This window comes from Cariama cristata, unplaced genomic scaffold (assembly GCF_000690535.1).
Source record: "Cariama cristata isolate BGI_N322 unplaced genomic scaffold, ASM69053v1 scaffold9532, whole genome shotgun sequence".
NCBI lineage: Eukaryota > Metazoa > Chordata > Aves > Cariamiformes > Cariamidae > Cariama > Cariama cristata.
In genome coordinates, this window is record NW_009604387.1 from 15,317 (window position 1) to 66,928 (window position 51,612).

General features: G+C 37.2%; 1 protein-coding gene across 1 annotated transcript; it reads right to left on the minus strand.

Annotated features, from left to right (window-relative positions):
- Positions 1 to 30,087: 30,087 nt before the first annotated feature.
- FMR1 (fragile X mental retardation 1) lies at positions 30,088 to 47,798 on the minus strand. The gene is made up of 9 exons (XM_009695586.1): positions 47,760 to 47,798; positions 47,378 to 47,548; positions 47,178 to 47,256; positions 44,160 to 44,269; positions 40,648 to 40,734; positions 37,548 to 37,743; positions 36,064 to 36,243; positions 34,628 to 34,710; positions 30,088 to 32,782 (listed from the first exon to the last, which is right to left on the minus strand). Exons 1-9 carry the CDS (start codon positions 47,796 to 47,798, stop codon positions 32,672 to 32,674), a joined length of 1,056 nt encoding a protein of 351 aa, XP_009693888.1. The 3' UTR covers positions 30,088 to 32,671.
- Between the last annotated feature and the right edge of the window lie 3,814 nt (positions 47,799 to 51,612).

The following is a 51,612-nucleotide window of genomic DNA, read 5'->3' on the forward strand; positions in this document are numbered from 1 at the left end:
AGCAGGAATCATGTTCACTAAATGAGCAACGATTCAATAATTTCTCCTTCTGTCACTGCTCATTACTGGTCTAGAGCCTTATTTTTCGCATACTATTTAGACCAAGTTCTAAAACCAGCATTGTTTCTGTGTTTGCCAGTGCAGTATCAGACCATTTCCAAAACATTAACTTATTTTCACAATTTCCCTATGAGATAAAGGGGTTTATTATTCTCATTTAGAAATGGCAAACTAAGGAATTACTAGAATCCTGTTGTGTGTGTGGCATAAGCTGAAGGAGGAGTTCTAAAGCAAAAGATTAATGAGTACAGGGGAGGAAAAAAAGCCCTATATGTTTAACTACTGACCACACTCACAAATTGAGGAATTGGATCCATGTCTAACACTGCATTTCTACACACAACTAATTGAACCTGCAAAGATGTGGGCCCCATTATCCGCAAACACAAGATGCCAATAACACTTGTGTACCAAGCCTAACAGTCTGGTTTGCCAAGCTCTTCCAGCTTGTGAGGACACATGCTCACTTGTAGCAAGGAAATGTATTGATGTTACTAAGGGGCGGAATACAGAAAGTTGCACAAGATCTACTACAGCCTGACAGACCATGGTCTGCCAGCAAACATGTGCTGAGCGATTTACAAACCAAGCCCTCAGCTGAGCTTCCAACCAAATGGGCACCAGCACAGTTTAGTCAAAATGCACAGTAGCTTGCTGTAGTTCTAGATGCACATTCTAATCAAGGTCATTTTTGAAGGCAGCCCTGGCTGCTGAGGACAAGTCTTGCTGCAGCTCCAGAGCCTGCTCCTGGCCCATGCAGACGTGCATGCTGCGGGCAGGGCTGGAGCAGCTGTGTTTTTCATGAGAAAGGCAATTCCATTAAACTAACAGCTGTGATCGGAGCAAGAATTTACTTTACCGTGACTTTATTTTCTGTGATTTTATCTACTTATCTTTACTGAATAAAGCAATTTGAGTCTGATTTTATTGTCTCATTGGTCAGACTAACAGGTGTCCCAGTTGCAAGAGTTACCAGTAGATGCACGTTTCCTTTGAAACTGAAGGAATGACTTCAGACCTTTTCAGTTCTACATCAAATGAAGGGATTCTTTAGAGAGGAAGAATCAGCAAACAAATCTTTGTTTATTACAGTATTAGCACTAGACATTAATTGATAAGAGTGGCAAAACCAGCCCATTGTTATAATAAATGTAGAAAGCATATAAAATGAAACTTCCCAGAGTGAGTGTACAAAACACTCTCCTTGTGATAATAAGCCCTAGTCTGTGTGGGCTGACAGTACCACCACATTTACTGCATGCTGACAGCTGAGTTAAGAAGTGTAACACTATGATACAGAGGTGTCAAGATTGCTGAAATTAATACTGGGATGTGTGGTGTTTAGCTTGTTGACTCAGCTGACTTTTAGGTGTGTTAGAGAAGCAGTTTCATATGACAGTAGAGGCACTGCAATTTAGCATAAAGTAAAGCTATCTCTTTTTGGAAAGATTTCTGATGCTTTCTTAGAAAATGTATATTTTATTACAGACTTTTAGCTGCAGATATCAGTTTCCTGCACCAGCATATGTCTGTTATTACAGATGGGGAAAATGTAGCAGAGATGGAGCTGCTCAGAAGGAGAGCAGCCAAGTGAATGATTTAGGATTCTGAATTACGATGCTCTACGCCCGTTCGTCCGCTCTAACCAGAAGCCTTGGAAGACAAAGGCTTTTTACTGTTGCAATAAGTGGTATCCTTTCAGAGCTCACTTGTTGTCACTGAGCTGAACAAGAAGATGACTCAAGACCAGGCTGTAAGGCTGAGGAGAGATTCCAGAATCTCCTCTATCAAGACAGCATATGTCTACTGCTCGTTCACAGGAGAGGCTGCTCAACACAAACAATCAAGGATATGGTTTCAAGTTGAGCAGTTCCAACACCATCCAGCAGAGACAACAGTAGCTCTCTGCCACATGTTATCAAATCCCTTGCAATGACCTACATATTTTGTTAATCTCTTTTCAAGTATCAAGGTCCTCTCACCCTTAATCTTTACATGCTATTTTCTCTATTTCCTTTTTATAAGTTAACTTAGTCTGATGTGGGAGATCAGTAAACACACTTGAGTAACAAATCAGCTGCTCTGAACCATGTAGTAAAGACAAAATTGGCTTCTACTGAAATTGTTCCACTATAGGCAAATCAAAATTTGGATCTAGAATTTCACATTCTTCTTTTTGAGGGGAGAAGAGGAGTGGAATCTCCTGTCTTACCCAGAGAACTGCTAAATGCTTTGCATTTGCTTTGTCTCAGGGACCTCTTGAGATCAGCCCAAATCTTGGGAGGTTAACAGAAAGCCCCCAGACATCCATAACACTGAGCATACTGAGCTATTGACACAGATACCATGGCTTCCTGCATAAACAGCTTTCTTCACATCCAAGAACACTAAATTATTACTGGCTAAACCTTGGAGTAGGCTACATTTTAATAACACCAGCATGAATGCTGACTCTACTGCAATGGACTCCGGTGTTTCCTCATCAAATTGTGAGCACAGCTGTGTAGATGACAGATTCCCCTTGAACACCCACATTTCAGAACAGCCTGCTGGGGCTTGAATCACCTCAGGCTGGGCAAGAAACCGAATTCAAATCTCTCATAGTCTAGGTACCTGCTCTGACCACTGGCTGTTGTGTAAAGCCCTCTCCTCTTTCTTTCTGGATGTATTTTCAAACAGGGGAAGGGGGAAAACAATCTGTTGTCAGACTTCACACTACCCACTGGTGTCCAAACAGCTCACCCAAAATTTATGGAGTAAATGGCAGTCTTTCCCTTACTCCCAGCAGTATTAATGTAGCCATGTTAAGTTTTCGCTTGTTCAATAGGTGTTGTAAGCTCTGCAGCTCATTACCACTTCAAAACAAGGACCCTGCCACCTGATCTTGTATGCACTGGAGCTAGTGACAGCACTCCCATTAGCCATTCAAGGATACATTAGTCATTGTGCAAGTTCTGTATTTGGGGTCTTCATGGAATAGGATACAACTGGAACAACCAACAAAACGTTACACAAGTGAAAGCCATCGGTGATGTCCCTTGCTACTGTCAATCAGGATACTGTTGTACCACACTTACTAAACAGAAATCGCGAGAACTTTTGAAGAACTGGAACGACAACTTTTGCAAAATTGCCACTCTTTTCTTACTGTAAGGGGAAAACACATTCCACCAAGAAACTCTTAGAACTGCCTCCAAAAAATGTACTTCTGTCATTCACATTTCTTAGGATAAGCTTGAGTCAAGAATGTAACTATCTAAGGAAAAGATGAGTAGGGCTTGCTCCTACTAAAATTAGGTGGTTACTTAGCCTGACTGGGTACATCAGAAATGATAACGCAGACTTGTTAAAGACAGACACATTAACATAGTTTTTAAGTTAATCTGATGTGAAGGAGGTAAGTGATTAATTTCTTGTTTCTGCTCTATACAGGTAAAGGCGTTGTATCTATCTATGCCTATATCTGCATATCCCTATATTCAGGTTCAGCTTGAATTTTTCTTCTTGGTTTAAAAATATTTCACTAGGCTACCAGTTACAGCAAAAGGTTCAGCTTGAATTTTTCTCCTTGGTTTAAAACTATTTCACTAGGCTACCAGCTACAGCAAAAGGACAATTACCAAAATGTCTCAAACATCCTAGGCAGCCACATGTGTTAGCTCATCATAACATGCATACAGATATTTATGTTCCAGGCTCTACAACAGTCACATTATGGTTTTAAGTGCATATCTCCTACAGACAAAGAAATCTGAGGTCATCAGTCATTACATTCATGTTATCTGAACATCTTGCTTTTTACTAAAGTTTCCATGCACAAGCAATATTAACATCTGTTTCAAGGATCTCTGCTGGAATCGTAGCTTCACACAGCCAAATTGCCTATGCTTCCACCGAGGAAACAGCTATTTATTTTATGCAGCCATCTGGGCTCTAAATAGTATGTTTTGTCATTTGTGGTCTTGTTTTCCAGGGTTTCTTGTACGAAATTTGATTCCTTCATAACTTATTTCTTCTGTAAACAACACTTTTTTAGTAATCACACTTGTGAGTGAATGTTTCATAAGAGACTTACAACATCAGTGTCAATTCATAAATATTTTGGATGTAGAGCCAAACCCTAATTGCAACAGCTTTGATGGTCTACATATATATTTTTTTTTATTGTGGAATCATATGTAAAAATAGTCTTTATGAAACCCTCTCCCAGTTAGATGAATGACATATGCTGTTTCAGAATTTAATACTTCAGGATGATACTGATCAAGTTGTTCCCATGGTTTGAACACAGAGCCTTGCAGTCTCAGAGCCCAGGTCCCATTTTTTTCAAAGAGATCAATGGCAATGACAAACAGCAGAAATAGATATTCACAAACCTTTACCTACAGTCTACTATTTTTGCTTGGATTATGATAGAAATGCAATTACTTCTTTCCCTCATATCATATCTTCTCAGATTTTCCCTTAATTGATTTTAGTCTCAGAGTTACACGTCACAATCCAGAAAGTATCAGATATCTTGGAAGGACACTTACAGAAATGGTAAGAAATTCTCAGTCACAGATGAGAACAGCTGACCTTCCCAATCCCTGTTTGCTGTAGACACAACCTGGTTTGGTTAACACCATAGACCTCACTAACTGATACAAGGGAACCAAGAGCAGGATTCCAAGCACCCCTACATCTGCTCATTGTTCTCTAGATACACAAGTACGTTCCCCTTTTACTCATAATAAAGAGAGCTCTCTGTAACACAGACCTGACACTCCACCTTTCCATGCAAGCAACCCAAGAGATCTCTTCTCCTAGAGATCTGCCCCACACAAGAGCAGACGCCACAACAGTCTGACATCTGTGTATCCTGGTACATCTCTTCCCTGGCCGCATCCTCCAGCAAAGGGGGATTCTCTCACTCTTCGCACCAAAGGTTAATTTTCTTCCGTTACTTGCTTTGTCAAGGAGGCCAGCCACACAAGCTAGCTAATACTAACCAAGCTGCCCTCTCCTGCTTGTGAAAGGTGAGGGGATAAAGCAAATAACAAGCTACACCACAAACAAAGAATAAAGTGACTATAGGAAAGCACACAGCTAAGCTAGGCTATATAAGGTCATTCGGTTTACTCTCTTCCTCCTCACAGTCTAATCACTGAGCAGAAGAAACAGCCCTATTCTCTCCCTTCCTCATCAGCTGTGCTATATCCACTCCTACAAATCCTCAACATAGGTTTCAAACTTTAGGAGATACAGAAGAACATATTGCTATCAACTCCCTAGATCAATTTATTTGGTTCCCCTTACCTTGACCATCACTTTATATTGCTTGTCTTCCTTATCAGCTCTGCACAATCCATACTGTTTCTGCTCTCCTATCTTGTTCTTTACCTTCTTTTCACCCAGGTGCACTGTCCTAATCATCAGCTTCACCTGAGTCAGCCACTAAATGGTAAGTGGCTGCCTGCAAATGTTTTCCATGCAGCAATCTCAATCTCTTCCTCCAAGCTATTTCTTAAAAGCTCTTCTTTCAGGAATACCTTTACATAATCAGCTTACCTTCAAAGACAAGGTACCAAGGATTAATACAGAAAACCCAAAGCCTGTTATATTCAAACAGAATGCAAAAAGGAAGAATATATTGAGAAACCTAAGACTAAACGTAGTATCCAGAAATTCCACAAAATTCCATAAAGCCTTAATTCGATACTGGCCTTTTTTGGAGCTGGCATGTGGTTTCTTTTCCTGCAAAGCATCACTCAGTTTCAAACTGTACTCCTCCAATCTATCAAACCATGGCTGGGATAGAAGGAGGAAGCTATCACAAACCCAGAGAAATGTATTAACAGTACAGTAGGTTTGCCTACACTGCTGTCAACAGGTCCACAGCATTTGTAAGGAGACAATCAAATCTGAAAGGAAACAAAACTCTTTTCAGCTGGTTGTCGGAATAAATCAAGAAATAATTATTCTTTCCTCTGAGGCTAAACTCAGACAGACTGGCAGAATTCTCCACTTGCTCAGCAGAAGTAAACATGAGTAAAACAAGTCTGAGCAGCTTTGCCACTTTAGGAGTCTTGGCTGTAGAAGAAGCTGTGCCTCTCTTCATTTTAGCCTGTGACAAAAACCACTGGTCTCTAAGTGCCTGAGTACTTTCATTTAACTGGAGTCATTGAGCTCAGGAAGGTGACAGCAAGGAGGAGGCTAATGTTTGGTGATCGTTTGTGTAGATGATCTAGCTCACACACTAGAAGACAATTAACATCTTGGTGCGATGTGAAAGGCACTGGTTGGAGGGTTGTATGATGCCTGCCAGCATGCTACCTGGTTCAGGCAAGTGCCATTCCCACTCACTGGGAAGCACGAGCAAATGCTCCTTAAAACAAAGAAGTGGAAGAGCAAATGATGAGACTCTGCAGCTGACTGCATACATAACTTCAGGCCAGCACTAGAGAACACCTTCCCTACCTTGTAATGATGACTGAAACTAAATTTTATCACAGATTATAAGGGTTTACTAAAGCAGTCTAACCACATGATATACTAAGAATAATTATGATCTACCCATCTTATTCATAGTAGTCATTAAGTTGCTATATCTGTTAACAGGCTTAATAACAAGGTGAAGAGTGATCGGGAAAGAAGTAGTCATATACCTGTCTCATTGTTCTTTGTTTCCTATATGATTAGGATGTCTATGTGGGGAGAACCAAGCAATGGAGAGAGAATTAAAGCACAGAAGACTATATTTAAAGAAGGTGGGAGTGAGGTCTGACCTTGTACTACACTAAATGGGGTATATGCACTCAAGGAGGTACACAAGACAATCCATTGGAAGGAAGAAAATATTTTTCATACCATTAATAAAATTAAAAAGAATTAAACCCAGTGTTTATTCCATCTTTATCTCATCCTTTTAATTTTTTTTTTTTGTGTATGTTTCACAGGTATGTAATATATTAGTACAGTAGTAGGGGTACATGCTCAGAAATATTTTACTGATAAGGGCATGTGACCAAAAAGTTTGGAAACCCAAAGGACTGGTCTTGCAGGTAGCACCAGGTCAGCTCTAAAACTAGTGGTGCTGAAACAGCAAAACAGCTGGAGCAGGTAAGTGTTAGAGTAGCTATTCTGCTGTTCTACTCACAACACTAGTGCTAGGACCTGAACACCCTGCCCTGAACATCAGCCCATGTGGAGATCACAGTAAAGCGAGCAATCCTCTGGATGGTAAAGATATGACCACAAAACAAGGAAAATTCAGTTACTTGTTACGCCTCTTGCTGCTGTTCCAAATAACTGCATAAGTGTGAGATTCCTGTCAAGATGGGCTACAGATGATGTTTTAATCTTACCATAGTATTTTGTGCAGACTTCGTGAATTCTAAGCATGTCATTCAGTACTGGCTGTATGCTTCTTATTAGTGGCATTAAGCAAATAGAAAAGCAATTGTTCTAAGAAAAAAAAGTTGTTGAAGTATAAGATGATGAAAATTGCTGCAGTATATAACAATAATTCCTTCGGGTTTATCCTTGCATTCTTAACGGTATATGTTACTTAATTGATAGATCGTAACAATTCATTTAGAGCTATTAGGTCTATTGCATAAATATGTGGTCAAGAGCTCTTTAATGCACACCACTGTTACTGTAGACTGTGACAGCTGCTTTGGAGCTGTCAGTCTAGTTTGTCACAACCTATTTTAATCTGCAAAAAATCTCAATTACTTAGTAGTTGCCAACACGCAACTCAGCCATAGCTAAGCATTGTTTGAGCATGGGAGGTGAAGTGCTAAAGCAACTATGAAGAACAGGCATCACTATCATCAGACTAATCACAGGGGACTCAAATTCAAAGTTAATAACGGAGATGCTTGCCATGTGTTTACAGAGGACAAACAATGAGAGAAGACAGGATGGCAGACATTATTTCTCTGTTTAACTCTCTACCCAGCTACTTTAAAAACCTATGAGGAACCACTAATGCTACGTTTAAAGTTAAAAAGCAATATTTGCTTGCTATCCCTATTTCCCAGCTCAACTGTCTGCTGCCAGCCAGCTGAGAAAGCTCTTCTGGGAAATTGGGTGCAGCCCAGCTCATCCACTGTAGCAACAGGTTTGGATCTAACCAGCACATTGAGAGGTTCCAGCACAGGAACTCAATAGAAAGAGTGATGCCACCTTTTCCTTTTCCTGTCTTTTTGCCCTTTGGCAGTTTACATCCCCTCTCATCTGCCCTGTAAGTACAGACAAGTGGTTGAAAAGGTCAGATATAGGCACGTAACTTTGCAGGTAAGAAATGTATGGAGTTCAGGAAGTAGATTTCAGCTGTTCTTCAGACAAAAGCTAATATAAACACTCAGAAAACCCAACTGTCTGTCTCTACCAGTCTCTTTGCTCAGAATGTGATTCTCTATAATCATGTCATTCAAAGAGACTTTTGCTAAGTACTGAGGGAAAAGTGGCTTCCTTTGGTGAGGGGAGGAAAATGCCTGTTGCTGCAAGCTATCCATCATCTTAAAAACGCCCAAGATGTACTAAAGCTCCCTAAATTTTTACTCCTGACAGAGCCAGATAAGACCAGTGTTTTCTTGACAGGCACTCCTCCCATGTCAAAATCTACTTCCCAGTGCAGTTTTGCAGACCTCCACCTGCCTGATAGGTGGGATAATAAATAAATGCCTATCATGTCTTTATTTGAGAAAGATTTTCTTCTTGCTGCTTTTTTCTTTTTCCTTGTACATCTAGGGAAAGAAACCCTTCGCCCCAGCCAGGAAATAGCCATTTTCAGGTAAGATCTTAAAACTGATGATTTTGAAAGTTTTCCCTATTGCCATGCTGTTCTGCTCCTGCATTCCTGTGGTGCCAACAGATGAAGTTGTAAGCCTGCTCGCCTCCCTGCATCTAATCCTGATACTACTCAGCAGCAGGGAAGGTGGGCAAATGTTCACTAGCAGTTGTTGGCAAAGAAACACAGCAGGATTGAAACTGGATGATGCCACTGCATGTCTAAAACAACCATTTGAGCAAATGCTGCTATAGTAGCATCTTTAACCAGTAAAACAGAATTTGCTGTTAACCTTTTGCTTCCTACCTAGCTGCACTGACTTATGATTAATTTTTGTTATTTTTTTTTTTAAAAAAAAAAAAAAGGTTATTGATAAAAAATAAGAAAAATGCTTGTAGCAGTTGCCATGACAGACTTTTAGTGTGGTCACATATAACAAAAATAAATTGCAAAAGCCAAATGGGAATAAAATTCTGTTGCATTCTGGTAAAGTGTTCCATGTCATTTTTTCCCAAGGTCATTTTTCCCATGATCTCTTCCTTTCCAGCTTGCACAGCCTGGTCTTTAGTTGATGTGCCCCAATCCCAGATGTTTCACGGTTTAACCATAGTCATTTTATAGCATTCTAGGACTGTTATGAATGAGGAGGACCATAACAGTAATTTGCCATGCTTATAACTATTCAAAAGCTAGATCTTGATCACCTACTGTGTCATCAAAATAACTGGTCAACACCATCCCAATTACTGTTTTTCCCCAGGCTCTCAGGTTTCCTTGCTTCTGATAGTTGTTCATACAGACTGTAAGAGCTTCCTCTCCTTCAAATTGAGCTCTGGTATTCTTTAAAGTTATCAGTCTGGTATCTGAGAAATATAACTTGAAATACCAGTTAACAATGCACCTGATGTTAGGAACAGGAGTGAACTTTTTCCTGCCCTTCCTTGAAGATGATGGGAAAAGATGCATCACATAGCCAATCATAATTCTTATATGCTTAGCTACTGAAATTCATAAGGCCATGTTTAATTGAAAAAATTGCTTTTCAATAATGCTGCTACCTACCTGGTGCATTTGACTGAAGCAAGGCTTTTCTATTAGAGCATTTTATATCTGTGTATTATCTCCCCAGATCTCCTAGCTGTGCAATAAGTCCTAAGCACAGGATGTTATCTGTTCTTTTTGTTGGCTTAGTTCCTCCATACCACATTTAGATCACGACTGTTAGTGCTGGATCAAGTACCTTGAATAAGAAAATGGTAAAAGCTTGAAGAGTCAGTAAAAACCTTAACAGAGATCTGGACAAGAGTGCAGTGCTAAATAGCAGGCTAAGCAGATGCATCAGAAAATTCCTTTTCTAAAGAAAGTTGTTTTAATCATTTCACTTCAACTCAGCCTACAATCTGCACTAGGGGCAATATTTAACAGCTCTGGCCTTACAGACTGAAAAAAAAAAAAAATCACATACTTGAAAATCAGGGATATAGGATGCAGCAGGATTATAACATCCATAGCTGTGGTCTCTATTAGAAGGCAGCTCTTTGTAGAATTGCCATCATCCTTCCCACATTGCCCGAGTGTCAGCTGACGCTACCAAACCCGCAAAGCTACCAGGATAGCAATGGTGGTTGATACTAAAGAGAAACAGCTGTTGCAGAGTGAAGCTCTATTTCACTTACCTGTAAACAGAACACATACACACTCAAAGATTTATCTCCTTGGATGGGAGATATATGTAGGTTAGTGGATTCTGTGAGAAAGCAGTGCAGTAAGAAACATGCTGTTTGTGAAGGGACTTGGAAGCAGTACAATGAAACTTAGAAGACTAGAACAGTACATCTGTGGACAGTTTTTCACTTTCATCTGGCAGAAATTATTTTTTTTTTTTTCTCCAGTGTTTTGTGAGAACAAAAAAGTTTTGGAGCACAAAGATCAGAAGCAAAACTGAGTTGGCCAGAGCCAGTCACTCCAGTGAGACTTTGCAGGAGAACATGAAACACTTCTTCCAGGGAGACCTTTGCACTTCACTTTAGCTGTACATCCAAGCCTAGGTCAGCAAAGGATCAGAACCATCAGAACATTTCAAAATTGCATCCCTTATGTGGAGACAAGATGGGAAAATATTTGTTGAACAACAAAGTACATTCTCCTCCTATATCTGCACTACCTGGCATTGCATGAATCTCAGCTGGGTAAAATAGGCCTCAGAACTGAACCTCAAGCCTCCAAAAATATGAGACGAGTTCCCCTGTCACAGGGATTTTGCTTAAATACAAATTTGTATTTGGCTTTGGATTTTTGAGCTTTACGGTTCAAATCTGTTCTCTCACTATAACTCTTGAGAAGCTTGGGTTTCATTCCATTGTATTTATTTTTTAAGTTCAATTCTCACGGCTTTGAAAGCTTTCTAAAGGTCAGATGGAAAGAAGTACCAGATATTGCCACTACTGACTGCAGTCATTTCATATTGCTTTAAAGCTTTCAAAAAATCATCGCAACTCTTTCTCTTTATCTCACAGAATGTGGTTAAAGCTGTGTGTTAGGTTTCAGAGGGAACAGAAAGTGAGACAAACCCTTTGCCATTAGACATGGTGCGAGCTCCAGGTGATGTGATAAAAGAGCTGTACTACTGCTGAAGCCCTATCATAGCCCCTGTCTCTAGGGGCTAGGAGTGCATCCACTCTTGGACACAGCTATTGTGCATTGGGACAGTTTGTTTAGCCTTGTATTTATTTAATCTTTGTGAAGATAAAGAGGGATGTTCCAGTAAGAGCTCTTTTGTTTCACTCCGTATCAGTTCAATGGGAGAGAGAGCAGATGTAAAGCCACAAGCAATGGTTTGTATATCTTGTAAGTCTTCTAAAGGCTTGTCATCATATGCTGTATTATGTTGTCTTTTTTACTGAGTGACCATTGCTCTATTGTACACTATCTGCCTTTTTGTGACTTGATGAACCACATTGTAAAAGGTAGAAATCAATAAAGTTCTCCAGAAACAAAATCACCGAGGCAAAAATCTTTTCCTGCAGCACCATCTTGTGGTCTCTGATTTTAGTACTGCCCTAGTTTTGCTAAAACAGGACAAATTCTCCTTTCAGTAGATTTTTTCTTCAGTTAAGTTTCTTCTAAGTAACTGCACTTTCTAAAGTTGGCTACATGTTTTTCAGATAGTGTCTGCTTTTAGACTTGATGTTTATAGTTGTTGCTCAAGTAACAGTAGGACTGGTCCATATCTATACATATTGCTATGGGAACCAAGGTCACTGTTGGCTCTCTTATGATCCACAAGTGAAAAGGCGTAAAAGGTTTGCATCTGAGCAAGAGGCACACAGGACAGGTGACCAAAAACTGACCAAAGAAGTATTCCATCCCATACATGTCACATTCAGTATAAAGCTAAGGGAACACGGGGTCAGCCGTTCCTTCATGTCTGGCATCGTTGTGGGACTCTGCTCCTTCTGACTCTGATCCCAACCCATGTATTCCTGAATCTGGTTCCTGTCTGCTGCTGACTCCAGTCCGGGACATCCTTGTGCCTGCCCTGCTGCATCAGCAGGTTAGCCACCACAGGGCATGATCCTGTGATCAGCACTGGGACACTCAATACTGGTTTTGCATATTTTTATTTCTATTAGTTGTGTTAATATACTTATCTTCTTTTTCATTGTTATTGTTTTATTAAAGTCATTTTAATTTCCAGCCTATAAGTCTCCCTTTTCTCCTTTCCTTCCCCTTCTGGGGAAGGAATGTGTTGACAGAGAGCATCTGCCATGGCTTCAAGTGTCTGCCCAGCCTTAAACGGTGACAAGTACTGAAGGTGTCTCTCCCTCTCCCTGGGCCTGGAAGGTGGAAGGTCTGCTCTGCAGACTTGGGAACTGCATCTAGCCCTGAGCAGTTTCTTTCACTAGCCACAAAAGGCACTGTGAGGAGCCTCATAAGAATGCTTGTGCCGCCTTCTAGCTGGCCTGGGCCCTAATCAAGATCTTTGAAGGCATACAAAGAACAAAGGAAAACTGAGTTTGGCTCAGCAACATGCAGCTTAGTGTACAAGATACACATCAGCAGTTTAGGCACTGGGGAAAAGACATGTTCCAGGTAGATCTGGGGTAACCCCATGTTGAAATTGTTCTATAGTATGCTAAGGTCCAGGAGTACAAAAGTAAGCAGCCAATCAGCTGATCAAAACATCCACGTTTATGTGACAATGTCAGTACAGTTAGCATCACACACAGGCCTGTGAATGAACATCTGTGATTTGACCCTAATGTGATAATCTTGACCTTCAATAATAATGAAACAGCTATTATGACATTTTAGGCACACATAGCAGTTATTTATGCAATACCGATGCTTGACAGCTATTGATTCAATGAGCTGTCAAGCTATTAAATGAAAATTTAAAGTCAGAGCTTTTGTCTTTTCCAACTGAAACACAAAGCTTCCAGCATTTTAGAACATCTTTACCATAAAGCAGTTATATAGAAAAGAGACAGGGCTCAAGTCCATGCACCGTGCTCTTGACTACTGTCCCACCAGGAGGAATATAACCCTTGCTGTGTCTTTTTCATCTCACCTCCTCCTCTTACAGTACATATATTTTGCTTATGCTCATCTTGTTCTGGTGCTGCCAGATACAGTTACTGCAGATGCATTGATTGCTTACTGTTAAATGCAGTTTTTTTATCAGTATGTGTCCCTTTGTCAGAATGTTATGTGATATTGAAAGCTGTTGAGCTGTCAATGACATAGAAACAGAAGGAATTTATTACCCTTCAAGTCAAAATCATGAAGCACCATATGAAAGCCTAACTTTCTCCAGAGCACAGCTCGCTTTCTCCATAATCACCACCAGCCATTAGGATCTATGTGGCTTGTCACATGCACATTTCAGCTGTGATAGTGCCTCTAAATTAATGTAGCAGGTAACTGTTTTTATCTTTGTCAAAATATCTATATACATACTTCACCATTCATAAAAATAATATCAAGAAACAGCAAATACACAACAGATTTGGAAGGCAAACAGAACCCTATTCAGTCTCCATCATTCTGCTGCTCCACATCAAAAACACCATAATACTTTTGCTTACAAAATTATAGCCAAACCATCTGTAACAGAATGCTACTGGCAATGGTTGTAATATCAGGCTTTAAAGCTCCTGCATATAGTTACATCTGACCATCAGTAAGTACTCCAACAATTTAATGAGACTGCCCATATGCCTATTTGACCCCTAATACCCTTGGATTTTAAGTGATGCCTTTTTAGGACTGATGAAACTAAGAAAAATTTATTAAAGGGAGAATAGTGAAAATACACAGTTTCTAAGAATCACTCATAATATTTATTCTCCAGCTTAGGAGCAAAGCTCTATTCCTCCCAGTTGTAACTCTTGGAAATTCTGCTACATGAACTTCACAGACCCAAAGAAAAATGACCAGTGATTGATTGAATTATTATGGGTGATGCTGGTTTCTACTGACATTCTTTCAGGTGTTCAGTGTTACTTTGCACTCAGCTGCTGAAAACTGTTACACATTTGTTTCTTTTACTTTTGTTACACTACAGGGAAACGGAAAGAAATTGCATTTTGGAATCGCCTATCTTGGGAGACAGGTCATCCAAAGATCAAAGTAAGTTCTGTGGTGCAGTGCAGGAGAGAAACAATGCCAGAGAAAACACTACCACAGTTTCCTCAAGTACTTTGTATTTTTGCCAAGCATATCTTTAAAGCAAAAGCCCAACAACAGATTTCCTAAATCCTCTCCAGCCTGGTAAGGAATTAGCCATTCTCCTCAGCAAGAGTAGCACTACTGTGCTATGGTGCCATCCAAAACCGAAACAGAGTAAGCTTGCCACTCGCTACCAATTTAATGAATGTCAATACTCTCTTCTTAATCCAGATAGTATTCTAAGACTTACCTCTAAACTGAGATGGACACTTAGCTGGTTTCTTTATATCACTCCAGAGGGATGCTATATTAATAAGACAAGACTGGCTTTATTATTCAGGAGTTGCCAAGAGCAGTTTTGCCTTTCGATGTTGGCTAGTTTTTTGTACACGAGATATGGAATGAGCATAAAGAACTAGAAATGAAGACCTTCTATTGCAAAATCAATAGCATTACCAAGGGCTGACAACATTGTATTACTTTAATACTAAAACAAAACATCACATTTTCTAGGACATTCTCAAGTAATCCTGGTGTGCTTCTGCTTGAGGTCTTCAAGATCAGGTGGATGTTCTTCTACAGAAAAGGAAAGAAAGAAATACTAAACATCAATATAACTAGATTTAAGGACATCTTTACATCTTTGCCAAATCAACACTCTCCTCAAAATATTATTGTCTAATGACCTCACTGGCACTTTTTTATTTCATTGTCACGTTTAGTAAGCTATAGTTTGGCACAGTCTTGTGAAGTAAATTGCATTTTACTCTCAAATCACATTTATTCCAGTAGTCAACTGCTCTTCAGCATTGAGGAAGAATGCCAAGACATGGAGCTATGCAAACATGTCAGCTATAAAGCACCCCTATCCATACAGACAGATTTCTTAGTACCTGTAAATGGATCCACATCTCCTGAAAGCAGCAAAACCTTACTTTGCTTCTCCACTTTCCCACGCAACACAGTTTGCACATAGGGTAAGAAACACTGAAATGGCAGAGGACTTAAACCTAGGACTGTAATATTGTCTATGGCTTGCTCTGCTGTTGTTTAGCATCCCAGGACAGCAATCAAATTCTTGCAGACTCATTACTTCTCCCACAACAGAAACTGAAGGTGACCCCTGATAAACCGTGCCTTTTGATAAAGTCTACTGGACTGAAAAGCAACAGGCAGTTAGTACTGCATATGTTTAGTATTCTATACAGAACTGATACAAGGTAACAATCCTAAACTGTGATAACAAAAGAATAGTCAAGGTTAGTTTACCTTTTTTTGTTGTTTGTTCTTGTGGTCCTTTAAGTCAACCCAGTAAACGGTCATAAACCTCTTCATTATGTGCTTTTTTCTTCCTCACAATTTCCTTTACTTTTTTGTTTGCACTTTTTAAAGGATTGACACATTGACTGCAACATATTAAAACAACAGCTGAAATTGGTTGACTTCCAAAGAAGGACTTTAGAGAAGACCACCTAAGACTTTAGCTGTGAAATCCTATCCTCAGTGAAAAAAACCCACAAAGCTACAGTTGATTTCAGGGGCCATCACAAGATTTCATCATTAGAACATATTAAGGCTAGGAAAATTATTTCAATAAGCTTTTTCCATCTCTTACATTTTCTTCATGAATTTCAGCTCACTTTCTGATTCACATAATGCAACCATGACCAGTAACTAGTCAACCAAATGCTATGACCTGCTTCCCACAGCTCTACTAGGAACTCAGCAGAAGGAAATGAAGACTTTTCTAATCCTTACTCTGTTTCTTAAATCTACACAATATTATTCAAATATAGCACTAGTTAAGTGTACCTATATTTTCCTAACCTTTAGTGTCTTAACCTACCCATCATTTCATGTGGTTGTTAATGAAGACTAAGAAAACTGAGAGAAATAGGATAGCACAGTTATCAACATAGCAAAAGCATCAGAGAACACAACTCAAGAAAAGAGATATTATGTTGATGGCACACAAGAGAAACTGTCAATTACCAGGGAAAGGGCATGTGTAGATTCTGCTTGCTACATGAAAAATATCATTGGAAGGAGGCAAATACACAGTTCATCAGCAGGGATGCAGAAGTAACAAAGCCTCACTGACTCAGGAAATCACTAGTGCTGCTCAAGTAAGAGAAGGAGTACTCAGCTCACACTATCAATTTTACAGGAATTCCATGCTCCTACATGTCCTTAGTCTGGCCACATTATGGAATTACCTCTGCTGTCCTAGTCCTGGGCATCTCTTAACAAACAGCCACCCCTAGCTACATAGCACAAGTGCCTGCAAAGTTTTGCAGGGCTAGTTGCCCAGGTTTGGTGTGTCTGTCCTTTTTTTCTTTTTAAATATAAATAAAGACTTCTATAGGAAACCTTGAAATTTGTTCTAGAAGAGCTATCAATTATCCCAAATTTCATCAGCAAAAGCCCTCTTATCTTTTGATAACTCTAGAGAACTTTTTTTTACTTTTATGTGCATCCATTGCAGTACAGTTTTGGCATTGTATGTAGGACCCTCTCAACAATGACTGTACAACGTTGAAAACAAGAGAATTTCCATCCAGAGAGAAGGTTTTAGGCTCATTAAAGGAATGCTTTTCAAAGCCATATCCTCTATCAACTGTCTCTAAAACTGGCAAAACTCAAAGTTACAATGTTATAGGATTGCTCCTTTCCTAGAACTCAAATATATGATGTTGGAAATTAAAACCATTTAGCATCTGGTTAATCACTGCATTAAAAAACAAAGAAAAAACAAGTCATAGAAGAACCGCAATATTCCCAATTTCACTGGCTATGAAAAAACACAGAAATGATCATTTAAACATTAACGTGAATTTTCTCAAAATGAACACATATTAATTCATTTTCCAGAAAATTTATGATAATTTCATGTTAATTCTTTGCCTCCTGTTTTCACAGTCACTGATGACTCAGTGCAGCTATCTGTATGCTGAACATCAGCTGTTGAGCACAGTGTAAGATGTAATGTGGAGATTTTCACAGCAGGTTTTGTCTAAATGTGGAACTCCAGAGCAAATAGCCATCTGCTAGGCAGCCGCATTAGTAAAGTCTATGTGTGTGTGTACGTGCATGTATATGATCCCACACAAGACTACTAATACCTTAGTAAAGCAAAAGTTTAACACTTGTGGGGGCGTGGGTGGTGGGTGGGAAATCTTCACAAAAAAGACAATTCTATCATATTAACCAAGCTATAGCATTAGCCATTCAATATGAACTACCACCTTAGAAAAATAAAGCACAGTTATGTTAATACATTCTATCTTAATGATTTTGATGTTACATTTTCCCATTATCATAAGAACATATACACATGCTGAAACTCTTCACAATACCAAACACTAAATTGCTTGTATACCATTCACAGGCTGTAATGTGCCCTATACATAAAAAAAATGCACTGCACATTAGAAGCATTAGAGATAATTAATTCACGTTTGTCCCAGGCACGCTTGCAGCCCATCTCTCTTACTCTATCCAGGCCTTCTACTTTGCTGTTTTCTTCTGCGCCTTACTGCATAATTCTAGGTCTATCCCACTCAGACACATTTCTACTGGTTCTTCTCTACAAACTGCTTTTTCTCATTCATTTCTTCCCTATTACCTTTCAGATAATTCATTCTTGCTTGCACTTCACTTCCTGTGCAGCAGTCCAATGTCACTCTTTTGTAGAGGTGCCTTTGAAGGCAGTGGTAGAAGAACCATTTTTGTCTCCCTTCTCCCTGTGATTTTTGAGAGCTAAGGCAAGTAGCAAGGTTTTCTCACTTGTTTCTGTTTAAACTTATGTTACAAAGTGAAATTAACTTTTCCTCAAAACTTTCCTTTTCTTTTTTACTGATGTTATGGGTTTTCTTTGCAGTCAGGGCATTGTGTCCTAAAACCTATTCTAGGTTGAACAGGATAGGCTACACGCAGTGTTGCAGGCTGCCTGATAGCTTGATTTGCTCTTAAGTCTCATTTGCCACCATTGTTGCTCACAACCGCTAGTTGCTGGTGTTGCCTTCCTGCTGAAGAGAAGAATGGAAACCAAGTTCCTTTAACATATATGGATATACTAGCCTTTGGTGGGGAGCAGAGGTAGGAAGGGAGGGAAGATAACTGGAGAGTCAAGGGAGCAAAAGTCTAGTCTTCTGTACCTCAGTATATTGACCCAGGAGAGGATTCGCTTCCTGCGGAGCTGAACAAGTTCAGGCAGCACTGCTCAAGCTCCATTCAGGGTTTTACGTGCAGACTTCTTTTCTAACCTGCAGGCACTGTACCTTCATGTTTTACATGCCACTTCCCAAGCAAAGGAAGTAAGATTAAGTCGAAGTCCTTTATAACTGGGTCTTTAGAAATAGTACTGGCATATTAACAAAGTTCTTAAGCCAAACTGACTCTCTGTATATAGCTCTATGTCTCTTATGTAGCTTCAAAATAGGAGGATTCATTTTTTTTCATGTTTGCACATTAGTTTCTTAACTTTCTTTCCAGTCTTTTCTCCCCTCACTGACTTCAAACATGTCAGTTGTACTGCTTCTAAATATAGAGAATATGGACATCACAAGTTTGGTCTGGTCACGCTCTAATACTTACCTTCTCTGCAAAAAGGCAGAGCAACAGAATGGCAGACACCCCAAAATCAAAAATCCTCCTGCCACAAGCATAAGCAGTCGAAACGTCAGTTGTATATCTGTAGAGTTAGCAGAAGTTGGCATTAATTATGACTCATTCTGAGATACATATTGAGGTATAAAGGCTAATCCCTGTCATCGAAGACAGACAGGTATGTATCTCAGCCAGCAACACAATGGAAAAAAGTAGGTGTTAGAAATGAGCTCAGATGAGAAAGATCAAGTCTCAAATTTGACTTGAGTTCTAATAGCCCAAGTACTTGGTTAAGTTTCAGAAACAATTGGGATTTGAGCTCAGAGCATGGGAAAGAAAAAAAACAATTAAAAAAAAACCCCACACCACTCAAAGTCCTTTAAAAGCTTCTTTAACAATGGAGACAAAATCATGCAAATGAATGTTATTTATCTATTTCAGTTCATAACTTTTGCAGTATTTTCTTAAAGCCTCATTTTATACCTAGTGAAATTCAAGACAACACTCCCAGATAAGAACCATTCAAGTAAGCAGCCTGTGACCATCTTACAGAAATGCAAGTGCCACAAGTCTAATATCTGCTAAGTGCTTCTATTTTGTCAACAGATTGCTACAAAGCAAACAGCATGTGCTCCCAGGGCAAGAAGTGTTTATATTTTCTTTGGACATATGTTGCACATCCAAGAGCATTCAAGTAGCTAATTAATCTATGAACAAATAGTCAGCTCTTGATATTTATGTCCAAACAATAAAAACTTAACTGTCATGAGGAATCAAGCAGTCACAGCTGAATAAGCATATTTAATTTTAACATTTGCTTGAGTATGTGTCCTAAAAATGAGAAGAGCTATAATTTTCACTGTACAGCTTTTCCTCTTGCTATAGTGAAGTGTCTTTTATACATAATATAAATGTCCAAGTGGGGAATGAGTATTATTAAAACACGTTATTTCTGCAGTATGCCCCTAACTAACAGATTCTGATGGCCTCGCACTGAATGGTACTTCCTTCTATCACAAGTTATCTAGCTAGTAGTAATTACACCTGCCCTAGCACTGGAACATGGAGCTGCTCAACTACAAGAAAAATTTCAAAGTTTGATCCTGACCTCTGCTTGCCTCTGAGCAAGCACAAACAAGCAGAAAGTGAATTCATGTCAGCTTACAAGTATTCCCTCGGAGTTTCATATCTGTATTAAGTCAGCTCTTCCTGAAAATTGGATCTCATCTCTGAAATCAATGGAGGTATGCCGAATTATATCAGGAAGACCTAAACCATTAAGTTCTAGATTATGGTTTCTTTTTACTAACTTAACATCCACGTTTGGCAAAATTGCCTGTGTTTGAGAACACTTCCTGCTTAATTGTTGGGGGAAAAAAGGATAAAATATAACAGAAACTGCTGTGTTAGGAAAAAACATGGTAATATTTGGCTCTGTTCCTATTTAAGTCTATGATGAATCTCCAAATATCACCCTAGTATCTTGACACTGTTCTTGACAGAAAACTGAGATATGTGTCTAGTGTCAGGGCATGAGGCAAAGGACTCAAATCAAGATGCAAAATTCCATCTGGACATGAGTTTTGTTTGTTTGTTGTTTGTTTGTTTTAAACTATGAGAGTTCATACAGTAAACACTGGAACAGGTTGCCCAGACAGGTTGTGGAGTTTCTGTCCTTGGACATATGAAAAACTTGACTGGACACAGCCCTGGGAAAGCTGTTGTAGCTGACCCTGCTTGAGTAGAGAGGACTGGACTGTATGTTCTTGAGAGGTCCCTTGTACACCCAATAATTCTGTGTCTAATAAAAAGCCTCTAACTTTTTTGCATTTTTCATTTTGTTGAAGTAACTTCACCATGAAAAGCAACAACAGTTTCTACAAAGCTGTACAAATAGGAAAAGAGTTATGACAAAAATTAAGATTTGATACAGCCCTTTCAGTAAAGCAGAGATTACCATGGAGTTACATGCAAAAGATGTACAAAAATAATTTGCTGCATTCTTTCCTATAAGAGAGAAAGAAAATCATGCACATCAAGTCTACGCTCAGAGAAAAAAAGGAAGGTAAAATAGAATGTTCAGGCTAGAATTTGAGAACACAGAACCACAGAAATTTTGATTGTAAGAGTCTTCTGCAGATCATGTAGACCAAGCTTCTTCCTGAAGCAAGGCTACCACCAACATGAGGTTAAGTAAATTGTGTCTGTCTAGCCAAGTCTTGAAAACCTCCAAGGATAGTAACTCCACCACCTTTCTGACGACTTGTTCTAGAGTTGCACTACTTCCCTAATGAATTTTTTTTCCCTGATGTCTGAGCCAAATTTCCCAAGTATCAATTAGTGGTAGTTGCCACTTGTTATCTCATCCGATTCTACCAAGAATTTGTGGCTCCCTCATCTTAGTAACTGCCCTTCTGAACAGGCTTCAGCAGCTATTAAATAACAACTCAGCCTTCTCTTCACCAGATTAAACACATCCAGTTCCTTCACATTTTCTTCACCACACTTGCAGAGTCACTACTACTTTGGATTAACCCCTCTGCTTTCCACAAATAAAGCCTTCACTCCATTCTTTGAACTAACACGTTACTATGTTTATTTATGTATCACTTGTGCTTTGCTTGTGCTGGGGTTGCCAAGACATCCAGACAATTCTTTATCAATGAATTGTTTTCTGCATTAATATATACCTGCAGAAATAAATGCAAGCTTACACTTTGAAGAGAGTGGCGACATGAAAAAACTAATGGAAGAAACAGAAATGAAAATCACACTGTCTGACCAGAAGTAGCATTTGGCTATGAGGCAGTAATCCACAGAAGTATACTTACTGTCTTTAAATGGCATGTAACACATCGGTTCATGGCTGGTTTTGGAAGGACAACATTTATTTTCCAAGCATTCAGTTGCATTAAGACCCTCTCCTACATGACAAGGAATTAAGGTTTGTTCGCCTTTGTGACGGCATGCTTTGAAAAAAGAAATAATATGTAAGATCTCTATTCTAGGAGCAATGCTCAAGTAGAGGGAAGTTATCATTTTGTTGTCCCTAGTATGTTTTGATAGGGTAAGTCTTCAAGAGAACAGTATCATTGACTTCCATGTATGTTCTTTCCCAAAACCAATTAATCTTTATATTAAAATTAACAGAAAAGCTAGATTCATATCATACAAAATCTTAAGTATTTTGCTTTATTTCACTAAGAAACATTTACAAAACCAAATCTAAACACCATCATGCCACTTCTTTGTACTTAGGTTTATAAACTAAGTGGGAAAGACAAAGTAAGTTTTCTGACTGGACTGTTTCTAATCAAGAAAACAGAAATTTAAGACAATTACTTTTTTTTTTTTTTTTTTTGCAAGGCCCAGCATAGAATATATTGCAACTAACCATCTCTGTTTGGCACTAATTGCATGTTTCTACAAGCAGCTGAAAATCAGCTGATAGGAACAAAATCCCAAGATATCCAATCCAGTTATTGAGTAAAATATTTCAGCAATTTTTTAAAATTGCTATTTAATAACAGATTTATTGATAATCATGAGATCCTCTGTGGAAAGGGCTTAAATATATGATAGTTATAAACAGTAGATGTCTCAATATGTTTAATTCCTGCAAAACTTAATATCACATCCCTTATGTGAAACTTCCACAGCAGCTGCAAAGCATCATTTGTTTCCAACATCACTCCCAGGATTGGCTGCATTGTCAGTCTTGTGTTTATCATAGACATTACCGGTAGCCAAATTCAGTTTATTAAATGGGGGATCAGGCACTTCACGAGACCTTTGTATTTACTTAGGGCTAGGTAGTAGCAATAGCAGTGGCACTACACTGATATTAAGGTAATGCAGAAACACACTAAGTGAAAAGTGGCATTTCTGCTGCTTCTTTCTATTTGTCTGTGATCCATTTATGGAACCAGGATTGCAATTTTTGTACATGCCAAGCCCTTCTGTATTCACAGATATTATCTTTCTTATCGATATTAGCTAAATAGATATTGCGATTTCCTTCTCAATAATTTTATGAAATAATGTAGTTCTTGTCATTTAACTTCAGCAGTCCAAAAGGTGAGAGGCTCAGTCTAAGCTAATCACCCTGGAGCCATCCCTAGCCAGTAGAAGTGGGGGACACACTACTGTGGGGCAAAATCCTTATCTCATTTAGGATGTGTCAAATTACTCTTTTTTCTCCCTATGAGTACATGGGCAGACTAGAAAACTGGTTTGAAAGATCAGGTACAACAAAGCTAGGCAATGTGGATCCTATGCTGAACTGTATAGCATTTCTAGCACAATCACATCACTGACAATGAAGGGCTTTGTAGGAGGGTAGTAACACAGTAGAAGCAGATTTATGACTGTTCCAAGGGAGCATTTAACAATACCATTTTGAAGAGACCTATTGAGCTTCACAGTATCAGACTGAGGGTTTTAAATACACTAAATGCTGACAGGCAGGGGTGGGAGGGTGGACTGGAAGTGAGGCAGAAGGGGAAAGGGAAGAGAAACAAAGCTGCAGTGATGAAGTGACACTCACTCACTGGCCTGAAGAAGCTTAAGAGAGATTCACGTGTATCTTTCAGTTTCATGTTAAGTTTGCTGGGTGCCACTTCACTGTTTTCTAAAACAGGCTGAGTCGGTGATGCAAAACCTGAAAGCTCATAATAATTAGCTTGTTACCATCAAAATATCCATAATTAATTAAATGCAATGACATTTTCATACTGATTATCTTTCTTTATGAAGGCATTTATAGTCATTGTGAATTGTGACTACTGATGGCTAGCAAGGTTAAGCATAGATGTCTTTGTTGTATTCACTTGTATTACTCCAAATTGCTTCATGAACCACAATGAGTAAAGAACTAGCTGTGAAATTTAAATTAAAGAATCCATTCAGGTGGAAATTGTCAAGATAAAAAGCCCTACTGTTCACCTATAAGGTGCCAGTTAAATGAAAATTCTGTGTTACACCTATAGATTTATCTTATGTATGTAAGCAGAACTTTCAGCCTTTGTTTTAGATAAAGATCAGACCCCAACTGAAACACAGAAACGTGGTGAAAGGCAGCTTTATCAGATACAACCAAACTGCATCTATCCCAACATCTTGTTTCAAACAGTGACCTACAGCAGTTGTGTAGAAAAAAGCAAAACATCCCTGAATACAGAGGTACTGGAGTATTTTCCCAAACCCTAGTGATTTGTGGTTCTGGGACTTCTTGATCACCTTTCATTTACACTACTATGAAAAACACGGCATCAGTAAACCTTGCTGCCGCACTATATCTCTTTTTCATTAAACCAAAAGTGCAAATCACAGTGGGACTCCACTGGCAATCAACCACTCCACAATGTGGAAAAAAACCAAGAAACCCAGTATTCCTATTTGCTAGCCTTTTTTCTCTCCGTATGAGAAACTTACGCCATCACAACTTTAATAGCTTTCAATGATGGAGTTTATTGAAAGCCATTTCATGGTTTTGCAGCTCCTTGTGAACAGAAGTGAGATCATGGCCTAACCAAAAACCAAGGTATTGAACAACTTCAGTCTTTTGGATGATGCTTCAGCTAGCAGCATCAGGAGCATAAATTCTCTATTTATCCTGGGGTACAACTTGCCTCTTCTGTGTCATATAAAACTCGCTTGAGAAAGACAAGCATTAGAGTAGGGAGAACTGAATGTGTGTCAAAACAGAGAATCTGAAACTAACATGTAACAGAAATGTGACCAGCAAAGTTCACACTAACAGTTATGTCATGGTCCCTGTCCCTGCTAGTAATCAAGACAGAAGAACAAAAAATTTTAAAGATTTTGTAACGATTTCACAGGAAGTTCATGAGATGAGGTTTCTGACAATTGGTTTGGTAAAAATTATCTGAAAATACGACCATGGCTGTCCTACACATTAAAACTCTCATATGAAAAAGTAGAGACATAAGCCAGATAAATAGGTTTAATGGGCACTGCTGATCAATACAAGCGGCATCACGTACTTATGAATCACATTTATATCTATGTTATAGGTCACACACACATACACACCCCAGAAAAATGTTTTTACCCCTTTTTTTTTTTTGCAGAACGACTTCCTCATCTAGCTATTGCAGAAGCATTTTACAGTAACGCAGCAACTGACAGCCTTTCACCAAAATCTGAAATGGTAGTCTCTGAAGTCTGGTTTCTCAATGCACAAAGGATCAAATGCAAGCTTAATGTGTGGGCTGATCCTTTACACACACGTCAGATGACCAACCTCTGGTGTGAGTGCAAGTTATCAGCTAAAAATCTTTGCTAACTATTTTGAGTCACCTGGTGTACTAAGCAAATACATCAAATCTCAACAGATAAGAACACCTCTAACTGTACACTGGGAAAAAAAGTCAAAGTGAGGAAAAAATAGAAGAATCTATAATCAAAGGTAAAATGAAAGCAAAATACACTTCCAGGGATGAAACAAGCAGCATGTGTTTTTCATACAGATGAACAAACAGGAACTATAGGTGGGGGGAAAAACATATTTTGCTCTAAACATCAAGACTGATCAATCCCATCTGGAGTAATTTTTCAATCATTACCAAGACAATAAAATTGTAAACTTAACTTATTGCTAGTAAAAGTACTTGCTTCTATGAAAACGCTTTTCTCCTTGCAATACTCACTTGAATTGATGCTATAAAGCAGGATCAGTACCATACAGTTCCACACTAGATGGGTGCCAATTCGCAGCATTACTGCAATAAAACCAACAGTAAAAATAGGTATGTGGTTATGCATAAAAAAATTATTCATCTTAACTTCCTATTTATGGATTAGAACAAACATGACAGCAGACTGCTGCACAGAGCAGGACTGCCTTTTTTTGCAGTAAGGAGGAAGGCAAACCCAGTAAAAAAAAAAATAAAGTTTTTTTGCAATGATTTTGAAGAAGTTACTCATTTAAAGAGAGCTTAAAGGGAGATATTTTGTTAACAGAGAACAGCCAAAAAAATGTCTCTCTGAAGTGTCCCAGAGCTAGACACCTGACAACACCTTTAAAAGATCACTTTTAGCTGAAAATTTTAATCCAGGTTTAATCAACAGGATCAGAACTGAAGAACAAAAAATTGTTGGAAGCTTACAACTGAATTCTAGTTTGGGTTGTTGAATTCTTCGGTTTTTTCAAAATCAAAATGTATGAGATGCTTTGGATAAGAACATTCTGAAAAGGTGATTTAAAATAGTATGGATAAAAATACTGTTAGAAATCCCCAAGTCATTTGCAGTAATTTAATAGCAGGTTTAAGCTGGGTTTTTTACCTCCAGCCAATCCCTGAAAATCGCTTTGCTGAATGCTGTATTTAATTTTGTCTGCTGCTCCTGTTGTTAACCTAAAAAGGTATTTTTCAATTATTACCACATATATTTAGTTGTTAAGATAGCTTAAACTTAGAGATTATTTTGTTCGTATTGGTAAGGGAGAAGAACTCCATTTTCTACAGTGCTATACAAGGAAGAGAAAGATTGCATTTTACATAGGTATTGGCCTTTGAAGGGCGTGTTCTCCCTGCACTCCTGCTGCTAAATGAGGAAAGCTTTCCTGCCATTAGAATGTACCTGTTCTGTACAGTAATATACAACTACATTCTGTCCCACAGAGAAACTTTGCTTTGGTAGTTAAATGTGAAATTACTTCTTAAGAGAACAGGAATCATGTTTTCCAAGATACCTACTAAAATCTAATCCCATCCAGGACAAACTGGGAAGAGAAAAACACTTCCTGGAAGAAGGAAAGCAAAGGAGATAGAAACAATTTCAGTTTTCCCCATTACATACTTCTTTCACCGTCGTCTTCACTACTGCTGGCAGCCTACAGCTATCCAGAGTACAACTACAGACCTGTTGCCCACGACGATGTGGAATCAAAGCTCATCACAATGGGCTCCCCGTTACTATGACGCAGTTCAGAATGAACGGTACAGATGTGATAAATACAGGGGCCAGAAAAGAGCTGTAGACAGAGTTTGAAAAAAATCAGCCCCCCAAAGACTGTTATAAAGTCTCCTAGTCTTCCAATTCACTAAGTTAAACCCAAGTTTATGCTATTACCAATCACATTTCAGCGTGCCACATGGAAACACCATCTAATTGTGCAGACCAGGTAACAGCTACCTCGGGACATCAAAACACACTCCTCTCAAAACAAGTTTGGTCAGAGTCTGTAAGTCAGAGCTTCCCAATGATGCATTATGTGTGAATTAACTGGGTAACAGGATCATCCCATAGGTTCTACAAATATCTGCACACAAGAAGCAAAAGCACAGTATGATACAAATCTTTCTTAGATGTTTCCATTCCTTTTATTAAGGAAAGTTTCTTTGAATAGACTAGGAACAGTGTTCTAAAAAATACAGAAGCTTAAAGTAAATGCAGATGCCCCCAAATCAGCAGTTATCCAAACAGCTGAGTTGCCTAAAGCAGTTTGTTATCTTTTAGAAAAAAATATCTGCTACAACAGCCATCTGAACAGATGAGCAATCTTGAAAAAACTTACGAATTCACATGCAAATGTTGTGGATTTTTTTTCATCTGAGTAATGAGTTTAAAGTGTGACTCCTAATTATGTGAAACCTAATTCGTATGCAGCATTAGCTTGCTAATATAAGCAACAATATACAGTATTCTCAATTTCATTGTTTCATTCTATACACAGACTAGACAAAGCCACTCTCAATAGAACCAATGAGGAGATACTTAGAAATGTCTAATACAGAACAAACATTCTTCATTTTCTGAACCACATGATTTCACATGCAATTAAGATTTTCCAAGTTAATTTCTCTCATGGAACACTGCATATAGTGTGATGCATTTCTGATACAAACATGGAACTTCCCAGACTGTTAGGAATCTGAGAAAATCTCCTGCACATTTTGTTTACCATTTAATTGATTTTCATTACATTTAGGACTGTTGACTCTCCTTGTTATATCTGTAGTCTGTACCTAAGGCTCAACCGGTGTCCATTAGCCAAAAAAGCACATCTGATACCCCACACCACCCCATGCAATTCTTTGTTATACCATCTGCAACAGTTGAGTTCCTAGTCATTTACACAGACTATACCCATGGGAATTATTTTTTTGTTTGTTTTAAATCACTTTTATTGGAAATCAGTTTCTTATATTCAGTGCAAAAATGCAAGAAAAAGTCTTGTCCTATTGAACCCTCAGCAGAAACACAAAACAATCATCTACGATTGCTGCCCTTTTTATTACCCACTTCCTTGCAGCACTCCAAGCACACAAAAACTACCACTTTGAAATCTATTGTAAAGAATTTTTTTAACAATGTAAAAAAAGTAAGTGGCAACTAATTCATATCCATGGTTTAGTAGCAATTATTTATCTCCATCACCAATTGCTCAAGATGGATGACCTTCATAATCATGAAAGCAGGAGTGATGTGGAATACATCTAAAAAATTGTTAGAAGTAGAAAAAAAAATTTCATCCCCTGACGCAGGCAAAAGATCCACAGGCTGCTGTGAGACACTCATACTGCTGAAGAGTAATGAGCTGTTGTAGTAAACCTAACCCTTTCAATGGTGAAAACAGCATAAAAATGTGATGTTAAAACTACACTGCACTTAAGTCTAGTGAAACTCTGGCAAGAAGAACCTTGCAGATCAAACTGGAATCTATTCAGAACACTTAACTCAGAAGAACTAACATCACATTTCGTAACATATATAAAGATGTCTTACACTGTTAAGGTATTAAAAGTTCTCCTACTCACCCTGATTTTCATAGAATCATAGAACGCTTTGGGTTGGAAGGGACCTTTAAGGGTCATCTAGACCCACCCCCCTGCAATGAGCAGAGACATCTTCAACTCAATCTGGTTGCTCAGAGCCCCGTCCAACCTGACCTTGAATGTTTCCAGGGATGGGGCATCTACCACCTTTCTGGGCAACCTGTTCCAGTGTTTCATCACTCTCGTCGTGAAAAAATTTCTCTTATATCTAGTCTGAATCTACCTTCCTTTAGTTTAAAATCATTACCCCTTGCCCTGTTGTAACAGGCCTTGCTAAAAAGGGTGTCTCCATCTTTCTTATAAGCCCCCTTTAGGTATTGGAAGGCTGCTATAAGGTCTCCCCAGAGCCTTCTCTTCTCCAGGCTGAAGAACCCCAACTGAGCCTGTCTTCATAGGAGAGGCGGACCAGCCCTCGGATCATCTTCGATGCGAATACAGCTGGAACACTCTTTGACTAGCACCTTTTAGGACAAAAACTTAAGTACTGTTAAAGTTCAAGTGGACAATGAACATGCTTATTACATAGTACTGCAGAAACTACATCAAGCTAAGCCTTGTTGGTTTTTAAAACATTCTTTAAAGTAGCCACCAGAACCAATATCAACATCTTCCCCCGCTCCTCAATACACGTAATTCCACTACAAGTCTTACTGTTTCTGGAAATAGACAAAATCATTAATATACAGGACCAAAACAAAGCAAGACTCACCTTCCTTCTTGCAGATTAATACAGAATGCCACTTACCAGAACAATACAGCAGGGTTCCTGAAGTGACTGAGGAATACTCACTGGAAGCAAATTAATCTATTCCCTTTTAATATTCAATATTGCAGTGTTTTGCAGAGAAACATACTGCAGTTCAGGAAAATAAGTTATCTTTCACAGTAAGTGCTCCTATGAAGAATGCAGTCTACACTCAGTATCATACTTGTGGTACTTAATTTCATTTCTGGATTGTTGAAAGAAAGAATGGTACACAACATTTGATATTAGAGAGACAAAGGGTTGAAAAAGCTCATCTATAACCAAGTAATTTAAATAATTTCTGTATTCAAGAAACTAAGCTTATTCAAGAAACTAAACCTATTTGCTTCTTGAATTCATGAATGCTCATAAAGAGAGATTTTTATCTATGTTTCAAAAAAGCTGTACAAAAAGATTTTTTTCTTTATAAGGTTTTATACCAACTCTGAAAATCTTAACTTCCCACCATCATCAACAAAAATGCATTTAGTAAAGAAAGGAAACTCAAACTTTCTATTTTCATAAGCATTTGTTAATTCATAGGCTTTGAGCTTTACCCTATTAATTTAGACTTTGGCATCATTCACAAATACCTCTCACTCTTCTTTAAAGAACTTTATTTTAAAAATAATTTTAATTCATTAGACCATACTTCATAAGTTACCAATAGGACAGACCTGATCTCAACCATCAGACATTTGTTGCACTTTCAAGTTTTGTAACAACACGACTTTTCAAAATAAAATTGTACATTTAGATTCACAGTTTAATTTGTTGAAATTTAATAACATTTAAAAACACTGGAATTTGAATTTAAAGGGATACATGTTAAGCACACAAATACTGAAAAAGGTCATAACCCCAAAATGCACTTGAAAATGGAATGCAGCTAATTAGACTGTAGTTTAGTAGTTTCACATTTAACCTAGTTAGCACCTTAGTGAACTCAACCACTGAATGCAAGAAATATAGTGCATGTAGTGTGACAAGTCAACAGGTACTATACCATTTCATAATGACACTGTGTTTTCTCGAGCATTATGTGCCATATTTTTGAAAACTGGTAATATTTTAGAAGTCTTCTAAAACGTGTAAATAAACAATGGCTACAGTTAAAGTCTAAACAAAGAAATACTTTCTCCCTACTTTTTCTAAGTTGAGATTTTTAAAAGCAATCATTTATAAGGATTGCATCAACATCAGTTAGCAGAGGAAGATCAAACTTTATTGAAACTGCTTGCATACAAAATATATTGCACTATAACCAAACAAATGTCAACATAAAATCCAATCTGTTGTAGCTAATATGTACAGAGAATATTGCCCAAGAGCATGTTACATTACAAGGTCAGTCTACCTTGGTTAATTATCTACAGTATTTTAAACCAAACAGCTTACAGATGATGTGTGCAAGGTACCAATTTCTGTTTTCAAATACTATACATTCCCAAAATAAATAACTAGAAATCAACATTAATGTTTGGCAATACTTTTTAAGACATTTTTATATTTGTTAAATCATGTGCAGTTCGTTGCCATTTTTAGTATGCTCACCTGTATGCAAGGAAAAAAAAAGAATGAAAAAAGCAAAGAAACAAAACTCACAAAATACATCAGAGGCAAGGTCAAGTTTGTACAATTCTGTACATAAACAGTGGCTCTCCTTCTGGAGTAATCTGAATAAAAATGGATTAAAATGAAGGTCCTTATACAGTTTTACCAGTAAGTTTAATGTGTGATCAGAAATAAAAGAAAGCACAGCTCCTCAGACCACTTCCCACTCTTCCCTGGTGTACAACTGCAGTTTGGATCAAATTCTGTGACACCTTCAAATTGGCTGGTAATTCAGACCTTGTACCCCAAAATACGACAAATTTTTGTTCTACCTCCAATATCTCTGACTACTATATCTGTACTTTCCAGGGCATTACACATGGTGATTTTCTTCCTACCCCTCCTGAGATAGCCCCCAAATTAAAATAAGCAATTCAAGAAATTTTGGGAGGATGAAAACATCAGCGCTTTAAACTGGTCATCTGGCCAAATAGCAGGCACACATTACTAGCTTGTGAACACGTTACACTTGTTCCCTCAGTAACAATGAGTTTTTTAGTTTTCCACAATGGAAATGTTTTTTTCTTTTTTTAATTATTTTTTTTAAAAAAAAGCTTTTGTACTGCCTACAAAGAAAAAAATTACACCCCTTTCTCAATAACACTATTTGCCAAATCTTCAGTGCAAAATAAATTTCCTATTCTTATAACTGCCTAACTCAATGTTTATGTAAGGAAAAAATTATGGAAAGCATGCACTTTTCTATAAAGTACTAACGTCTGACAAGGATTGCTACATATATTTTACATTTAGTGTTACCAACTCATCTTCCCTGATTTCTGCATCCAAATATAATATTCCTACCTGCCAAGATATAAAAAAGGCACAGATCATACAACTTTTTTGCTAATGAAAATGACAATTGTTACATCACACATATTTCAGGGTCCACTAAAATATTGAAAAAGGTGGACCAGAATGTGAACTGACACAGGACATAAAACGACATAGCATTTCATGAAGAACTTGTAAGTTCAATTGAAAACAGAAGCCAATTTGATTACTGCAAACACTATTTATTCTGAAAATTGAAATTGAGCAGTGAATTTGACCCGATGTGTTAAAATGGTACAACTGAACAGAAAGTTTACCAATGCACAGCTCAGTATTTTTAAAACAAACAAAAAAGAATCTTTCCTTGTTTGAACTGCAATATGTACTTGAAAGCGATTTTCAGAAATTCAGATATTTTTATGCAAATATTTGAATAACTTCTTATTCTGAAAACAACTGCATACTGTTGATGTTAAAAAAGGCTAACAGAGAACATATGTTCATTTCATGCCCTGCGCCATCTTGCCTACTATTTGTCTTTGGCCTAACAAGTTTCTCTAACATGGAATAGGAATTACTGAAACAGTATAGGAAATAATGACTTTAGAATTATGCAGTTTAGGGTACTCCATTCACCAGTGGCTGTTGACCATCTGCGCTGTCCGTTTTCTCTTTCTTCTGATTACGTTCTTTACCCGTGCGCAGCCGACTACCTTCATTGGAGGTATTCTGTAATGTTTTAGTGTGGACACTCCTTTCATTATTGCAGTCAATTCTGATCTGGAACAAGTCAGAGTTATATAAAGCATTCTCTCTTCCTCACCCCTTATGCATTCGCTACCTTAGCAGCCTGGGAGGAGCACTACTTATTAAATAGTCAGAAGACACAAATAATACCACACCTTTATGGCTTTATGAAATGTATCCAGCTGAAGTAGAGAGCATGAAAATTCTTTTCTGTTCAAAAAAGCCACATACTTGTGACCTAAAAAAATCCAAAACACACACATCTACCTAGCCTTGGAGGTTAAAAACATTTTTTCCCCGTGTGTTTGTGCAAGAGAAAGTTGAAGAAATAATAGCAGATAGAACTCTGAAACATCATTCAACTTTCTACTTGTTGTATACAAACTTTTTTTTTGGAAAAAAAAACCACATAGAAAAGTTGCCACGAAATGATACCAACACTCGAAAAAAAAATAATAAATCTACTCAGCCACCTTTCGACTCTGGAAAAAAGTTTTGTTTAATCCACCAAAAAGACTTTTGCAGCCTTTTTAAGTGGTTATAAAAAATTTCAAAAAAGCATTTTGAAAGCAAAATTTTTAATGCTCATAAAGGGGGTAAGCCCTTATTCCTTGAAATACTACAAAATTTTTACAACTTGATCAGTCAGGTTTCAACAATATGTAAGTACTTATTTTCAAATAGAATATAATTTCATCCAGATCTCAGAGTAACAGAAAAAGAAGTCCTGACTTGTTGATAAGTGCCTTAGTTTCTTTTTCAGCACCACGAGCCTCCACTGTCTACTTCGAAGTTTGTAAGTTAAATACTGATTAACTATAGAAGTTGTGTGGCCAGAAAAAAATTTTTTGGCATGTTAATTGTTTGCATTTCAGATGTGTACTCAGGTACCACACCTTCAAGTTCAGCACTCCCACTTGGAAAACTACGCATTTGGTCACTTGTTCCACTTTCCCCCCCCTCCTTTCTTAAACAGGCTTTCTAAAACCAAGCTAAGAGTCATCTCAATCTCTCATTGGAACCATGACTCCTGGTAACACCACACAGAAGGCAGCAGCTTGCAGCTACTCATTATTTCTTCCTCCCAAGATAACTCATCCTATACAGTAAGAGACGGTAGAAGGTTTGCATGTTATCATTTGAAGGAAGAACAGTTTCCACGTGGGGAAACTTAACATATATATACACATAAAATATCAGCCTAAATAACTTTATGCAACAAAACACATTTGAAAAAATTGTAGAAATATCTTTACAAAAGGCTATGAAATATTTAAGGTTATAAAATATTCCAATATATGATTTGAACAGTTTCTTGATGTACATTTTTAACTTACTTTCTAGATTGCATAGCCTTCAATTGCAAGTGTTTCATTTAGTAGTCAAGGTAGTTTCTGAAGTTTAATCTTTCTTACTCTGAAGATTCTGGCTACCATACACTCTCTCTTTGTATAAAGCGTTAAGGATTCTCCTCTCTCAGGTATATAGGCGAGAGACAATAATAGACAACGCAGCAAGAAAGAAAAGCTAAAAACAAAAAGCTAGTAAGAACAAAGACTGAAATCAAGCTGGTTAGTAAATCCTTGGGACTCATGATCAGAGTTGTAACCAAACAAAGAGCTAAGCCAACATTATGAAGTTGCGTATATTGACATTTCTGTGTATATGTTACAAAATGACACAGAACTCTTATAGACCTGACTAGGGAATTAGGGAATAAGGAACCACAAAGCTACTGTGTTGCTTGTGGCTTTGAAGGCTCTAACGTCAGTATATGACACTTCTGCAATTTTAAACATTGCCGATTTCCAATAAGAGAAAAATTACCTCAAGAGATCCATCTGCTGTTCTCCCTTTTGCATCTCTTGAGTTACGCTGACGGTTATCTGTTCGTGACTGTTCGTCATTTCCTGTAAGAAGAATTGATCAACTAAGTTGTTCAACAAGGACATATGATCTTCTTTTACTTAAAATTATGCAAGCATAATAAGGAATTACTTCAAAATTTTCATGCTAAAGAATATTAAACAAATATTCTTAATAACATAACAACAGTTCTTAAACCATGGGTCAAGAATCACTCAAGAAAATTCTCAGGTGTTAATCAAAGTAGACAAAACCAGAGTGTTTAAAACCACTACAGTTTAAGAGACTGTCTACTTACTGAAGAAAAAACACCTCTCACAATTATTAACCATAGGAGAGAAGTACACAGTCAACTTTAGTAAGGTTTTTTATAATAGCTTATGAGCTTTTTAAATTCTGCATTAACTTTTTAAAAAAATCTTATTAAGTACCACCCTTATTTTGAAAAAAAAATCTTCAAGAAATAAGCAGTTGTAGACAAAAATATATTAAAAAGTAATTATAATGAAATATCACGTTACAAAATATATGTATTTAACTTATTTAAGTTCTCTCATTTTACTTTTGCCTGATCCTTTCCATTGAACACAAATTACAACTTTATATAATCCTGTTGCATGAAAATCAAATACAACAAGAGTACGAATATGGACACTTGAATAACTTAGGAGATAATAGAAGATTTTTCTATATCCATCAACAAACTAGAACCTGATTCCTTGACCTCCATGTGTGATGGCACAGCCCACAAACTTGAGTCAAGATGCATATTAGGAAAGCAAATGATTGAGAATGCTATCCCAATTTATTTAAATAAGAAAGAGAGGCTTTATAGAATGTATGAAGAGACAGTGGGATGGAACATCTCCTCAGCAATTTTGCAGATGATACTGAACTGCGGGCAGCGGTTTGATACACTGAAAGTCAGGGCTGCTAATCAAAGACCTCCACAAGCTGAAGGAATAGATTGACAGAAAACTCATTAGCCATAAAAGATGAATCCAGAGTCCCACAGCTTCAACAGGATAACCCCACACAATAGTACACGCTGTGGACTGACTGTGTAGGCAGCAGCTCCACACAAAAGGAGCTGTCCTGGTGGACAACTCGAGTAAGGCACAAGTGTGCTCCTGCAACAATGATGGCTGCCTAAATAATGGGTTGTGTTAGTAGGAGTGTGGTCAGCAGGTCAAAAGAAGGTATTGTTCCCCTCTGCTCAACATTCAACATATCTGAAACATAATAATTTAAGAGTGTGACAGTGGAGAGAATTCAGGAGAGGGCTACCAGGATGGCTAGGAGGCTGCAGCAGATGACACAAGAAGATGCTGACAAGATACGAGTTTGCTTAAGGATTCCAACACTGACCTTTTCTTCAAAATTAAGTCTACATTTACCTTTGAATCCTCCGCGACCCCTCCCTCCTTGCCCTCTTGCACCACCTCCACGTCTTCGCCCGTCTCCTCTACGAAGGTAGTTGTCTCGTTCCTCTTCTGCTGGGGCTGCTGACCAATCGCTAAGCTCATCTCTGTGATCAGATTCTGTTTCAGAAGCATTTGATGCTTCAGAATTAGTTCCTATCAAGAGGATAAAAAAAAAATCCAAACATGCCAGTGTAGCTTAGCATGAAATACTATAGTAGAATGAAAAAAAAAGTTTAAAAACTTCCTTTTTTTGTGTGTTAATAAACAGTTCTGGGATTTTCTGCCTCTCAACCTCTGTAACATACGTAATACAGAAACGTGTATAACATACATTACTACAAGAAGGACATAAATAAAAGTTAGAAGGGTATTTGAGGTTAAATAACTGTGCCACACATTTGTAGTTACTTGGAGTTATCAGCCTATCAATATATTATTGAATCCACTATGCAAATGTAGTAAGTCTAGTAAAATGTAAGAAGTCTGGTAGAGTAGGCTTACTTTCATATTTCTAAAACTGAAAGTTCTGAATATAACCTGTCCTGTCTACTGTTATCACCGCAATTCCTCTATGAAAAGAAAAAACTCCAACATGAAAGAGTCTGTGACACACTATAAAAGCAGAGAAGAAAGTTAGAATGCTAGAGATGTACCAAATCCAAAATAACTGGCCATTACAATTTTTCCAGTTAACAGATCACCTTCACTGATAAATGCTGGTTTTTTCCCCCAATTTTTTGCCCTATAACCCTGTTATTAGCCAGATGAGCTCATATCATCTAAAAAAAAAAAAAAAAAAAAAGAGCTTCACAAAAACATTGATTTTATATTATGTAGAACGTAAGCTAAGACTGTCTTGTCAAGCTCATACTACAGGCCTTTCAGTGAGGACAAACACCAGCTGATCTGTGTTATGGACAATGAAGTAACAGCCTGCTCTGAAGAAGCACAATCCTGAAAACTATTCATTAATGAATTGTACAAGGTTTTAAGAACAACATTATTTTGGTGACTGGGCTCTTCTAGTAAAGAGTTCATAAAAGTTCAAGTTAATACGAGGAAAAGAGCTTTTCTGCAAATTGAGCTACACAGTAGTTTCACTTATAAATATTTATATTAAGATAGCTTCTTACAAACTCAAAGAAAACCGAGACTTTATTATTAAGAATAGTTCAAAATGTAGGTAAAATACCAATCCTTGCCCTGAAGAGTTCAATATGTAGAAGTCATAAGCACGCTGTAAGAGGCAGGAACTGCATGGAACTAAGTTTAGATTAAAAACAAGCACTACATTTTACTTCAGAATATTTTCTACAGCATAAAGCTCTATATGATCTTCAAATATTAATACTCAATATTAACTGAACTTCTGTGTTATTCCAAGTCCAGTCTTTTTCAAGAAATCAAAAGACAAATAGGACACTCTAAAAACTGCAAGTGTACTCCCGGTCACCTACCTGAAGCATAGCCTGGACCACGTCTGCTATGCCCTCTGTTTCTGTAAGGTCGACTACCACGTCCAAGTCCTGGACCATCATCAGTCATGTACCCTTTTTCCTTATCGGTACGATTTGGTGGTGGCCTAGAAGTAGCTCCAATCTGTCGAAGCTGCTCATCAATCTGCAATCTTTCCAAACGCAGCTGGTCCACTTCCTACACAAACACAAGTGTAGCAAGTCATAAGTAACCACTATTTAACTACCTGAATGTACAGACATGCAGTTCTCAAATAAAGAGCACTTAAGTATTGCCACTAATAATATATTTAATACTTAAATACTAACTCAGCTTTAAGAATAATTTGTTTACCAAAAAAATCCTTTCAAATGTTTAAATCTGTTACCAATACAATTCTCCCTGTGGCATAGTTGGCAACTTCAGGTTTGTTTAAAATAGATAGATCAAGAAAAAGCATTCAGATCAACTGTTTTCAGGAGATACAATTAACTATACTTCAGTATTGATGAGATCTTTACCCTTAAGGAAGTTAAATATTCTTCTAACAGAAATTAACATTCCTTTATTTTTGAACACAGTAATATCATTCATTTACAGCATTCCAACAATGGCATAATTTAAACTTTCTAGATTCCAACACAAGCTTCTTACACTGTTGCACGTAACAAATACCAAAGTTACTAAACAATTATAATGTAATAGTATTGTTTCATAAAAAGGGCTAGAAGTTATACTGCTGTTAAATTCTACTTAATTATTATGAGTAATACCAGGGATGTGAGGAAGGAGAAAAGCATAGAGAGCAAAGCATTGTAACTCAGGCATAGAAAGCCAGCCAGCACACAGAATTCTTATCACGTAACTACTAGAAGAGATAAACACAAACAGTAATTACCTACAGCAACACATATTCAGAAAGTACTTTTGTCAGTTTGAGATGTTGTCTAGCTAACATCAAAAAGTGGCAACCACTTTTTTTTTTTTTGAGTCAGGGAGTAAGCTATTTATGGAATTTTTGGTGTGCTATTGCAAGGGACCTCTGGAGGTCACCTAGTCCAGCTAGGACTTTGACAAGATTCCTCAGCACTCAGGGATGCATACCATCCCGCTGACTTGTGTATATCCCTTTTTTTTTACCCCCTGAGATGTTCCCTAACTCAATCTTCCTTTAGGAAGGCTATGTCTTCATTGCTCCAGACTCTTCCATTGGTTTCAGGGGCCTGGTATTCCTTAGGGCAAATCTTGTCAAGAAAAAAACAAAGTGAGGATGACATTCAGTACCTCATCTTTTTTCCTTTGTGACCACATTCCCTACTCCATTCAGCAGCAGGCTTGTGTTTTCTCTAGTATTCCATTTGCTGCCAATATACCTGTAGAAGCCTTTCTCATTGCCCTCCACACCCCTTGTCATATTCAACTCTATACGGACTTTGGCTTTCCCAAACTTATCCCTGCACGCTCAGACTGTGTCTTTATATTCCTACTGAGTCACCCATCCTTACTTCCACTCCTTTTATGCTTCCTTTTTATATTTGAATTTTGCCAGAAGCTCCTTGTTCATCCATGCAGGCCTCCCGTTACTTTTGCATGACTGCCTACATATCAAGATGGACTACTCCTGAGCTTGGGGAAGGCGATTCTTTAAATATCAGCCAGCTCTCCTGGATCCGTTTTCTTTCCAGTAATGCAACCCATGGGATTCTTCCAGGCAGATCCCTGAACAGGCCAAACTCCACTCTCCTGAAGCCTGAGGTTGCGATCCTGGCATTAGTCTTTCTCGTTCCTCTCAGGATCCTGAAATTTCACTACATAACTGTCACTCCAGCCAAGTCTGCTGTCTTCTTTTATAGAGAAATTCACTACTTTGAGTTGATACAGTACTTTTGATGTTGATGCCCTACCGTGTATCTTTTACAAAAAGTTTCCTTTAATAAACTTTGCTTGGAGGCACAGAAACACAGAAAATCTTAAAGGAACAGGTGAGTTCCACTTCTTGTCAGCGAACTGGAGGACATTATTCTGAAACTGAACCATAAGGCAACAGGCCACTAAGATGATAATGTTTTGCACGTATGCATATGTTAAATGGGATGATAAAGCCAAGATCAAAACCTTCAAGATAAGAATCTATCCTCTAGTTGTTATACATACTGATGGAACAGTCTTGTATGTGCCTGGTTACTAAGAAAAAGTGACCCTAATTGACAATGGCCTGAAGAATCCAAAAAAATTGCTGGGCTGTTAAGCACTTTCCATTCCTATATCAATACCCATTTAAGTACTGACTCACATGCAAGCACCCATTTAAGGCATCCAAAGAAGTTAAACCAGAAATATCTTCTGAAGTGAGCATGCAAGAAAGGAGTTTGATTTTTAGTACTAGTTTTCACGTGGCCCTTCTCTGCCTCTACTACCCAATAGTTGCAGAGCTGCTGTATCTCTGCTCCAAAACACTGACAAATCCAATTGCTCCATAAGCAGGATTAAAAGGAGCTTTCAAAAGAGAAGCAAGAATGTATTTAATTAAATGGATTCAAAGCAGTCACTACTGTTAGCATCTTGTCCTGCCATCGAAGATTGACCACCTGGCCATAAACCATAAGCAAAAGTATCTATAAGTAATAACATGAGATATTTTTTGCTCCCTACACAAGACAAGCAGCACTGCAGACTACTGGAGAAGTTATGGAGCCAAGAGGCAAACACAACATATAAAGTTGAACTGCCTACAAAACATCCTCAAGTATGAAATGTCAATTACCTATAGAGAAAGAAGTTTAGGGTTTTAGAATAAAATGCCCATTGTATACAAGATCTCTGCATAGAATGCTGCTTGCTTTGCAGCTGCATGAGGGACTGACTATTATTCCTCTGTACTTTGCATTCTGAAAAAAACCCTGTTTTTCACCCCATCCTTCAGATAAACAATTCTTTTAATAAAACATGGCTTTTATAAGAAGCCTTTTTAGACTGAAAACCTGCTATAACACCAATTTTTCAACAGCCTTTGGAGCTCGAACAGATTTTGATCATGATCTTGTTACCATCTTAAGTATTGACAGAAAAATTTCAGTGGTAAAGCAGCATCATTTTCCTCACCTTTAAATAATTAAGATGATAATCCAGAAGAACAGTTGCATTAGTGATGCTATCCTTGGTTCCCACAAATACAAATGGTACCATTCCCTGAAACACAACAGTAGTCCTAGGGTTACTGATTAGGCATCAAATACTGAAGAGAACCAAACATATTACTGTAAAACTTGAAAACAATTTTCACAATGTGTATAAGCATAAATTAAAAGTGAGACAATAGTATATTTAAATTTTGATGTTGACTAGATCACATAGACTAATTCCCTTTATGCAAACAGCTTCTTTTAAATAAGATAATTTAGATAGTGTGCGTCACAAAACCAACGTGTTTTTTTTTTGAACAAGTAAAAAAAAGTCTACTCAAAACTTCAGGTTTCCTCCCTTCAAAATTAATACCACCTTTGCTAATCACATCTACTTTCCCACACCAGGTTCTTTTAGGCTACATATTAGTAAAGAAACCTTTGATCTTTTAAAATTAACACCGTGTCATAAACCAAAACTTAATCCTTCTTGAGGATCTCTCAATTTGTAAAAGGCAAACAAAAAATATTCAAGACATAAAGTTAGTACTTCAGGTAACGATTGCTAACTTATATTTCTTTTACTTTTCAAGCATTTTGTTTAAGTGGTTCAACAAATACCCGAAAAATGTAAAGTTGGAAACACTAATGCCTGAAATTATGACACTTGGAGATAAAATACCTAAAGACTAACTTGAGCAGCCAAAGCAGGCTAAGAAATCTACCTAGAAGAGCCCCCCCGAGTGCTGAAAACCACTCAGCTTTAGCAGATACAAGGATAATTTCCACAGACACTAAAATAGGTCTATGCAGTATTTCAGGTGTGATTGCAGCCCACACAGACCCAATGGGCTAGCTTTAAACCACGTGACTCTTGTACCAGCTGCAGCCTCACCATGGCAGTATAAGCTTCACTGTGGACTGCAGAAGTCAACCTGAAAGTCTTGTAAACTCTGAGCTGCTGAAAGCTATGCCATTGCTTGGCAGAGCTTACCTACACCTACTAAATGAATTTAAATTTTGTTTCATTATCATCATGATCTCTAAAGACATCTTTAATTTTTACTGTACGCATACCCTTTACAGGACTGCATTCCAAAGGAGGGCTTTTTTTGCAAAAGTGAAGTGACTTGAGACACAAATGTCTTAAAAAAATAATACACACACCATATGCTGAGGTCCCCTAAGAGTGGCAAGTCTGTAATTTGTCTCTGCTTGTTGCATTTGTTTTTCCAGTTCCCCCCCACACCTTTTACATACAAACAACTTTTGTTAGTTCTTACATATTTGCATTAAATAACAAGGAAGAAAAAGTTACACAATCCCCTAATCCTAAGAAATTTCAACACTAACTTTCATAGAAATCCTTTAGCCACAGGCATCATTGACTGAAATGTTTTATTATCTGGGGTATTTTAAGTTTCATAAATATTTAATACAACCTGATAAAGAGCAATGAAATTTCTACTAAACTGGCATTAACTAGCATATAGTATCAATTATTAAAAGATCACAAGACAATTGGCTTAAAAAGGCATTTAAGGAAATGGCTTGTTGTTGCTTTTAGCAGTGGATTCTAGGTACAGCAATGCCAACTATTAAGAATATAAGCTGGTAACAATGTCAAGCAATTTCAGCCATACAAAAGCATTGAAGTGCTTATTTATTGAACCTTATTTCTGTTTTTAAAGCAAAAGTACCAATCTTCAACTTAGTTTCAGTAGTGAATACCGAGCAGACCTTAGGTGCATAAGAAATTTAGAGTTAAAAATAACACATACTACTATAACAAATAGTACTTTATCTCATTCTAAAGACGAACAGCCTAAAGATCCTGTTTTAAAATTGCAGGAGTTACGAAATTGCACTTGAAATTCATGGGCAGTATTCTAACATCTCAGTCGTAAGAAAAAAGGACCCAATGCTGTATTGAAATTTAAAACTGAACTACTGTTCTTTACAAAAAGGGCTGTAATAGCCAAGTTCACAAACGGTAAGATTAATGCACATTTATTTCAAATATGAAATACAAATAAACTTACAGGAACCAATTCTTACCTGCCAAGATTTGATCTCAGGTTTATGTGTTGCTCCTGGTATGACAACTAACACGTGAAGCAGTGTAAGCAATGCCAGTGTTAGTAATGTCATTAACAGGCAAAACAGAGAAGTATGAATGCAAAGCTTGGCAGGTAAAAAAAAGCTTTCAAGTTAACCTTCAAAAGCTGCATTTTGGACTGAAGAACTTCAACAAATAAGCTTTTTCAAGCCAGAAGTAAAAAAGAAAACCTGACATACTAATTGCAGCCATGACTACTTGCTCTTTTATCCTTCTATTATTCTGCAGGCTGACACATGAAAAATGCTGAAAGTTTTAGCCTGCAGCAACAATAGCACCCTCTTGCTTATTAAGCTAGTTTAAGAATTTTATGCTGCAAGAATTTATCATCAGAAATGAAATATGACATAGCAGTGAATCCTTTAAATCGAAACATTGACTATTTTACCTTTTCAGATAGATGTAAAATAAAGTAGTACTACTAATAAAGTAGGAAAAAAAAATTACTTAATTGCTTACCCACCATTTACAGAGAGATATAAATTGGACTGTAGGCCTTCATTAATAGTTTTACAGTATTAATACAAAACATAAAATAACTACGCAAGCAAAACCATAACGGTTCCAGAAATGTACTTCATATCTTATTCAAAGTAGCAAAGGTTCCTTACCTGGTACATATTTAGACTTCCAGGCAAATTAAAGACAGTTCAGTTTTCTTTAAGCACATCTCACATTTGAAATTGCAGGGAATCTTTTTGCACTGAGATGTTGAAAGCTTCGTGCCTGAAGCTTTTCTTGCAAACCTGCAACCTTTCCCCTCAACACAGCCCCACTTAAAAGCACCTCAAATTACAAAGTTCAAGTCTTCACTGAGGTTCTTTATAAAGCTGATCACCTTCCTGCACAAACCTGGAGTTTCCCATTGTTCATGCTTGTTTTTTCTTCAGGCTACAATTTACAGGCTACTGTGACTTTAGGTAATATTTAAAAAAAGAGAGGTTATACATAAAGCACAAGCTTTTCATTACAACATAAGAAATTACTAATAAAAATTTAAACCAGGTAAAACCCTAAGAGATTAAACTCAAAGCAAATTAATGAATGGAAACAGGAAGTTTCACATTACTGACTTACAGCTTAGCAAGTGCTGGAAAACAGTGTCCCTGCTTCTAACAGGAATAAAACGCAATCTAACAATGTGCATCACCAAAAAATTTCACAAAAAGCGTTTTTCAAACAAAGATAACAAGCCAAATCTACTTAAAAATGCCCCTCAGCATTAACAGGGAAGTATAGATTCCATTAGAAAAATACACATTAATCAAAAACTTTGTAGTAGTAAGATAAAGATACAAAGAATTTATTTTATCACTGTGTAGAATATAACCACCAATTAACTCATACAGAAATCACATTAACTGAAAACATACCTCCTCTTGTGGAATATTTTTATCATTTTCAGCCTCAATTCTCACTCTTACAACACCAGATTTGTCCACTATCTCCTGAATCAGTTTTCCATTTTTTCCTATTACTTTTCCTACAGAAAGAACATACAGAACATTCCACTTTTAGGGTTTTCCCCAAAACCTGAGTGTATTACTATCCTCTAAACAAGAGTATTTAGTATCATGCAAGAACTTGTCAAAAATTATTTAATACTCCACAACAAAGATTTAGGTAACAAGCCATGAACTAAAATGTCTAAGTAAGCTTGGGGTGTTCATTTTGGTAAAATTCCAAAGCAACCACTTCCACATGCAGGAAGAGAGGTACTTTATTACAGTTTGTTACTGAGTATAGTTTCCCCCTTTTTCAAAGCTCCTATAAGAGAACAAAGGAAATTCAATCACAAATGTCTTACCTTTGTATAAAGGTATTTGAAGTTACACATCTCTATTACAGAAACATTCAGTATCTTACATGTTTATTTGGCTTTGCTTTGGTAGGTTTAAATAACTTCAGTGACTTACAAATAAACATTGCTAGTAGCATTTAAAACAAAAAACAAAAACCCTTTTCACAATGCCCTAGCATTTGCTGTAACTACCTTTTGGTTAGAGAACAAAGTAAACTTAGTTGATGAAGTTTTCTGATACTACCGAAGATACCGTTTGAACCAGATGTAAAATTATCTTCTCTGAAACTGAGCTTTTTTAGAGATATTTGAAAACAATTTATAACTACTTAAAAGTCAATTTACCTTAGGAATGAGACATTCTAATTTGAGACAATGAAAATGAAAACTTTAGCTCTCTCCAGTAAAATAACTTGCTGTCTGAAAACTGACAGGAAAACTGAGCTGCTTGGGAGGTAATGATGAAAGGCCATATTCTTCAATCCTAGCATTAAAGAAAAGCTTAAAAGAGTGATATAAAAGACGTTTTTTGCATGTAACAGAAACAAAGTTTTTGTTAGTTTTGGAGTTGTTTTTTTTTAAAAAAAACAAACAAAATGGCTGGAAAACTTGCAACATTATCTTCTTCACAGGCATGTCACTGAAATAAAGGCAAAAAATACTGATGCATGACAGACATTGTTTTGCTGATACAATTAATCCATGAAGAGCAAATTAAACCCCACTTTTAATCACATGGGACATTGTTCCTATTGTTCAAAGCTAAATATTAATTTTTGTTTCAATTTTTCTACCATGAACTTCTAAATCCTACATATTTGTAGAAAACATGACAAAAGATGGCCAATAAGTTCTTCCTTCATGAGAAAGGCTACTCTGAGGGTCAAAAACTTCTTTCAAGTACTTTATTCCATTCCACATCACTGACAAATGTAACAGCAGTTTACTAGTAAATGTAAAAAAGTCTTGGTAGCGATTTTAAAAAGGAAAAAAAAAAAAAGGAGAAAAAAGGAAAGAAAGAACCTTACACTCCTTGTCCCAATGAAAGAAATACATCTTTTTAAATATGTGGTTTTAGTTAGAATTCAGCAACATACATAAAAATCTTTGAAAATAATTAAGGACTGTATGCATATATTTTTAGTCTATGTTTCAGGTTATAAATTTCCTTCTAGCCTTTAAAAAAGCAACATCTTGGGATTTTTTTTGGTTTTGTTTGGTTTGAAATTTTTTAAAGGATAATTAAGTAGAAAAAGCCAGATGCTTGCATTTTCTTTAGGTAAAAAAATTCAGAATATCAGAATATCAATAATGTAGTAAAAGGAAAAAAGCCTTCTGCCTTTTTAAAGCAAATTATTTAATTTTCTGGAAAATTATTAGAAATTTAAAGAGCAAATTAAGAAACACAGCTTATTTTGGATATAACATATGATTCAGCCAATTTTATATTCTAAAGGATCCAGGCCAAGAAGCAGAGTAGAAATGAAAAACTGTCAAAACAGAAATAATCACAAAGTTCTAAACAGAAAACAGAAATAAAGAAATTAAAACCGGAAGTTAAAATGATGGCAACTTATAATTTTTACTTATCACCAGTAGAATCGGTAGGGAGTTGGGAAGCAAAAACTACTGTTTTAAATCAATTCCAGAGTTCAGATGCCACATTTGTAAGTACTTGCCCCACTGCAGGATTTCACACTGCTTCAACACCAGCTTTCATACACTGCTTGACAACCTATTAAAGCATTTGCTTTTAGATGTATGTTACACCATATAGTATTTTCTCTGTTCTTTTCTTATCTACTGAATATAGACATGTATTTTTATGTTGCTTTGCAGCATCAAAAGATCATTAAAACATTTCCCCACACACATAGGGGCTGCATGCATTCTTGAGGACTTTTTTTAGGGTGTTTGATAACGGAAATCTATTAGATTGTCTTTGGAGTATTTTCTTGATCACAGGGTACCTTAACTAAGTATTCAGTTCATCCCACAGTGCTGTTTTTAAACAAACTTTATTTCAGATGTAAAAGGACAGGAAAAAAGATAAGTACAAGTCAAAGAAATTATTCAGAATATACTAGGAAAATACGAGCCTGCAGATTCATCTGTTGCATAGCTGAACTAATCTCTGGACACAGAATCATCATCAAATCATAGAACGGTTTGAGTTGGAAGGGACCTTAAAGATTATCTGGTTCCAGCCCCCCTGCCATGGGCAGGGATACCTTCTATTAGACCAGATTGCTCAAAGTCCCATCCAACCTGGCCTTGAACTCTTCCAGGGAGGGGGCATCCACTACTTCTCTGGGCAATGACATATTTGGAGGAAGTCATTTAATTCTACTTCATATTCAAACATCAGCACATTCCCTCTAGTTTAAAATATGCCTGAACCAGAAGGTAATTTCTTAAAATGTACTGAAGGCAAATGTGTCCACAAAAATTCTGCATGGAGCTGGAAAACAAAAACGCCCCAAAACCCAAAACTTTGTGAAAGGGTTCTAGGTGGTACAAACAGAACTTCTTTAAACTTTTACCCTGTCACTATTTTAAAAGTAAAAAAAATTCCCCAGAATTGACATACCTACTAAATTTCTTGGAACTTGTATGACATCTTCAGCAAATTCAAGGTAACTTCTTGCCTTTTTCACTGCATCTTGATCCTAAAATAGAGATATGTATGATAGAAATGAGACTTGTTTCCCCAAGTCGTTAGTTTTTTTGTTGTTTGGGTTTTCTGCTTGTTTTTTGTTTGCTTTTTTAAGGCTAAAGAATGGAACTTACCTCGCCATAAATATGGAATGTGCAAGTATCTTCATCAAGATCAATAGCAGTCACTCCAGGGACTTTCCTGGCTTGCTGAATATTAGCACCATGAGTGCCAATGGCCAAACCCATTAGGTCTTCACGTACAACAAACTGTTCATGAAATCGTGATGCAAGTTGTCTAGAACTCTGAAGAAAAATATAATGTTAGTTTACTTTGATTTTTAGTACACAAGAGAGAAAAGTCAACATAAATTCAGAGTCAATTCTTTAGTCACGTACTTAGCCTATTTTTTATTTTAATCAATCCTTTTAATGCACTTACTTTCACTTCAAAAACACTGAAGAGTCTTCTTCAGAAGTCGTAATATCATCTTTTAAATATTAACATAGAACTAGCCTCTAGCTGTGCTGACATCCCTATATTTTGAATTACCATAGAATATCTATAGCTATCAAGTGTTACTAGATAAGACAGCATTTGTGTAAGTTAGTACAATAGGAGCTGTGTTGATTATTAAAGAAAACCCTATGATCTCCAAGAAAAAAAACCGCACCCATTTCAACAGGTAGGGGGAAACAGCAATAACTCAATCACTGGACACAAAAATTACACAGAAAACAGAGTAACTATGGAGCAGTATTATAGAGAGTAACAGCACTTAAAAAAAAGAATCCATGCCTATGCAAGACAACACAAGATTAAGGTATAACTGCAATACATTGCTTGAATTCAGAGAACAAGTATGTTAAGAATTTCATCCAGGAATCATATTTCTACCAAGACAGAAGGGTCAATCTGAGAACTTGAGACTGTCACATGCTATCAAGACAAAATTTCTTGCTTCAGCAGGGCAATAGCAATGACTAAAAAGACCATACTATTAAAACGACTTTCCATCATATGTTTTGAGGCTCAGTTACTCCTGAATTAAACACCTGGTTACTGTTTTGCAATCGCCTTTACATGCAACTGCTATGGTGTAACCAAACAATACAAAATGGCTTATGGAATCTTAATGAGGATCTCCTACATGAAATAAGATACCAAGAAAGAAAAAGAAAAACCAACAAAAAAATCTGGAAGAGGATTTTCAAAACAACTGAAAAGGTAACCCTAGGAACCTGGATAAAACTTGCAAAACACATATAAAACGGGGAAAAAAACAAAAAACACAAAACAACAAATAAACTATAACTCCAATGACCTTTGCAAACCATTTCCTAAAGCAGTCCTGAGCTTCCAAGAGAACTACGTTAGTGAGCTCTGACTTGACACACAAGTATGCATACATATGCCCACATGTAAAATAGAGTTTTGGTATTTTCTTCACTGTATAAGGCTTCCACCACACAGCAAGCATGCAGAAGAGAGCTGGGAACAGAGGGAAGCTTTTGAGAAGCATCTTGTAACATACTGTGGAGTTGGATGGTGCTGAAAATACTCAAACATGCAGGAAGTCTAGATTTTGTCAACACCCATACAATTCTGCATCCATATGAACAGCCTCTGTCAATCCCAAATGGTTCAGATTATTAGCATGAACAGACCTCATGAGTGCAAGGAAAAACACTTGGGAAATGCTGAACTGCATGCAAGTGGGGAAAACTGTTAAAGATAAGTAGACCACTTGTTTTTCAAAAACAGAACCACGTGTTTAAAAAGACTAAAACAATGATAAGTTTTTCCTACATAGCCTCTTCATACTTTCAAAAAACCCAGTAATTTTCTTATAGGATGCTTGTGCTATGTATATGAAGGAGGAAGATCACTAAGTTTAGTCACCCTAAGAACTAAAAGAAACATATGGAGAGAAATCAGTAAGATATAAACATCTAGAACAAAATATGTTGTTTATGATAATGAAGTTGTCATACATTTAGAGGAAGTTATAGTACTTAAATCTACAGAGAAGGGTAAATAAAAAAAAGTGTAAAAAGTCATTGTTTATCATAGTGAGTAAAATTCCTACATAAAAACATGGATGCTATCCACAAGCATCTGAGCATAACAGAACATAAGAAAGTAACAATAGTTTAATGCATCGAGGGAAGATCTTCCAACTGTGATAATCTATTAAGTGTTTCACAACAGAGACAAAAGATGAAGCTGTATATTATCTTTCCAGAGCCAAGATATATAATCCTATACGCACTTCTGCATCGCAATCAAAGCTGTAACTACTGTGAAGACACATACGAGCACACTTTAAATTAGCAGTTTAACCTCAGCAACATGAGACCCTACAGAGGTTGAGAAAACATCAGGAAAGTGCCCTACTCTCTCCCAGCTAAACTGTTACCATTATCTGACCACCTCCTGCTTAAAGCTGTTGCTAAATACCCTGTGCTAAATCACTGTCATAGAGAACTGGCTACAGTGGATAGTGGTATAAGTATCCAAGTGTCATGAAATACTTGACAGAGCACCCTGAGTACATGAAGCACTTTAACTAGATTACAGACAACTCAGAAAGCAAACATTATTTTAAATGCTCACAGATCTACATTCTAACAGCTCATCCAAATACTGATTTACTAGTTGGTATCTGTAACAGACCACCACATGAGAGTAGAGTACAGGATGATCAAGTCAATGATCAGTTGTTAACACAACTATCTATGATATGTAGAAAAGGTGAAGCTACATCATCACTGGGGACCTTGGCTATGACAAGCAAACTTGGTTATATTGCTTGCACTAAAATATCATTAGCTTTTCCGTAAATTATATATTACAAGATGTATTTTATTTAAACATAGGAAATTCTGGCATCCACTTCCCTCCAATAAATTAGTAAAACTCAACTATGCAAATGATCTATGAACACCTACTTGGAGGCCATGACTGAATTGCTTTTAGATAGAATAAAATACAAACCAGAATGCAAACGTACACTTGTAAATTCACGCTTTTTAGTATGTCAAAACAACAACTAAGCCACACACACTGGGAAAGAACACAGACAAAAACACAATTGTTTATTTTACTTGATGCTCTAAAAGCCGCATTTGGGAAGTAGAGCCATGCAAATCAAGAAGCCAGTATGCAGAAAAGAAATAAGGTATAAGATAAAACAAATGGAAAGAAAACAAACAAACAGAAGGTGATCTAGTGATTACGGCTCAGAAAGAGAAAAGAACTGGCAAGCATTTAAAGTTCAGAGAGTGTAAGACACAGAGAAAGGGCTTATGTGACGGAAACAATGAACTATTAATAATAATGCAGTAAAGCCCAAAGTGTTCACTAAATATTTCTTCTGCAGACGGACATCTGTCATCTGTTTGTATGTCACTGTCTCAACAGAAATCATGAGTATGATTTTTTTTTTTTTTACGATCTGAAGTTTTTCTTTTCAGGTTTGGTTCAAATTGATTATTATAAGTACAGGAAACAAATGCCAACATGAAAAATATCAGCCAACTTTTGCCACACAAATTATAACCGTATATATTTATCATCTCACCACCTTTGCTTAAGTACTGCTCAGGTAGAAACTAAAGTCCAATAATGGTTTTCTAGTGAGAATCAAATCAAGTTCGAGTCCTTCACCGCAGCAAAAAGGTTCAGCCTTACAATGACAGCAAGAATCCCAGACAAGTTCGGGAAAGCAATCAATGACAACAGCTGCTGGTGCCTGCATTTGTGGGGGCATGTAAAGAGAATTAGCCCTAAAGAGGCTGCTGTTCTTCTCAACTCCAAAATAATACTTTACACTTCAAGAGGTGAGCTGCCCACACAATTGTCTGTTTCTGGAGGAAGACAGAGAAGAATAGATTACTGAAGAGCTACAGTGGGGTGCTCAAGAAAGAACACCAATGCAAAGAAGCTGGTCCTTTCTTGGTCTTGAGAAAAGTCAAGACCCAAACAAACTTGGCTTACAGCTCTGAAATACAGAAATCAAGAGACTAAAATGAGAACAACAGAAGAGAGAACTTCTTGTAACTGTGAGTGCACCTACTGGATACGAGAGGTCTGAACTACTACACCACTTCAAGCTAAAACCAAAAAGATACAGCCCTTGGCATGGGAGGAGGAATGAAACCTGGGTCCAAAGTAACAGAGCTGGTACACACCCATGTAAAACTGAATTACAATAGTTCGAGTGGTAATCTCAGTTCTTGACAGTTAATCTAAAAAGAAGTTCTCAGAAATGTTGCTATTTTTTCCGATTTGTAGATAAGAGAACAACCATGAAGAAGTGTTAATTCTACTGTATAAAGATCCCCTTATTTCCTAGCCTACTCTTTCT

What these genes read in the sequence shown, in the direction of transcription:
- FMR1 (XM_009695586.1), bottom strand. Translation starts at nt 47,798, where the DNA reads ATGGTAATTCAAAATATAGGGATGTCAGCACAGCTAGAG. An exon ending in ATCATCTTAATTATTTAAAG is followed by an intron (nt 37,744 to 40,647) that starts GTGAGGAAAATG and finishes GTGTTTGTGTAG; the next exon opens with GAAGTGGACCAGCTGCGTTT. An exon ending in TGGTCCAGGCTATGCTTCAG is followed by an intron (nt 36,244 to 37,547) that starts GTAGGTGACCGG and finishes TCCTCTTGATAG; the next exon opens with GAACTAATTCTGAAGCATCA.